Consider the following 70,081-nt stretch of genomic DNA (forward strand, 5'->3'; position numbering starts at 1 on the left):
GGTCTAGATAATTTCTAGTAAAGTGTTTGAACAACAAGGAAGACGGTGTAGAGTCTTATAATGTTTACAATATGTCTTTTATGTGAGTTTTGCTGCACCGCTTCATCCTTGTGTTTGTTTCAAATAAACCTTGCTAGCCTAAACCTTGTATCGAGAGGGAATACTTCTCATGCATCCAAATCCTTGAGCCAACCACTATGCCATTTGTGTCCACCATACCTACTTACTACATGGTATTTCTCCGCCATTCCAAAGTAAATTGCTTGAGTGCTATCTTTAAAATTTCCATTCTTCACCTTTACAATATATAGCTCATGGGACAAATAGCCTAAAAACTATTGTGGTATTGAATATGTACTTATGCACTTTATCTCTTATTAAGTTGCTTGTTGTGCGATAACCATGTTCCTGGGGACGCCATCAACTACTCTTTGTTGAATATCATGTGAGTTGCTATGCATGTCCGTCTTGTCTGAAGTAAGGGAGATTTACCACTAAAATGGTTAGAGCATGCATAATGTTAGAGAAGAACATTGGGCCGCTAACTAAAGCCATGATCCATGGTGGAAGTTTCAGTTTTGGACAAATATCCTCAATCTCATATGAGAAAATTAATAATTGTTGAATGCTTATGCATAAAAGAGGAGTCCATTATCTGTTGTCTATGTTGTCCCGGTATGGATGTCTAAGTTGAGAATAATCAATAGCGAGAAATCCAATGCGAGCTTTCTCCTTAGAACTTTGTACAGGCGGCATAGAGGTACCCCGTTGTGACACTTGGTTAAAACATGTGCATTGCAATGATAATCCAGGTAATCCGAGCTAATTAGGACAAGGTGCGGGCACTATTAGTATACTATGCATGAGGCTTGCAACTTGTAAGATATAATTTACATAACGCATATGCTTTATTACTACCGTTGACAAAATTGTTTCTTGTTTTCAAAATCAAAGCTCTAGCACAAATATAGCAATCGATGCTTCCCTCTGCGAAGGGTCTTTCTTTTACTTTTATTGTTGAGTCAGTTCACCTATCTCTCTCCACCTCAAGAAGCAAACACTTGTGTGAACTGTGCATTAATTCCTACATACTTGAATATTGCACTTGTTATATTACTCTATGTTGACAACTATCTATGAGATATACATGTTACAAGTTGAAAGCAACCGCTGAAACTTAATCTTCCTTTATGTTGCTTCAATGCCTTTACTTTGAATTATTGCTTTATGAGTTAACTCTTATGCAAGACTTATTGATGCTTGTCTTGAAGTACTATTCATGAAAAGTCTCTGCTTTATGATTCATTTGTTTACTCATGTCATTTACATTGTTTGGATCGCTGCATTCATTACATATGCTTACAATAGTATGATCAAGGTTATGATGGCATGTCACTCCAGAAATTATCTTTGTTATCGTTTACCTGCTCGGGACGAGCAGAAACTAAGCTTGGGGATGCTGATACGTCTCCGACGTATCGATAATTTCTTATGTTCCATGCCACATTATTGATGATATCTACATGTTTTATGCATACTTTATGTCATATTTATGCATTTTCCGGCACTAACCTATTAACGAGATGCCGAAGAGCCAGTTGCTGTTTTCTGCTGTTTTTGGTTTCAGAAATCCTAGTAAGGAAATATTCTCGGAATTGGACGAAATCAACGCCCAGGGGCCTATTTTCACACGAAGCTTCCAGAAGACCGAAGGAGTCACGAAGTGGGGCCACGAGGTGCCCAGACACCAGGGCGGCGCGGCCCAAGCCTTGGCCGCGCCGACCTACTGTGTGGGGCCCTCGTGTGGCCCCCTGGCCTGCCCTTCCGCCTACATATAGTCTTCGTCGCGAAACCCCCAGTACCGAGAGCCACGATACGGAAAACCTTCCAGAGACGCCGCCGCCGCCAATCCCATCTTGGGGGATTCAGGAGATCGCCTCCGGCACCCTGCCGGAGAGGGGATTCATCTCCCGGAGGACTCTACACCGCCATGGTCGCCTCCGGAGTGATGAGTGAGTAGTTCACCCCTGGACTATGGGTCCATAGCAGTAGCTAGATGGTTGTCTTCTCCTCATTATGCTTCATTGTCGGATCTTGTGAGCTGCTTAACATGATCAAGATCATCTATCTGTAATGCTATATGTTGTGTTTGTTGGGATCCGATGGATAGAGAATACTATGTTATGTTGATTATCAATCTATTATCTATGTGTTGTTTATGATCTTGCATGCTCTCCGTTATTAGTAGAGGCTCTGGCCAAGTTTTTACTCTTAACTCCAAGAGGGAGTATTTATGCTCGATAATGGGTTCATGCCTCCATTAAATCTGGGACGATGTAAAGTTCTAAGGTTGTGGATGTGTTGTTGCCACTAGGGATAAAACATTGATGCTATGTCCGAGGATGTAGTTATTGATTACATTACGCACCATACTTAATGCAATTGTCTGTTGTTTGCAACTTAATACTATAAGGGGTTCGGATGATAACCTGAAGGTGGACTTTTTAGGCATAGATGCATGCTGGATAGCGGTCTATGTACTTTGTCGTAATGCCCAATTAAATCTCACAATACTCATCATATCATGTATGTGCATTGTCATGCCCTCTCTATTTGTCAATTGCCCAACTGTAATTTGTTCACCCAACATGCTATTTATCTTATGGGAGAGACACCTCTAGTGAACTGTGGACCCCGGTCCATTCTTTTAATCGAATACAATCTACTGCAATACTTGTTCTACTGTTTTCTGCAAACAATCATCATCCACACTATACATCTAATCCTTTGTTATAGCAAGCCGGTGAGATTGACAACCTCACTGTTTCGTTGGGGCAAAGTACTTTGGTTGTGTTGTGCAGGTTCCACGTTGGCGCCGAAATCCCTGGTGTTGCGCCGCACTACATCTCGCCGCCATCAACCTTCAACGTGCTTCTTGGCTCCTACTGGTTCGATAAACCTTGGTTTCTTACTGAGGGAAAACTTGCCGTTGTACGCATCACACCTTCCTCTTGGGGTTCCCAACGGTCGCGTGCTGTACGCGTATCAAGACTGTTTTCTGGCGCCGTTGCCGGGGAGATCAAGACACGCTGCAAGGGGAGTCTCCACAATCCAATCTCTTTACTTTGTTTTTGTCTTGCTTTATTTTATTTACTACTTTGTTTGCTGCATTATATCAAAACACAAAAAAAAATTAGTTGCTAGTTTTACTTTATTTTCTATCTTGTTTGCTATATCGAAAACACAAAAAATTAGTTACTTGCATTTACTTTATCTAGTTTGCTTTATTTACTATTGCTAAAATGGGTACTCCTGAAAATACTAAGTTGTGTGACTTCACAACCACAAATAATAATGGTTTCTTATGCACACCTATTGCTCCACCTGCTACTACAGCAGAATTTTTTGAAATTAAACCTGCTTTACTGAATCTTGTTATGCGAGAGCAATTTTCTGGTGTTAGTTCTGATGATGATGCTGTCCATCTCAATAATTTTGTTGAACTTTGTGAAATACAAAAGTATAAGGATGTAGATGGTGACATTATTAAATTAAAATTGTTCCCTTTCTCACTAAGAGGAAGAGCTAAAGATTGGTTGCTATCTCTGCCTAAGAATAGTATTGATTCATGGACTAAATGCAAGGATGCTTTTATTGGTAGATATTATCCCCCTGCTAAAATTATTGACTCTAGTGCAAGTGGGAGACTGTTGGAGATATGCCCAAGAGGCAATAATAAAAGTGGTTATTATATATCTTTATGTTTATGATAAATGTTTATATACCATGCTATAATTGTATTAACCGAAACATTGATACATATGTGATATGTAAACAACAAAGAGTCCCTAGTATGTCTCTTAACTAGCTTGTTGATTAATAGATGATTAGTTTCATAATCATGAACATTGGATGTTATTAATAACAAGGTTATATCATTATATGAATGATGTAATGGACACACCCAATTAAGCGTAGCATAAGATCACGTCATTAAGTTATTTGCTATAAGCTTTCGATACATAGTTACCTAGTCCTTATGACCATGAGATCATGTAAATCACTTATACCGGAAAGGTACTTTGATTACATCAAACGCCACTACGTAAATGGGTGGTTATAAAGGTGGGATTAAGTATCCGGAAAGTATGAGTTGAGGCATATGGATCAACAGTGGGATTTGTCCATCCCGATGACGGATAGAGACCACATACCACGGTACGAGTAAAGAGTACTTGTCAGGAGACGAGGTTGAACAAGGTATAGAGTGATACCGATGATCAAACCTCGGACAAGTAAAATATCGCGTGACAAAGGGAATTGGTATCGTATGTGAATGGTTCATTCGATCACTAAAGTCATCATTGAATATGTGGGAGCCATTATGGATCTCCAGATCCCGCTATTGGTTATTGGTCGGAGTGAGTACTCAACCATGTCCGCAAAGTTCGTGAACCGTAGGGTGACACACTTAAAGTTGGATGTTGAAATGGTAGAACTTGAATATGGAATGGTGTTCGAATATTTGTTCGGAGTCCCGGATGAGATCCCGGACATCACGAGGAGTTCCGGAATGGTCCGGAGAATAAGATTCATATATAGGAAGTCATTTTATGAGATTTAAAATGGTCCGGAAGGTTCTATGGAAGGTTCTAGAAGGTTCTAGAAAAGTCCGGAAGAAACCACTATGGAAGGCGGAGTACCAAATGGACTCCACCTCCATGGCCGGCCAACCCTAGAGGGGGAGGAGTCCCAAGTGGACTCCCCTAAGGGGGGCCGGCCACCCCCCCACATGGAAGGGGGGAATCCCACCCCAAGTGGGATTCCCACCTTGGGTAGGTTTCCCTATCACATGGAAGGTTTTGGGTTCGGGTCTTATTCGGAGACTTGTAGTCCAACACTTGGGGCTTCCACCTATATAATGAGGGCCAAGGGGAGGGGGCCGGCCACCCCAACAAGCACAAGGTGGCCGCACCACCTCAAGTGGCCGGCGCCCCCCTCTCCCCAAACCCTAGCCGCCCCACTCCTCCACATCCCGCACGCTTAGCGAAGCTCCGCCGGATTTCTCCACCACCACCGACACCACGCCGTCGTGCTGCCGGATTCAAGAGGAGCTACTACTTCCGCTGCCCGCTGGAACGGGGAGGTGGACGTCGTCTTCATCAATAACCGAACGTGTGACCGAGTACGGAGGTGCTGCCCGTTCGTGGCGACGTGATCAAGATCTTCTACGCGCTTTTGCAAGCAGCAAGTGAACGTCTACCGCAGCAATAAGAGCCTCATCTTATAGGCTTTGGAATCTCTTCAAGGGTGAGACTCGATAATCCCCTCGTTGCTACCGTCTTCTAGATTGCATCTTGGCTTGGATTGTGTGTTTGCGGTAGGAAAATTTTTGTTTTCTATGCAACGAATCCCTACAAGTGCAGAGTGTTGTAGCAAACGTCTTTTCCCACAAGGATGATTCGAGGGTTTATATCGAACTCTCGGGGAAATTGGTAAGATGTTATTTCTTTTTCTCCTCTTCTAGCAACCTGCAAAGCAAGTTTTTTTATTATGTCCACAACTCCACCGGGTGGTTTTCGAGCACAAGGTTTCGTATTAGTAATATTAAATAAAAGTATAAATAAAACAAAGTAAACTAAGCAAGCGAGATAAAGACAATGAAGAAATGGTTGTTTTTGGATTTTATGTGTTTGCAAGTGAAAAAAGTATTTTTTCATTTTCGAAATAATAAATAGCAGAAAATATAAAGTGTGATAATTATTTTGAAAATATAAGGTCCCATAGGAAGAAGGCGGGCAGAGCCAAAAAAGGAGGCGGCGGCGATCCCACCACTGCAGTAATGCGTGTGGGGGAGGCATAGTTGTCACAGTGCATCGCGCGCGCCCCTCGGGCCCCCGCCGTGGGCACACGCCATCCCGCGATGGCAGTTTCCCCGCGCTCATCGTCATCAAGGTGGAGAGTGATGACCAGCTTTACTAGGGCGCCGGAGGAAACCATCTACCACCCCGAACCCTAGCTTATCCTAGGGTGTATCCTATATGTAATTAGCTAGGTTGTCTTGCCCAATTAGGGCTTAAATTGATGACAATATCTAGTTTGAAATTGTCTCAATTTGTTAGTTTGAATCAAATTTGGAAAAACAAAATTGGGTTCTCCCACGCACCGAAGCTTGCACACATGGAGAATAAGGTGTCTCTACCTATCCGCGCGCCCATCCAAACAAACTAAATAGAATACATTTTATGTCTGATTTGGGTGGCCGAGTTGGAGATGCCCTAACAAGGACGAGGCCAAAAACTAGAACAAACACTTGGCAAAAACTAAGAAGTGGAGGACTGTGGCTGAAATTGTAAATGTAGTTCGGGCAGTTAGGCTACATGTACCCTCTTTTGAAAAAATCAAAAAAAAAACATTTTAGAGTTTCAAAGTCGGACTTTTATCATTTTTACGCAGCCAATATAAGATATTTTGACTTGACATTTTATATTTTACATTTCGTAGAATACATGTTGCCTTACATCTATAACTTTTTTAGCCTTTTCTGAAATTTGAAATATTTTCTGGTACAATTTTTTCATAAAAGTTATATGCCCCTCGAGCTGAAAAATACACTGCAGTTAGGACTCTGGATCTCTTTTCCAACAAACACACCCACTTGCATCTTCGTGCTTCTTCCACGCGATCGTTGTGTGCGCTCGATCCAGAGGACCCGCAGAACAGTTGCCGCCTCCTCCTCCGACAGCTAATGTATGGTTAGGTCTTCATAGACCTCGGCAAGGAGGACTAGAACCGTCCGGCAGCACCGACTGCGCAGCTGCATTATCCACTGTTATTTTCCTTTTTAATGTAAAATAGGGTACTTGTGTTCCAAAATATATGTAAATTAAATTTTGAAAATTTGATATCTATCTTTTTTTTTTTTGAAATAAAATTTGATATCTATCTTTGTTGTGGAGGTTCGAGGCCGTTAGGCTCCTCCCACCCACAAACGAACTGATGCCACTTTCAGGTCCACAGGTTACCGCTTAGGGCATGTACATTAGTTTAGACGGATGCTGTCTCTAATACTACTCCATGTCATCTATAGACAATGTTAAAGACAGTGTATACAATAGTTTGTTTGTAAGTTATCTATTTTTAGTCATAGGTATATGTGAGTATAAGTTATAGACACACTTCATACAACAGTAAAAATGGTGTTTGTAAGCTGTCTGTAAGAAGTCTACAGACTGTCTGCAGACAACCTCCTTCTCTCTCCTCATTCTCTTTCCTCCACATCACCAAAATCATTCATAGCTATCTCTTACAGACAACTGAGTCATCACCATTGTACATGCCCTTATAAACCGTGGATCTGTTCTGCGGTGTCCTGTTGAAGATGGCCTTAGAGCATCTCTAGTGGTTCCTCTAAATGAGGTCCTCTATATCTCCATATAGATGACCATCTATAAAGATTCCTTTTTAGATGATCTCAGTTTTTCAGTGGTTCCTCTATATCTAGGACATCTAAATTCTCTCTCACATAGTTTAGTAATATTTCAAATGGCTATATTTCAAACGGGCTAGAATATTGTGTGCCACTCCAATTCCCTTCATCTGTGAGTTGTCCATTTGTCTAGCAAAACAACATGTCAAAACATATTTGAGTTGAGGCAATTCAATCATCTGTGTTTCTAAATTTTTTAGTACAAAAACTAGCACAAACTACAGAACTAGCAACATAGTTTGGACAGAAACTAGCAGAGACTAGCACACAGCCCCGTCCGCGTCCAAGGAAACTAGCAGAGACTAGCAGACAGCAATGTGCACATCGGGCGAGCTGTTCTGGCTCGATGGAGGACCAAGACCTCGTTCGCAGCGACGCTGACCCCGCCCATCACCGCCACCGGCCCCGCCCACCGCCGCCGGCCCGCCCATCGCCGCCGCCAGCCTCGCCAGCCGGCGCCGCTTCTCCTCGATTTCGGCCGCCGCCCGCCGCTTCGCCTAGCCCCCGCCCGGCGTCGTGGCCGCGCCGCCGCCCATGCCGCGGCCCAGCGCCGCCCGCCCAGCGCCCCCGCCCGGAGCTCCCGCCCAGCGCCGCCGCTGAATCGTACCTGGCCGGCGAGTGAAGCGACGGCGACGGCGACCTCGCGGGAGACGTTCCCGCCTCCTTTTCTCGTCTCCAGATGCGCGCGGGAAGGAGCTCGCGGGCAGCAATTTCACTTGGATGGTCGTGGCTTGGTCCTCTATATCTGGAGGATGGAGCGAGGATATTAGAGCTCCTCTAAATTTAGAGGGAGCGATAGAGAGACCACTGGGAGCCTTTTTTTGGCCCAGGACCATCTAAATGTGTTTGGATGGCCCTTTAGAGGAACCACTAGGGATGCTCTTAGCCTGCCTGTCAGTGAACCGTTCTCCTCCAGCAGGTTCGTTCTGCGGTGCCCCGTTGAAGTTGGCCTTAGCCTGCCCATGAGTGAACCGTCTTCGTGCTGCACTCAGAAGGTCGATAGGATCAACGAATGTCAGAAGCCTTTAGTTCATCCATGATGTCCGCGTTGTCCCCGTTAGCTCATGGGCCACCCACGCTGCCTCTCACCTTGACAGATGCAAGAAGAACGGCATTGGCCTTGCCGACTACGTCAACACGGAATTTTTCCAAGGTTTGTCAGCGAGGGTCCGTCTCAAGTCTGAACCATGACCATCCGACCATCCGAGGAGAAGACCAAACCCACGATTTGCACCACGCCAACCATGTCCCGAGCTGCCTGCCATGCATACAGGATGTGCACCACACCACGATCTCTCTCAGGCGGTGTAAAAGAATTTAAAAAAAATATCTCATATGCATGTCTTATGCTTCCAAGTTCCAAGTGTACTACGTAATAATCATATTCTACTTTTTCTTTTCAATAGGGTTGGAAACTTGGAATGCGAAGGACCAAAAAGCAGTTTTATATTCGAGCGATGTGATTATATTTTGAGAGAAGGGCTAGAAAGAAAAGGAAATTACAACAAGGACCAACACTTTACACAAAGAACTCTAAAATAAATCTAAGAAACTCCATCTGGTGCTTCTCCAACGCACCGACAAATCGAACTCACACTAATGAACATGTTTCAAATAATTGTGTTGGAGAAAGTGCAGGCGCGACGCTTTTGTTCTTGTGACACTTAGGATACACCGCGCCCTCTCGTAGGCAAATACTGAAATGCCTCGGTACTTTAATAGACGACGCAAAACTTACTGCCATGGTACAAACAAGCCTGTGGCATAATTATGCCGTGTTATCAAGTGACATATTGCTTCATTTAGATAGCAATTTCCATTTTATTAAGATATAAAATCCATTTTTATTACATCGATATTACAATGCAACGGCTTGTTGGTTAGTTAGAGGGACACGGTTGATCTTCAACCTCATTGGTTGAAGTTGTATTCTTCAGTTTCATCTTCTTGTTTCTTGAAAGCTCTCTGTGTTCAGCACGACCTTCTTTGTGCATGGTAGCGGATCCATGCACGCCTGCATTTCGAGTGCATAGTGTAGCCTCTCGAGCTCGAGGGTGATGTGAGTGAACTCTCCATGCAACCTGCCATCCTCCAGGCGCCTTGAGGTGATGGCCTTGGTATAGATCCAAAAGTGTCCTTAGATTGATTATAGAAAGTACCGAGATAAACACGATATGTTGGTGAAATGAAGAACATACATACGGGCCGGGAAGGGTGATGGAGGACTCTGGTGCGGCTTCAGCAATTGCGCCAGGTGGGTCTACACGACCCAACAAAGGCAAATGCACGTCTTCATGTTACGCACCATCTCTTTCGCGTGTATGGAGTGAGAATCCGAGGGTGTAGTGGAGAGATCACTAGTGGAAAACATGCCTAATGTCACAGGCTGTAAGACCCTTTTGTCGCGGGCGGCCAGCCGGGACAACAGGGGCACGACAAAAGGCTCACCCTTTTGTCACGGCCCGCTTACCACCCGCGACATAAGGTCCACCACGTGGCAGCCGCGGGACGCGCAGGGGACACCCCCTTTTGTCGCGGGTGGTAATACGTACTGGCAGGCAATTCATTCTTTCTTGGAAGCAGCTTCTTTAATATTATCAGCAATTTTTCAAATCCTGAGTCAGTCACACCGGCCTCTGCCTTCCATTCCATTAATTTCAATATGCTACACAGCTTTCTCTGCCCATCTTCACAACCTGGGTACAACAATTTTTGGTGGTACTCTAACATCTTGTCGAACTGCAACATCTCCTTATCCGTGCCACAGTCTCTCCTTGCATCAGAAATGGCTCGACGAAGATCATCATCACCAGGATCATCTGGTGCCCGTTCTTCACCTCCTCCTTCTTCATTGTCTTCCATTGTGGTATCATCGTATTCAGAGAACATAGATCGGTACTGGTCATCGTTATCTTCTTCTTCATCGCCGTCTTCTCCGTGCTTGGTCCAAACATTATAGCCGGACATGAATCTGTGCCGAAGCAGGTGGCTCTGAATGTCTCTTGAGCAAGATTAATCCTTCTCATTCTTACATTTCAGACATGGACAATAAATAAAACATTGCTTCGACTTGTTGGCATCGGCCACAAGCAGGAAAGATTTCACGCCATCTCTGAAAGTGGGATCGCATCGGTTACCGTACATCCATGGATGACTCATCTGCATCATAAGTACAATTATGTATCAGATGCAATCACCATGCTAAAATTAGTATTGTGCAGACTATGTATACGAGAAAATAGTTGCTAACCTTTTAGGATCAAAAAGAGGAGAAATCTTATCAAATAAAATCAAGTGGCATCCTCACAAACATTTCATCAAACACATCTTGTGCACATGAAGAAAAAAAGAGCTAGCATAAACCTCCACCTTTCACCACCAAGGAAAAAAATGTAGGGAGGTGGGAGGCTGGCTCTGTATATATAGGCCTGGACCTTTTGTCCCGACCCGTGGCACGAACCGCGACTAAAGGGGTGCCAGCAGGACGCAGAAAGCCTCAGACCCTTTTGTCGTGGGTCGTGGCACGGCCTGCGACAAAAGGGTCCTAACGGACCGCGACAAAAGGCCACGTGCCCTCCAGCTGATTTCGGGGCGACATGGCTAGGCCATTTGTCCCGGCTCTAGACTGGGCCGGGACAAAAGGCCTGGACGAAAGCCCTGTTTTCTACTAGTGGATCGAGTGGTAACAGTAGCAGTTCGTGAGATCTATGGTTCGCCTTGTCGAGTTGGGATAGGAGGGAGAAGTGGGTGAGAATTCATGATATCTAGGGTTTGTTGTGTCGGGTGGGAGCCGTGCGGCGGAACGAGTGGGGAGTGAGCATTGGGACAACGATTCCCTTTACTTATAGAGGGAAGAATAAATGTGGACAATTATGTTGGCCACGTTTGCACATAAGGCCCATAATGATTACCCATAAAGGACAGTCCCAACTAGTGTTGGTTAGACATGCTAGTTAGAGATACGTTTCTTACTAGTCAACGTGACGTGTCTGACCACTCTCCAGCATTGTGCCCACTTTTAACGTCGCTTAGAATGGATGACTCACATCGGTAATGCTCTTGTCGCCCGAGCATGGCATGAAAAAACGTCATTCTTGTATGCGATCTACCACGACTCTATTATGAACTGGTATGCAGCCTGTGACTGCGCATAAATATCCACCACTCTCCTACTCTCCTCGATGTCTGAAGAAGAGAGGAAGAACACTAGCTCCCAAAACACTTACACAACGACATCCAATCCAGGAGGGCAGACCACCAGCTTATATATTGGAGAAGGAGCTCCGGCTAGAATCCTTCTCCGCATCCATCCAACATGGATGTCATCCAGAAGACCAATTCTGATGCTTCGTACCACTGCTTGCTGGCGCCTGGGATAAGCTCCGACACGGCATGATGCTAGACACCATGGGGATCACACACAAACCTAGATTTAAACCTAGATGAAGTAGCCATATACCACCTAAACTGCGCGGAGGACGCCCGGCCTGCTCTCATGTCTCGCCGGAGCTGAAAGGGGAAGGAGTCAGGGCGGAAGAGACAACACACGAGAGGGGAGGAGAAGAGAGGAACATAAAGGGGAAAATGAGAGGCTTATTCTAGTTAAAAAGCTTTCCATGGGAGGCTCGGACCAATTCAATTAACTTCCAATGCAAGTTCTCGTTCAAAGTTGCCAACGTGCAAACTGGCCGGGTCCGACCTAAGAATGCACGTTGCGATCAAATTTTAAATATTCAACAAAGAGAGAAAATAACAGCTGCGCTGCAGATCGTGATCCAGGCAACATCGGCACACGAACAGCGAGGGAAAGATTCCAAAAATAGTCAAACTCATGCCAAGATTACCAGCTTCGATTCGATTAAACCATGTAAAAATAATCCCAAAAATAAACATTGTCATTTATTAACAACAACAACTAACGAACATCCCTGATTAAGCTTAACAACCCCGCCGGACGTTTACAGAAACGACCCTGCGTTCCACGGCCGTACGTTGGAGCGTTACGGTCAGGTCCCCGACATAGCTGAGAATTATGATTATAGTCCCCGCCGAGTCGCCCGCGGCCCGCCCGACCCGGTTCACGCTCTTGTTATTCCCCGGCGCTGACGCGAATGCCGATGCCAATGGGGGTCGCAGCCGGCTCCGGCTCCGGCGCCGGCGAGTCCTCCCCGCGCGAGGAGAGCAACATGCTGCTGCCGCGCCGCGGGCCGCCTCCCCCTTCGCCGTCCCCCGTGGTCGGCAAGCAGCTCCCATCGGGCGCCGTGCCGCGCCACGCCTTCGTCTTCGACGGCGAGGGCCAGTACCTCGACTCGCCGTGGGACCTCACGCCGTCCCCATCCTCCGCGCCTGGTGCCTTCACATGGCACCACGTGGAGCTCCCGCGCGTGCTCGCCGGCGCCGGCGCCGGCGCCGCGAAGCCGCTCCACCACGCGCAGGCGCTGATCGAGCTCCTCTGCCCGCCGCTCACGCTCCAGGAGATCCTCGCGCTCGTCGGCTCCGGGCCGCACTGCGGCGGCGGCGTCTCCGACGGCTCCGACGGCGCCGGCGCGCTCATGCTCCGGGTCAGCGCGCCGGGCCCGCTCGGCAGCGCCTTCGCCATCCGCCTCGCCGCGCGCGTCACCGAGACCTCCGTCATCACCGTCTCCGTCGGCGGCGTCCCGCGCCTCGCGTTCGGGACCACGCAGGCGTCGCTCCTCTCCGAGGTGCCCCTCGGCGTCGCCGCCTCGCTCGCCGACGAGGGCAACGGCGGCGGCCGCGCCGTCGAGGGCGGCGTCGTCATCGACGAGCGCCTGCTCGAGTCGCTGCTCGCCATGAACCACGCCGACGGCGCGCACACCGACAACCCCGTGCCCCGCACCGTGTCCAACCTCCTCGTGCACGTCCTCGGCACGCACGTGGACCACGTCCACGACATTGTCACGCGCCTCGAGATGGAACTCGACAGCATCGAGCTGCACCTCGACAAAGGTAGGTGCTGGAGGTTGCTTTCATGGCAGCTAATCTCAAACTAGTAGCATACTACACTAAATTATTATCAACAGAAGGTGGAGCCTCTTCCTTTTTCCCCTTTTCTGGTGGTCTTGTTAGTCGCTTCACGTTTACGCCTTTGTGGTTGGTGATGGCAAAATTCTTCTGTCACATTAATCATCATGAATTGAAATGGAAGTTTAACTTGATGGAAACGAAATGTGGATTAATTGTTAAATTTGTTGCTATTGCTAATTCACATTGGTAAGGTGGGTTGAAGAAACATCTGAAAAATCAAACGAGCTTGTTGATGTTCTTGGATTAACTGTGGATTGTTTGATCTCCAACAATGTTTTGGTTCCACATCTGTGCTTATGCTGATTGTGAAGTGGTGTTTTTCCATCTACTAGATGGTTTAGCTTCTAGATAAATTAGTATTCTAGATGAGCTAGATTCCAGATGAGCTAATATCGGGATATTGATAAGTAAAACTTAACAGGTTTAGATTCTGGATGATAGAATGTGGATTAGGAATGTCATGTTAGCACTTAGCAGTAACCTTATTTTCTGGAATGCAATGACTTGTGCCAGCAGTGCTTCCAGGTTGTGTTAATTTTGCATGGTCAGCATTGACCCTGCAAGTTTTGTTATCTGGGGTTCTAGATTGGTTAATGTCAGTGGAAGGCAATATGATATTATTATTTACTATTTGATAAACTTCTGGTCAAATTTGTTCGTAAGGTGGGGTAGTCACATTAGATTTTTTACTTATGTCTAGTAATAGTCTAGTTTGGCAAAGGATTATATCTACAAATGTTTACCTAGTTTGTTTCAGCAAATGGTATTTCATTATCTCTTCAGACTTCGGTTTTCATGATATGTTTATGTGTCTTGATTGCAGGTGGACACTTCATGAGGAAACTTCTGTTGGATGGTAGGAGATTCCCCAAAATGCACCTTGATTTACAACGACTACTTCAGGTATTTGCTGAGTTCTCTCTAAAATTTCTGCAAGGAATATACTGCAAAGTTAAATGCTATGTAGTCCAAATGTCCAATCATATATGTAACTGAGTATCCATGTGACCTCAAGGATCAAATGTGTTGTTTCATGGCTACCATACTAAGTAAAAGTCGGAGAACTGATGATATTATGTTTTTCATCCAGGTTGTTTCTCATGGTGAACAAGTGTTTCCCCGTGTGAAGGAAAGATGCGCGAGCAAGAGTTGGTTTGCAACAGGGGATATCACCGCCCTCGAAGATTTGATCAGCCGCCTCAGGAGGCTCAAAGAGAACCTCGGATTCATAACGAACAGAGTGACCACACTGCAGGCCAGCCTCGACAGCTGGCAGTCAGAGCAGATCAACAAGAGCTTGTACTATCTTTCATTCCTCTCCATAGTTTTCCTCCCTCTCTCCATTGTCACAGGAGGTTAGTTCTCCCTGTTGTATCATACTGCACTTCCCTACCATCAAGTTAATTTCTGTTGATGGACTATTTGAATTATTGATCACCTGGATATATCCTAACCTGCTACAGTTTTCGGGATGAATGTCGGTGGCGTGCCATGGACCGAGCAGAATAAGAACCCCAAGAATTTGGATGGCTTCATCAATGTTATGGTTATATGCGCTGTGATCCTGCTGCTCCTGCTTCTTTGCTTCCTGTTCCCTTCCTTGTATTCTCATGTGTCGGCATGGCGAACCCGGCGTGAGCTGACCAGGAGTAGCTCTCAGAACAAGAGGCACCTGAAACCCTTCAAAGGCCACAGAGAAGGTTACATGCGCTTGTGAGGACAACATTGCAGGTAAAATGGTGACAGCAGTTAGTAAACATGATTGGAACCTTCTTGTAGATCCTCATCTCCTTGAAATCTCCATGAATGCAGGTTCTTTCCAAACTTGAAGTGTCAACACCTGGGGGGTGGCTTTGCATTACACAACCATGAATGGAAGAACCGAGGTGTTTCGTCGACAACGGAAATCTGGATACCAAGTAAAAGTTTGGTCATGTTGTTGTAATAGTGGAATAAAATTAGACAGAAAAACTAGATAGGAGCCCATGTACAGATTTACACCGTAGGTTCATCATACCTTCGTTCATTCTTTAGTTCTTTTCTTCATTATTATCTTGGGGGAGCTTGTTAAGTAAGTATCAATGTAATATTATGCGCCAGTAAACTGTAATTTCTTCAACGAGAACAAGTTAATTGTTTCAACCATTGTTCTTTGGGAGTCTGTTATGTAGATGTATTTTTCTTCCTGGACAGTGCCCTGAAACCAAACCATGTTGAGCAAGAGCTTTACCTGTCCATCTCTTCATATCTGTCACGATTGCAGGGTGGAGAAACTCGAGTATTCAAAACCGTTTTCTTGAAGTTGCAGATTTGCTGGCCAGACTATGGTTGTATACTCATTGGCTTGATTGTATAGACAAAGAAGCACATACAATTTGGAAATAGTACCAGTCAGAAAGCACCTAAAGAATATGCATTGTTTCTTTCTACCAGCCAACATCATTGATGAAGTCAAAACTGTTGCCATCTTCAACAGGCGCGTAGTGACATTTATCCCAAATTTTCACACAGCGTGGGACAAAATAATATTAGCAGGTGCAATGTATTGCTGTACATTTCAAGACAAATTCTTCAGGACAAACTGGTACAGAATTACAAATGGAACAACGGCACATTTGACTGTCCATGACACTACGGGGAATAGATTGTTCCAAATGAAGAACTACTCCCACTTCAACTATATGACCCAAAAAATTAAGCGATTCCGTGATGCGAATTTGGAGGGCAGCTGCAATCATCGCTCTTCGCTATTATGTACAGCCTCTTGTGAAGATGTTGGCCGCAACTGCTATTGAATGGCAACTCTGCAGACAGAAATAATGTGCAATGGATGTCAAAATGGAAATTTCTTCTAGATCCTGCAATTCATAGTATGAGGAGGCAAAATATGTAACCGGTTTTCATACAACTGTGGCGTACAAGGGTTTTCATACATAACCGGTATAAACCTTATATTATCTACTAAGGCTGGATGAACATGTATATTTCAGACATGAAATTGTTTTGTTTCTAACATTATACTGAATAGCTAAATTCTGCAGCACTACTCGACTGATTGACCACTGATCTGCTGTCAAAAATATCAGAAGGCCTATAACTACAGCAGTACATCCAGATTACCGAAATGTATCGACATACTTGTATGCAATGTTGCTTACTCAGGTTTATCATGACTATCACATAGTAAGTGAGATGATAGAATGTTCTAAAAAAATGGTATATACCTCAATCCAAGTTTAATTCTTGTTTTGCAATTGTACACGAGATGAATGATCTGCAAATCAAACACAACGTGAGTAAGATGATTCATAAGATCTATCTGGCAATTAAACAAAGAATCAGAAACTGATGTTATTATGGTGAATAGTACCACTTGCAACACCAGTAGATATCATTCGGTCCATATTATCTATACGCCTTTGTATGGACCTCAGTAGCATGTTGAGTGCTAAAACTCTCTTGCGGATAGTGGAAATCCTTGCTGCATGTTGTGCTATTACCGGGGAGGGTGCATTCTCCAATAGTTTGTCTAGCTCTGCAAAAATCAGTAAGCTTAAATTGCATAGAATTGACAACGTGCATAAATAGTACTACCTTCCTTCCAAATTAAGTATCGCAACTTTGTCTAAATATGGATGTATCTAGACGCATTTTAGTTATAAATACATCTGTATTTTGAAAAATTTGCAACACTTATTTTGAAACGGATGGAGTAGCCAATAGAACTTTGTCTGTATATACAAGCGTACATGTGATGTGAAACAAATTTACATAAAATTTCCGAGATAGTTTTTCCACAGGGGGCAGAGGAAGGATAGGAGGGGCAGTCAATCAGGTTCAGCAAAATGTACAGAGAGTACATTTTGGAAATAATATACACAGGCCAAATTAACAACAGTAAATTCAAATTAAAAAAATGTGAACCACTAAATGAGCATCCGAATAACAACAGAAGTATAAATCTCCTGGCTGAAAGGGAACTGGGCATCAACCAATTGGCTATAGTTGTGAGTGCCCAGGTGCACCAAGCCTGTCACCTGTGCTCGAGCCATGTGTTCTGCAGGGTGTGTGCCTGGGTTCTTTCTTAATTAAAATGCCACAGGGGCTAGTTCCTGTTGGTCGAGTTTTTTTTTTTTTGGGAGTATATAAATCTCTTTCCACATCATGGTTCAAGGTAGGTTCATGTATGCCTCAATACTGCAACCCCAATAAGCAATCTCTAATAGGTAATATAATGAAAGGTATATCAGTTATTCTAGCAATGTTGCAATAACAAACAAACAAGGAGTTGATCTTTAACACTGTTAGGTTCCCCAAGTGAATCCATAATGCCAATCATGCCACTTAAAATCTTACTTTATATTATCGCTTAAAATACTTACATGAGCGTCTATACAGCAAACAGGATGATCTCGAGTTTGAATCCACGCAAAAATACCCAACGAGTGCTTCTCAAACAAGCCTAAGCCAGCATCAAAATGTCCATAAACAGATACAGTACTGATGCAATTACCCATATCACACTGGAGCCTGTGCCACGAAATTCAAGAGCTAGAGGCAGAATCTGCAAGTCCTTAGTTCACTAAAGATGCCGTACATTATGAATCAATCAAATCACCTAGCGGAGACGCCTCAAAGCGAACTAACCACGAAGCGCATCGAAAACCCTAGGCGAAGAGGAGCCCACCCCCCACAGAACGGCCGCAGCAGGGAGCAAGCAAAATTTGAGGCCAAGGCGTAGACCGCGTAGGAGAAGACGCGAGAGGTGATTACCTACCTCCGTTGAGACGGTCGATGGCGGCGGCGAGCTCGCCCTGGCTCTGGGCCGTGGCCGCGGCGCGCGCCTCGTGCTCCTCTAGCGCGCCGCCTAACACCCCTGCGATGGCTGTAGCCAGCGCCTCGCACCGGTCTGGGTGGGGGGCCGTGTCCGTATGCTCGGCACCACCGTCACCGGTGGTCTCCGGGGGCCGGTCGCCGCCGCCGGCGATTGTGGCGGAGGGGCCGGTGGTGGTGGGTGGATCAGAGCCGTCCATCAGAGAGACGTGGTGGAGACTCGAGACAATTAGATCGGGAGCACGCAGAGCCTCCTACTCGATAGAAGAAATCAACTGAAACGTTAGCCCATAACGAAAAGAAAGAAAAAAATTAAATGATGGTGTTCCAAATAAACTGAAATGTTTTTCTAAGTTCAAAAAACTGAAATGTTTGTCCAAAGAAAATTGAATACACTTTCGATGGAGCAAGATTTTGGGAGTTGCTTGCTAGCACATCGACACTCGCCACTCTCTTTGTAAAAATACCACAATAGTTCCTCCCACCGTCGGTCTAGTTTTTTTTTTAACTTCTGATAGTAATTTCAACAGGGTTAAAAAAATTGTGCAGATGGCTAGAGCTCACGATGGTGAGCTCGCCCAACTGGGTTTGAACCGCATGAAACGTTGCGACTAAACGTTGCTATCTGTGTGGAAAATTATTTGAGAGGTCTCATCTTCTATATCTGACAATGTATAGCCAAAGGAGGGATCCTTCGAGTTGGTGAATGCTCCTAGATGATGACAAGGGTAACAAAAAAATATGTGTGTAGTTTTGCATTTTACGTACACTTCTCTCAATGGCGCAAAAATTATAGCGATTCCCACATGATCAAAAAGAAAGAACAATATTCGAAGAAAACGTTTAACATTACTGATTAGAAGTACCATAGCCATCTACAATGATACTACTCCGTGTTATATCAGATGTTAAAATTTGTAATTAATCTTGTCAAATTTGAGTTTGGGTTCATCATATAGAGGGAATATCATTCAGATGTAAAAAACCAAAACCATGTTTGCATCCATCCAAAAATATTTAGACACTAAAGCTAAATTGGAATACAACCAATTTGCAGTTTACCTAATCGATGAATGAATATAACTAGATATGAATCCAGTCTGTACCGTAAGCTGGAGCACAGAGCTGCTACTTCTAGATCAGTGCGGCTCACGCAAAATTCAAGCACGAATTCAAAACTGCATCGAGACAGATATAGTCAATCCGATTTACTGTATATTTTTTTGTTGAATCGAACTACGGCGGGCTTACGCCAGCCTGAACACCTTTCATAAACCTCAAAATTTACAGTGGTCCATTACAAGTTTTTAGAGGACAAGAGAAGAGCTAGGATTTAGAGAAGCTCAGGGGGGATCATACGTGATACACCACGAATTTAGAATGCATCTAGAGTTTTCTTTTGGGCAGCGGTAGGCCCACAACCGAACATCTTGAACGCAGTTCTTCACAACGAGGGGAAGGCTTTCATCAACATTGTTGAAGACGAGGGCATTCCTTCGTTTCCAAATGTTCCAGAGAATAGCAGTGTTGACAGTGGCTTCTTCGAAGCTTCGGAAGAGGAGCTGCAACACGTCAGTCAGCGAGGCATTGCTGAGATGAGTAGCGTCGGGGTGGAAGAAGCTCCAAACATCTTGCGCCCTAGGGCACCGAATCAGCAAGTGATCAGTGTCTTCGTCAGCAAGGCAGGAGGGGCAAGCAGCAGAGGAGGCCACAATGTGACGGAAGCGGCGCTCGTTGGTGGGGAGGCGTCGTCGTCGAGCGAGCCAGCAGAAGACCTTGCATTTCAGCGGCGCAGCAGTTCTCCAGACCATGTTTGCCTGATCATCCACCTGCAGATGCCTGAAAGAATTGGTGTAGAAATCTTTGTTTGTTAGTCCTTTGTTAGTGAGGCGTCCCACACGAGCGTCCAGGGTAACCGGGCGAAGCACTACAGAGCCAAGCTCGCTAGTGAGGGCAAGGAGGTCACCCGTTGCGGCATGAGAGAGGCGAGGGCCAAGGTTGGAGTTTAGGCCGGTGTGGAGAACATGGAAGACAGAAGCATTAGGGCGAATAGAATGAGAGAAGAGGGCGGGGTAGCGTTCATGAAAGGGGGCCGGACCAAGCCATAGATCAAGCCAGAAAGAGGTGGAATTCCCATCTCCGACGGACACTTTGGAGATGAGGCGAAAGGTAGATAACCCGGCAAGAATATCCTTCCAAATGGAGGTGTCCAGGGAGTGGCGGTCACCCATGTCGTGATTATCAGTCCACCCATAGGAGCGACGGAACCAAGCAACCCAGGGAGCATCGGAGGCAGAGTGCAGCTTAGAGAGAAATTTACCAAGGAGAGCGGAGTTTTGGGCCGGTAAGGAGATGACCCCCAACCCCCCTTGCTTTTTGGGAGCACAGACGTCGGTCCAGGCAACTTTGCATTGACCACCGTTGCACGTTTCTTCACCCGTCCAGAGAAAGGCACGTCTACGCTTATCAATGGCCTCGATAACCCCAGCGGGGAGGAGCCCCGCATTCATGGCGTGGGCAAGCATGGAGGTTAGGACAGAATTGACCAACAGAAGACGCCCCCAATGGGAAGGGATCTGCCCCTCCAGCCGGAAAGGCGCATGTCACTTTTCAAGATAATGGGGGCAAAATTTGCCAATCGAAGCTTGTGAGTAGATAGCGGAAGGCCGAGATAGGTTTGGGGGAAGGAGGAGACAGCGCACCCGAAATTTTCGGCAGCTTGAGCGGCTTCAGCGGAGCTCATCTTGATTGGGACGAAAGTGCTCTTGTGGAAGTTGATGGCCAGACCAGTGGCCACAGTGAAATCGTCCAAAATCCTTTTTAGATTGGTCACATGCTGCGGGATAGCCCTGATAATAATAAGGGTGTCATCAGCATATTGAAGGATTGGGCAGGGGAGATCATCCACCAGAGGGTGGAGGAGGAGCCCATCTCGGGAAGCTTGGAGGAGGAGCTGCTGGAGGACATCGGCAACAATGTTGAACAAGAAGGGGGAGAGGGGGTCCCCTTGGCGTAGGCCACGCCTACATTGGATCCATCTGCCCGGAACACCGTTGAGAAGAACAGAAGTTTGACTAGAAAGATTGAGCATTCTGATCCAAGCCCGCCATAAGTCAGGAAAACCTTTGGCGCGAAGGATTCGGTCAAGCGCCTCCCAGCTGATAGAATCGAAAGCTTTGCGGAAGTCTAGTTTGAAGACCGCGGCAGGGGCAGATCTTTTGTGACAGGTCTGGACAATGTCAGCAGCATAGACAAAATTCTCAGCAATGGAGCGCCCAGAGATGAACCCAGTTTGGTCAGGGTGCACAAGGAAGGGGATGAGCTCGCGAAGGCGAAGGGTGAGACATTTAGAGTGAATTTTTAGGTAGCAATTTTGGAGGGATATAGGCCTAAAATTATCTGGTTTGTTGGCTCCCTCCTTTTTTGGGAGCAGGACAATATAGGATTTGTTGATGGGGCGAAGGTCAGTAGAAAGAGAATGAAAGCCCGTAAGGGAGTCCATGAGGGAGTCTTTAACCAACAGCCAGTTTTTCTTGAAGAAAGCAGGGCCGAAGCCATCCGGTCCAGGACTGGAATTGTCGTTCATGGAGAAAAGAGCCGCATGGATGTCCTCCATGGTGAAAGGGCGGATGAGGGATGAAGCTTGGGTGGAGGTGAGCGAAGTTGTTTGAACAAGGTTAGCGAGGGGGATGGTGTCAGAGGAGGGAAGGAAAGAGGGGTACCCAGGAGATCTTTGTAGAAGGCATGGAGGACAGAGGCTTTGGCCGAGTGTGAGAAAATGGGAGTCCCATCAGAGTCCTCCAAGGATTTGATCTGGTTATCCAACTAAAACAGTTCAGTCTACATGAGTCTACATATATAGCACAAGTAACCCCTAGTATATACAAAGATCAGCCGCAGTTCTGAAATGATGACTTCTCTGAACTGTGAAGCGCAAAAAACATGATACAATCGCCTACTGAAGTAGATAAAGCCATGGAACAGCTGAATGTTGAAGACGTGCTAGGTGGAAATATCTGGACCGTCACAGCCGACGCTTCCTCTGCAGCCACCTCACAGGCTTCTCCTACTGAATCATTATAATGCAGTGAAAATAAAGTAGGTGAGAGGACGTCGGACAAAAATTAAGCACGAAGCTTCTCTGATACTGCCAAGATAAGATGCATCACAAGCTATCAACAAAACAAGAGTAGATAACATTTAGTTGACAGATCTGGGTTATTCAGATTTTGGCAGCATTAAGGGACGAACAGAGTGTTGTACGGTTTTTTGGGTCCGTTTTCCCTTGTTAAGTGGACCGATCTCTTTTTCATCAATGTAATGCGGAAGGTTCATCAAAAAAAGGGATGAATGGAATGGAACTAGTCAAGGAAGTAAACAAATTATTCTAAATAAATCAATACCAGGTGTTTCGCAATTTCACATGATACTAGTTACTGGTGAATGACAGAATGAGTTGAATGTGAAAGAAACTGCTTGTGAACGAATTTCAATATGATGTGCAAGTCCGTCATCTTATGACCTAGTATACGGAGAACAAGATCAAAATTGTGTTAAAAAATCACTTAAGCATACAGAATTATTACATTCGTCCTAATCTAAACTGTTTAATTGTGCAAGTCCATCATCTTATGCGCTGTTTAATTGTGTTATATTCTCCCAAGACACCAAAATAGACAAAACATACAACTAAGCAGCATAGGTTGAACCAGAATTCACGTACGCCTCAACCTATCCTTGAATATTTTTGGATTTGGCACACGTCTGATATACCCCCTCCGATCCTAAAACCACAACACTTATTATGGATGGGATGGATTAGTATTTTTCCAAGACTAATGTGTGCTCACTGCTCGCCCCCCTGATGTTCAGTAGCTCGGCTAGTCTATGTTGGCTGTGTACAGTTCTCTTTTTCACTTCTTCTTTTTCGAAATGGGGTATCCCCAGCCTCTGCATCAATTGATGCATGCGGCTTTTTTTATTAAAACGAATCCAGTTATTACAAGTAGCAAAATAAAAAATTCAAAACTTATTACACCTCATGGATCACCCAAAGTTGCTACAAAAACAAGCCATCTAAAAACCACTAGCATGAAACGCCTTTGCATCATCATGTTAGTCTTCGATCAGCACGCCAACCGCACCGGCTGTAAAAATCCCGTGCTACCGTTGCCAGTCGGTTGCACCCAATATCCATGGCAAGGCGCTCCTCCTCTGGGCGCAGATAGGACCACATATGGATCCAATGGGTAGCCAAAGGAATAACCTGCAGAAATGATGGAAAGTTTTTTTGTCAAAAATGCAATTATTACGTACGTTCCATATTGCCCAAAGCAAGGCACATACTCCAACTCTAATGTGAGCTTTACTCTTTTTGTCTACCCCATTTAGCCATTTTCCAAACAAATTAGTTATATTTAATGGCGGAGGTATATTGAAAGTCATGTACACTATCTTCCAGATCAACTTAGTAAAAGGACAAGATATAAAAAGATGATGTATTGTCTCTTCTTGATCACAAAAACAACATTTGGTAGAACCATTCCAATTTCGTTTGACCAAATTATCTTTCGTAAGAATCACTTTCTTGTGGAGGAACCACATAAAAATCTTTATTTTTAGTGGCACCTTCAACTTTCAGATATGTTTCTTGAGAGAAATTGTATGTCCAGAGAGGAGATCATTGTACATGGACTTCACCGAAAAAACACCAGAAGCCGTTAAGTACCATTTGAATCTATCCTCACTATCATTTAACTGCTGTGTAATAGATGTGTCCATCTTTCCCATTTGTTGTCATTTAAAGTCCTCCTAAAACTAATATTAAGAGGATTCGTCGCAAGCACATTTTCAACCGTGACATTTTTATGATTTTTCACTTCTTCTGTTTTGGCTTTGGCTTTGGCCTTGTACTCTAATGTCTTCTTGATGTCTTCTTCTAATACATTAGTTCGAGAAAATAAAAAGACACGAAAAGAAGACGAAAAACATATTGCAGCACCAGTTTAACCTAACATCCGCTGTGCAAAGCACCACTGCTCTGTTACAGGGTATTTTGATTTTTCAGATCTAATGCAACTTCAACATGACTGCAGATAAGAAAAAAGAATATCAAGTAATCCCTACTAACATTCTAACAGTGGTCTACTGCAAGCTAATATTTTACCTTGAGCTCAGTATTGGGCCTCAAACTCCTGCCTGCTCATGAATATTGCGACCGGTTCACCAGGGGATGGCGGGGTCTTGTTCAGCACAGAAAGATGGCTGCCAGCTTTGGCAAGAGCAGCTTCATCAGACGCTGACAGAATCTCTATGTGCTCAAGTCGTAACTGTCTCTTGATCAGTTCCACATTTTTCTCAAGAACATCAATTTCACCAAAAGGAAGCTTCAAGTTCAGAGCATGGGGACCAAAGTTCCTTGTTTCAGCTTTCTTCAACTTGATGAAAGGCATGCACTGTTTCTGGACTTGTCTGAAGTCTGCTTCCTGTCCAATGAAGCAATTCCTCAATGCCTCGTTAATCTCCTCGTCAGGGGCAAAGCAACATGCCTGGCTATCGAAGTTTGAAAGGAGCACCTTTAAACACTGCTCTTTCCACCCATAATACTGCTCATTTACATAAATCAGACCAACGGTGAGCTTGTTTTTCTCTGATGGAGGAGGCGGAGCTCCCTTCTTGGGTTTCTTGGAACCAGATTCTCGCGTCTGAAGCAGCTTCCTCATTAAAACTATGGAGTCCTGTAAATATTTGTTTGCAGATCTCAGAGTAGGATCAATGGTGCCTGCAACTGGCCACCCAGCTTTTATCGCAAAACCATCCATCTTCAGGAGCTTTCGCACATGCTCAGCGTAGTGTGGACAGATGGGCGTGATCAACCTGGTCTGGACATCCATAAATCGCCTCAAGAGATCACGGTTCATGCCTCCTGTTTTGCAGGAGAGTCTGTACTCATCTCTAGCCAGCTGCAGGTCATAGAACCCAGACTTGAGGGCATCTCTGAACATGAAGGCATCATAGCTCTTCTCTGTTTCTTTCACAGCAATATTTATCTCATTCTCAAACACAAGGTCAGCAAAAGTAGAGGGTTTCCCAGATCTTAGAGAAGAATCAGAGGCCATAACCTCTTCCATCCATGTGAGTTCTTTTGTAAGCCTCAAAACAGCAGATTCTGCTGTTTCAGTGACAAAGTTCGCATCGTCCATGCCATCACCAGCATCAGCAAGGGCAAACCTAGTGGCGTCAGAAGAGTATTCAGCAATGGCCTGCTCAAGAGTTAGAAAATTCCCAGTAGACTTGGACATCTTCTCAGAGTTAAGCATAAGATGCCCATTGCAACGGAAGCCACGAGGCCAATGGTGCTCCGGAAGAAGTGCTGTATGGTTGTAAATGCTGAATGTCAGATGGTTCTGGATGAGATCCTTACCAGATACCCGAATATCCAAGGGATACCAATGCTCGAATTCTAGCTTCATTTTGCACAAGAGGGAAGAAGGGATGTCGCTCTGGGGTGCTGGACCACCACAGAACACATAATCCCAGACTTCATCTGTCATTTGTTCTGGCATAATGGATGATACTTCCTTCCCATACATGTTGCCATTTTGCAGATAGTGTGCAATTGTGTAATAAGCCATGTACAGGGTTGAATCTGAAAGAGATTCCACAAGGAACTGCTCGTCCCAAGGAATACGAGTACCTAGGCCAAAAGAACGTGAGCATGCCCATTGATTGAGCCAGCCCAACGTGTGCTCAAAACCATTACGAGTTTCTCCTGAGAAAGTATTCATATTGTGCAAACACTGGATTGCCTTCTGCTTCCACTCATCTTCACCATAAGTGATGTACCACTGATCTGTGAGCGCAACCACGCACTCATCTCCCGACCTTGACATTACTTTCTTCTCAGGCTCACTGTACAAAACTGCAGTGGCTTCCTCCAATAGTTTTTTCCTTATCAGTGGCTTTGCTTCCTGAACTTTTCTGCCACTGAACTCCCCAACAATCATTGTCCCATCAGTAAATCCTTTCAGGTATGTCATTCTTTTTGCTTCGGCGAGCTTCTCCTTGTCATTCTGGCTCCTAATCTTAAGATCCGAGCACACCTTCTCAGCAGAGTTATCTCCAAATTCAGGAATGTTGATTATTGGAATGACTTTGAAGGGAAGAACCCACTCATCCTTAACTCCATACTTTGCTCTCAAAGCAGGCTTAGTGACTAAATCTTGCAGTGCCATGAAGTCATCTGGTGAATCACTTGGAACGCTAGTCACGATGCCAGTGCCTTTATCAGTTAAGATAGTGAGCATGGGCAGCGCATATATGGTTTCACTGAAAGCTAGAGGAGATCTTAATCGCAGACCGATCAGATCACTGCCAGACAGTTCAGCTAAGCAGGTTGGCTTTTCTGGGACTCTAGATAGATGCTGATACGCAAGATTAAGAGCAGCCCTTGCTGTCATAATGAAGACTTCAGTGTCATTAATCTCAAACGCCCCATAGTTTCCATCAGGCAATACCCAACAATTTGTCTGCCCATACATCGTCTCAGGTCTCAATGTAGCTGCTGCCAAATAGACTTTCCTCCCTTCCAAGACCTTCAACTTGGGAGGAAAAGGTGAGAGCACCTCCATTTTAATCAACACATACTCCTGTGGCTGCACACCTTCACCTGTTGCCCTATCATGGTCAGCACAAGGTTGGCCATCCAATGGAGAGTAGATCGTGTACCTCATATCCTTGACAATCTTGCCCAGTTTCTTCAACTTTGTCATCTGCCATCGGACGAAAGCATCATAAAAGGGGTTCATGTCAGTGGTTACGAAAGAACGCCTCCAATCACAACCCAGCCCAAAATCCTTGAGATGGTCCTTCGCCAACCGAGGGAAGTAAGTCATCCAGTGATAAGGATCCTGAAATCTGGCAATTTCTTCATCTGACAGGTTAAAGCTCTTCATGATCTCCCACTGGAACTTCTGCACACCCGACTTTGCGGCAGCCTTACTTTTCTTGCTCTTAAACTTATCTGGAACGACAGCAACCTGGCAATCATCTACCACTTCAGCACTTGAATTCTCCACCGCTGCAGGGAATACCGGAGGATTTCCATATTGTTCAATCTCCCGAGCAAGCTTGTCTGCCGAGGCCTTTATGGGCATCCCAGTACAGTGGAAAGCAAATGGCAAAAGGACATTGGAGCCACGAAGTCTGTGGTATGCCGCACCGAACTCAAGTTTGGACAAGGAGAAGGCATGGCCCAAGTGCAGTAAGCCATTCATGTACGGGTAGGGAAAACTTCCAAAGAACTTTTCGCCATTGGCCGGAGGTTTGCTCCCAGGCTCGGCCTCAAATACTCTGTGCTCCTCCCAACGCTTCTGGACAGCATTTTGAATATCAATCAGAAGCTTTGTCCGAGACCTGCTCTTGCCTCCTTCGGGATTCGATGACATTTTCCTGATCAGCGAACAAAACAAGGTGTCAAAGAGTAGGCCTGTTAGTTCACCTTCATTTAGTATAAATTTAATTAGGACTGAGAAATAACAAACTCGTGAAAGGTTTGCTCATTAAGTAATTGATTATGATTTGTACTTATAAGATGTCCATAAACTTTCTATAAATACATATATGAAATGAAAGAGATTTGTAAGGCGAATGCAGCGATACCATTCACACATTAATTTTGTAAATATTAGTGATCAAAGTTGTGCATCAAAGACCTTGCAGAAAAAAGTGTGCCTTACATTTTGGGACAGAGAGAGTATTAGACAAGATAAACCCCAAACACCTACAGGTACAGAGATGAAGGCTATCAACTAAATTGGGTACCCCAAAGTTGTTTCATTTTCATTTACTCCCTCCGATCCAAATTAATTGTGGTGCCTGAATCTGTCTAGGTTCAATAACCTGTGACAGCTAAATTTGGGTCATAGGTAGTAGTTAAATTTAGTTGGTCTGAGAAACAAAAGTCATGAAACATTCGATCATTAGATAATTGATTGATTAAAGAGCATGCTCAATCTGTCGTCAAGCAATTCAATTCAGTTGAATGAACTAATAACCCAGAAGTACAGACAGACTCGAATGCACGAATTCATGGGAACCACATGTTATCTTCAATGTAAAGAGTCAGGATACTTGCTCGAGATTACAAGATCTAGCATTGCGGACTAGAGAAGCAACTGAAACTCTTGAAGAACATGCATACTTATAACCGAAAGAGTTACTAGCATCTTACACTAGTAGCAGCTGCAGCAGCAAAATTGAGATTAGCGATCAGTAACCCGTAATACAAACAATCCCGCCTCGGCTCAAAGCAAAATCGGTAGCATTAGACAACATAAACCCAAAAACCTACATGTATAGAAACGAAATCAACCGACTGGCCCTAGGCTGGATCAATCTGGGAGAATCCACAAACACTGCGACACTAACCAACACGAACCACACACCCGAAGAGGGGAATAGGAGAAACTAGAATGCGTACCTGACGGTGGCGGCCCGCAAGCAGGGCAGCCGCGGCAGGAGCCGTGCGCCGGGGAGCAGCTTCGGAGCCAGCAGACGACGGCCGCCACGCTCTGTCTGTCAGTCAGGTTCAGAAAGATGCGTCGAGTTCTAGCTAGGGCCGGCGCGGCAGGGAATCGCTAGTTGAAACCGCTCGGGGTAGAGAAGTTACCTTGATCGGAGAAGAGCGGACGCAGCCGGTGAACACGCCGACGAGGTAGGGCCGCCGGCACACGGAGGAGGCGAAGGAGACGGGGAGTGCGCGGGTGGAGCGGGCCAGAGCGGCGTGGGGCTTTGAAGTTCTTCTCGGACGAGTCGATCTGGACGGTCCTGTGAGATCCAACGGTCCACGACTAGCCTGTCGGGGCCCGGATGGCTGCGAGCTTGAGTAGCCGCCAAGGCATGTGGGTTTCCTTGAAGGGCAACGCTTAGCGTCCCCCGGGGGATCAAATCCCCGATCCCCCGGGTCTGCGGCCGTTCGATTTTACGTATGTATGGCTCGGATCTCTCGTTGACTCAGCGCGGCGCCACTCCATTTGGACGAAAAATTCCCCGCGACCGTGTTCACACGCACGCCCCTGTGGTGATGAGCCCATGGCGCTGTTGCTTCACGTCTTGGCTCCCGCTTCCCTGACCGTCGTCCAACTCCGGCGAGGTCGGTATCGATGGCCGCTCGCAGCAGACGACTCGCGCGGGAGGAAACTACAGCCGGTGCCGCTCCACCTTGCACAGCACCGCTCCATCCCTTTGCAGCAGGTTGCAGATGGAGTGCCTCGCAGCAACGACGCGGCCACACGTTGTCGGCGACGCTCCGCAGAGCAGCACCATCGCCCGCGCTCCTAGATCGCCGTCACCCGCCGCAAGACCACCATCATCGCTCGCGACTTCCGCCATGGCGGCTGGCGGCCCGTGGTCATATGACCGCCGCGTTGTAGCACCGGCGGCCACGATTGTAGCACCGACGGCCGCGATTTGCGGCGGCGGCGACCTTCGCTCGACCTTTGCGGCGGCGCTCGTAGCAGCTGCAGCCCAAGTTTGTAGCGATGGCAGACGCAGCTTGCAAAGAAGCCGTCATCGGCATCGACTTGCAAGAAGCAGCGGCAGCCGGCGCTCGTAGCGGACGGTTGTTTGTAGCAGAGCCGGCGACCTTCAGAGCGGCACGGACGACGTTTGTAGCAGTGGTTGGCTGGCTATTTATAGCACCGCCGCGCGCCGTATGCGATGTCGGCGACCTTCTGTAGCAAGGCGGACAGTCGTTTGTAGCAGGGCGGACGGCCGTTTGTAGCAGCGGGCGAGAATTGCAGGACCACGATGGCGTCGGGCTGGAGATCCATCGCCGGCGGCGGCCGCCACGAGCGACACGCGGGTTGGTGGTGATGCCACACATGGAGCAGGGGTGGCGAAGATGGAAAGGCCGGCCACGATTTCGAGGGGATTTTTTTTTTTCGAGGGGATTTGGGGAAGAGACACAGGCGGGTTGATCCGACGAGCGCCGGCGGGACAGGGATCCGGCGAATTTTGGTAGAGCACCACGGCGGCGAAGGGATTTGGGGAAGAGACCATAGCCATGGCATGTGAGAGGGACGGGAGACCAGAGGAGAACGGGCAAGGAGGAAAGAGATAAGGGTGAGACCGTCTCCATCATGTGTGGGCCCTGCAGGGACGCGTGTCGCGCCAGGAAGCCGGAGGATGGGATGGCGTGGATCGTCCGGGGGAACAACAGCGTTTCCCTTCCTTGAATACAAATCAAGGATCCAAATCGTACTGATATCTTCGTAGGCTGTGGTCGGAATACACATGTATTGGGGTACTTAAATTTCGGTCAAAACTCATTCAGATTTTAAAAGGCAAAATCGTATCATCCACATATATGTTTATGCTATGTTCGCTATGAATTCAGAAACTTGGGGCATGTTTGGTATCCTGGATGTCCACCGCCTCGCATGGAGCACAGTTTTTGGCTCGTTTGATTTCATGGGCTCCTCCGCGTTATTACATCGCACGGTTTTTTAAAGTAGTGTTTTGCCAGCGAGTCTATCCCATTGTTTTCACTCGTGCGCTCCATCGTCCTACTTAGACTACTTCCGCTCACTCTGCCTTAAAACTACTCCACGGACCCTCTATTTAAATCAACACAACCATATTTTGAATAAAAATAAGTTGAATATGAAAACAATGTGTGTCGATGATATGAATCAATTCCTATAATCGGTTTCGAGCATCGTCAGTCGTAAATAGTAAATTTCGTGTATGAAGTTTTGACCGAATTTGTCCAAATTCGTCAACCGTTTGAAATTTGCTTTGAGAAATAGGTTCACCTCCCCATTCCGCATGACTCTCGTGTTGAAAGGTTTTTGTTCCGGTAGACATAGATGGATAGATAAATAGCTCGCTAGTATATTTTAATTCCTACATATTTGTGAGTATATTTTGGATTACTCTGGCTCAACTTCTCACTTGCCATCTTCACAAACAGCAACGTGGTGATGATAGGTGAGAAGTGAGACATGATAATCTATGGTGGTGGCCATCCTCGTTGTCGGTGGCGGCATGGTGTCGGGCTTCGTGGTCGGCGACATGGGCAAAGGCAGATCAGTACATAGGTGTACAATTGTACACCCATTATTTTTGGCAAAGGCTTGTATATCTATGTCCAATTTAATATGCATTAAATAAATTAGGAGAAATATGAGTAAAGTGACTTTGGTGTACTTTGTACACCCATTGTTTATGCTCTGCCACTAGTCAGGGACGTGGTGCTTTGACCAGCGTGAATGGTGGTATCATGGTGATTCATCTTCGTGGTGATGTTTGTGACCGGTGGTGTTCGGCGATGTCATCGGCGACGAGGTGATGTTTGTCACCATCGTGACCGACGGTGGGGTGATGCTTGTGACCAGCAGTGTCATTATGGTGTTCAGCGACGTGGTAATGCTTGGCGGTGTCACGGTGGTGTAAGGCGACATCATGAACAGGCCATGGTGGTGTTTGGCTTGATCACCAATGTGGTCATGCTTGTAATGGGTGAGTTAAGATCACCATATTACCATACAGGTGAGGCTAAAAATATTATGCGACCAACCAAACAACAACAACGTAGTCTGTCTTCTCTCCAGTGCAAAAAGGGACTACCAAACAACATTGTTTTTCTATCCTAGAGCTCGTATTTCACTGGCGCAGTGAGATGCATAACTCACCAAGGCTACCAAAAGGCGGCCTTGTTTAATGCAGTTAATGAGATGCTGCAATGTAAATTCAGCCTACAGTTTTGTCAGTCTCACCGGCAAAGCAAAACTGATTTGGAACACACTATCCACCAAGAATTATGATGACTCTACTATCTACTACATTGGCATACGCAATGGATGCCAGCCTAGCAAATCAAAATCAAATGCAGCATTTAGCACCGTATATTCGTTTGGACATCTGAACTGAAATGCTTTAGTGGAATTGTGAACCAGACGAGTTACAAAAAAAAAAAAGATAAGCTTGAAATCTAATTTTGCCATTTTGTTGCTCGAGGAACAACAGAAGTACAGAGATGTTGCTGGCTCAACACCAGACTCATGTCACAAAAGCCACAGTTAAGGACAGAACAAGATCCAAATTGATGTGCAGACCATGCAGTGCATAATCAAGCAATTATAGCATCCTATTAGGAAATGCCTATGAGCAACTTATGCCACGCATAAGTGACCAGGACTTCAACTGGGGCAACACATAAGTGATCAGAACTTCAACATTCAGATCATTCAAATAGTAGTAACGCACAAGCAAAAGAAGAGGCAAAAACCAACATAGGAAATACTTGATGGCTGACTTATAAGCAGCAAATAAAAGATGACACCACAGAGTTCATACGGCAGCTGATTGGTCCTGATGACAAAACTCCAGACAGAACTAATAGCAACGATAACAGGCCTACTATAGTGCAGGTTTCTGAATTAGACATTTGACAGATGAACAATGGAGCCATGCCAAGTAACTATATCAAGCCAAAGACATGGATAGCTAGCTGCAACACGGCGTCACCACCTCCCATCAGCCTACTTAGATCGCTGCCTCATCTTTCGGCGCTTCCTCTTCAGCCTCCTCATGCGCTTCTTCTTCCACTGAATCATCACAAGATTAACAAGTTAGAATTGATGAAGCTGTATACCTAAAGAAACAGCAGCAGAACATAATAACAAAGCAGTTCACCTAAAGAAACAGCAATATAACATAATAACAAAGCAGTATAACTAAAGAAACAGCAATACAACATACACAAAATACGATCCAGCAGAGTAGTCAGCAGACTAGGCACTTTGTTTGCAAAAATGAACATTGAGCAACTCAATGAACTTGCATACGGTTTGCAACTTCCAAAGTAGTAAACGAAGTAGAGCAAGTCAGAAGAAGTAAACAAAGGAAAGAAAACAAATAAATCAGTGGCCCTAACCTGAAAGAGGTTGTGCATATGCTACAACTATACATAATATGGTTCAGCATGGCAGATTATCTATTGCCCAATACCATTTGTTTACTTAGAAATGGGAATTCGCCAATCACTAAATAGTAGCGTAAGCATGTGACGATCTAAAACCAGGTAACTTAACTAATCTCGATAACAGGATCACCAGAGAAGAAATAGTCATTTATCAAACAGTATGGAAAGCATAAAGCACTAACCGATCTAGCACTAAAACAGAACGCAAGATCAACAAAGCGTGACATAAGATGCTAGCTCAGCAACCCAAGGGCTCATATCAAGTGTATTCGTTATAGAAACCGTCACCGTGGCAGGGAAACCCCAACAATACGACGACCAACGCACGTACACGCGAGCGCAGAACCACCCACGGCCGCGGCGGCAGCACAACGACGAGCAACGCGAGCACTGGTTGGGAGCAAGGGAACACGAGATACCAAGCACACACGATCCATCGTTCGATCTGACCGACCGAACTATGGTCGCAAGAGACAAAGATCATCATCATCGCCACCACCGCCGCCACCGCCGCAAGAACCGTGCGGCGGCACCTCGCGTTCCCAAATCCCATACAGCCAAGAGCTGCTCGTCACGTCGCCGCCGCGGTAGCGACGGGGTGCGCAAGCGCGAACGGCGAGATCTGCCGGCTCGCTAGGATTCCCCATGGATTCAAGCCACTCGAGCCTCTCTCTTCTAATCACAGCCCCGGACCAAGAACGAACGAACGAACGGACAGACAAAAACAAAACTAAGCAGAGCAGAGCTATGGATCCCGGCGACGAACTGTATATGAATCACGGTATGAGGGAGAGGGGGCTGCGATGTTACCTTGGCCCTCATGGTCGGTCGCCTCCTCGCAAGATCTCCTTTCTCGCGTCTGCTCCTGCGGCGGCGGCGGTGTTGTGGTGGGGAGTGGGGGAAGTGGGGAGGAAGCTGGCGCTTTGGGGGACTACAAGAAGAGAAACCCTAGGAAGGTTGCTTCCAGAATATGGGCCTGGGCTTCCTGGCCCGTCTACCAAGCCTAATAAGCAAGTACGCGTATTGGGCCTAGTGCGTCCGAGCTCTGTGTTCCCCAGGACGCGAAAGTGCTATCGAAGGAAGTGCACAAACAGAATTTTCCAAGGTCTGCCTTTTGGTCATTTTTGGTTGGCAGGAATTTTGTAGGACGCTAAGGGGCGTACACAACGGTTATATCTTTTTTTTTTTGAGAAACACAGTACAAACGCAGATACTCACATACACTCGCATACACTCATCCATATGAACGTACGCACGCACACCCCTACCCCTATGAGCACCTCCGAAAGACTGAGCCAGCGAATTTTTCTCTACAAGATAGCTCTACGGGATGATGTGGCCAGTGGCGTAGCTATGAAATTTGGCCCATTTGCCCCACCAACATTTTTGTCTAAAACATGAGAACCGCTACACTTACGGGATTTTTCTCTACAAGATAGCTCTACGGGATGATGTGGCCAGTGCCGTACCTATGAAATGTGGCCCATTTGCCCCCCCCCCCCCCCCCCCATGGAAACGGCCCAAGCTTCGCCACTGAATGTGTTTTAGGGTCCTTTGTTGCAAATTCATTTGCTCCTACGATTTTAGGCCAACGATGGCTCCACAAACATGGTCTAACCTGCCATCATTTTCCCCCTCCACCGCTCTCACGCGTCTACAGTAAAGTTGAGAGTCTCCTCTCTCTAACCGGGCCGCCGCCGGCCGCTCCGCCAGGCTAGCTGGCCGGAGTTGGTAGTGGTGTGGCGCCGGAGTAGATTAGGGCTAGTTTAGGTTGTTGTAACTTGTCTTGTGGCTTGATGCCGCCGTTTGGGGAGTCTCCCCGTAGAGAGGGCGCCGACCGAGATCTTCGCCACCGGATCTGGGCCGTCCTAGGGCTGCTTCTCCTTCTTCCTTTACTCCGATGGCTGGAGGGAGGAGAGGTGGAGAGCAGCAACGCCTTCTTCAATAACCTGGTGGCCGAGGGGCCTTCTTCTCCCCTGGATCTCAGCTCAGGAGATGCCTTCCTGGCCGGCCATGGTGGCGAGGAGGAGAGGCAACCTGTTGCTGTTAAGCCTGTTTTTTCTCTGCTCCTGGCCGGCCATGGTGGCGAGGAGGAGCTGGAGAAAGGTTGGCTGTTTTTGTCTCTTGGGGAGGGATCTTGCTCTCTCTGCTGGTGGAGCTGCTCCTCCAGCATGTCTCTCTGTTCATCCGCTCTGCCTCACCGTGGTGGTGAGAGGAGAGGTGGCGGTTGGACGAGCTGGATCTCTGCTCTTCAGCGTCTGCCTGCAGGGTGCTATGGAGCTTCTTCGACAAAGCTCTTCTGTGCGGAACACGCGCCGCTCCTCGTCGACGGCACGATCTTTGGCCGGTATGGCGGCCCATCTGCAACCTCCAAGATGGAGGCCTCTCTTCGCTCTGTTCGCCGGAGCTCGTCGCCTCTCCACAGCCAAGTGGTTCGTTCCCGGAGGAGGAGAAGCGGCCGGCGGATCAGCAGCATCGCCGGAAGCATGCTTTCGAGCATTTCGGCATCGTATCTCGTCGGCAGTGTCGCGAGGTCGCCGGCGATTGGTGGTGGTGACGCCCAGGGACCTGATTGCTTTTTCTATTTTTGTCTCGGGGTGTTTTATGTAATTTGGGAGGGCCTTTCTTCAAATTTAGGTTTTTCGGTGCAAGAGATGCCTGAGGACTTCCCTGTAAATTTGTACCCACCACGTGTGATGGAATGAAAGCTCCTGGGCCTTCTAGGCCTTTCTTTGTTCAAAAAAAAAAAAAAAACATGGTCTAACCCTAATAATACAGTATGCTCGGTGGGAAGAAGTGCGCCACCTCGACGTGTCGTATCAATCTTGGGCTCCTCGCTGCTAAGCTTATTTGATATTTAGTGGGCCCATGTTGGGTCCCACCAACTTGATGATACAACAACTGCATAGGTGAAGCCATATGGCTCCCTTCAATACCCTGTGGAGGCGTGTTGTGTAGGTCTTCTAGCCTTATCTCTCAAAGACGGAAGATGTGGCTCCCAAATGTATCTCTCAATGACTCACCAGAGTGGTATTAGTAGTGGTGGTGGGATAATAATGGTAATCAATGCCAGTGTTTTCCCTAGTATTAGCAGCATCCTCGTGGACGCGCGTTGTCTAGGCAATGTCGTCAACGATCTTGTTGTGCCATGTCAGAAGCTTCGGTGTGTCGTATTCAGCCGTGTCTTTCAAGTAGGCAATGAAACCATTGTGGCCATCATCGGGCACGATGGCATGGCCTTTCCGTGCACCGTCGTGGCAGGCCTTGTGTCTGATTTTGTGGACGACGCGTGAGGCTGGTTGTGGTAAGTCGTCGGCGAGAGGCGAGATGTAAGATCACCACGTGGACAACAGTTGACGCTGAAACTGTGAGAGTGGTAAGTCGCCGACGATGGTTAGATGAGAGTAGGGTCACCACATGGACAATAGGTGAGGCTAAAACTGGGCTCATATGCAACCAAACAGATGGGTCTTATGAGTCTCCACTGGACCAAAAAAAGACTTCACGTGCTATCAAATGAAGTCACATGTCAGAAAAAGTCCGCTATCTCGTTTGTTGGAGGTTTTCCTAAATTGCTCCAACCAATTGATGCACATTTTCCGTGCTTCACGAAGATGTCCTAAGTTACAGCCAAATGAAGTCCACAATCTCATTTGTTGGAGGTTTTCCTAAATTGCTCCAACAAATTGATACACATCTTCCGTGTTTCGCAAAGATGTACCTAAGAGCATCTTGAGCCGTCTCCCCGGAAAGGCCCTCAGGGCGCCTTTGTTTCATCTGGATAGGCGAAAACGGCTCAGTCGCTTTTCGAATCCTCGTTTTCGTCGGGATTCGCTTTCATCCATCCGGGGAGCCTAGGTCATCCCCGGCCCCCCGGGGAGCGTCCGGGGAGTCCGGAGGAAACGGAAGCGCGGGAAACACCGAGAAAACTTCCCGCGCGACTGGTGGCCCCGACTTGTCGGCGAGAAAGGCCAATTATCGTCCTCATCGGATCGTCTTCCGCGCGCTTTAAAAGTCTGCCGCCGGTCAGTCTTCACCGGACGCATAGCTTCCACGTGGCGAGTTAATGCCGGCACCTCGGTTTCACGCGCGTCGCCCTCTATTTATCGCGCAACTATCGCGTCTAGCCGCATTCACCACGCCGTCTACCTGTTCTCACCACCTCTCTCCCCAATCTCACGAGCGAACAATGGCGAACTTCGGCGACGACGCGGCGAACAAGGGTTTTGGCCGTCGCTCTCTCCACCAATGGGAGGGGAGGCTCCTGCACGCTGGCAACTCGAGCGATGATGACGACGAGGGCAACTACACGGCCTTCTACGCCATTTCGGCATGTAGATCGCTGTTATTAAATTTAGTTTTTGTTTCCATGTGGCCAAATTCAAATATATTACGAATTCAGCCTATATATGTATATATGTACGAACTCGCCTATATATGTTAAATATCTTTAAATTTCGTCTATGTTTAAACGAATTTTGCCTTGTTTTGTCTGAATTCGCCGTTATTTGTCCAAAATTTCCATCTATCCTAGGCTCGCCGCTAGGAAAAAGACCTCCCCAGCCAAACTTTACATCCATTCAGCGCTAGCGTCGGATTTCGGCCTAGGGAGCCCCAACAGCTGGAGATGCTCTAAGTTACGTGGTTCCATACTCCCCTTCTTCATGAAACATGTTGCATAAAGTCTGGTTATCAGTCAAATTGTGTAAAGTTTAACTAACTATATAGAAACAATATCAACACCACCAATCAGGGTGCTGCATATAAATGTTAATATTTTTTTAGTATACTTGGTCAAACTTTACAAATTCTGATTTTGACTACAAAATTATATTCAACGATATTTTGGGTGGGGGTATTTCTGTTCATTTCGTATTGACATGGCACGGAGGCAACCAGGAAAAATATGAAACACACTCACAGCAAGAACAATACCGCAGCCATAAGAAAAAGTAGAGCAAAGAAAAATCTATTAGACACGGAGCAAATACTATGAATTCTATCCATCTTGAATTGAGAAATAAATGTGACAGTTGATGTCGCCGGAAACCAAGCAGGTTTTGCACTCCCCCTACACGGCTACACCTGTGCTGCAGCTTTGCTTAAACTACGGTGTTCTTCCTGAGGAAGGAAAGCACAGCATTGCATGGGCTACCAAAGGAGCTACGATCATTTGCTGCGGCTCCCGTTGCACTGCTGAACGAAACCGTTGCCGTTGGCGCTACCATTCACTTGGGTCCCATTAGTACTGCTGCCATGGTCCCTATGCTTTGTGCTGGCTTTCTTCAACCCCCATATGCGAATGGTGTGATCATCGCTTGCAGATGCGAGCATATGTGGATTTGTAGGGTTCCAGCTTACACAGTTGACCGCCCCGGCGTGGCCAGAGAGGGTCTCGATAACATCTCCACTAGCTCTGTGCCATATATAGACCTGACAATTAAGGAAAAATGCACGACACTGAGTAGTCGAACTGAGCAAACCACTGGAGATTGTTGTTTTCCACTTAACTATATACACCCGTTTGTAAAAGCAAAAAAATGATCCAAACATTGTAATGCATATTCAAATGAAAACATTAACTGCACATTATTCTGAACATAAGTTGGTGGAAAATACCTAGATAAAGAAGTGCATAGTAATTAAAATATGCGGGACAGAGACAGATTTTGAAGTGCCATTTGCAAGTTTGAAACAACGTAAGAGACATCACAGAATATGTAGATCTTGTCATGTTTTGTTAGATAGAGTTAAATAGGCTTATGTGTTCAGAGCTGTTCCAATATAGTCTACAGGTTCTCCAGTAATATTGACTTGGAAGATAGCAGTGCACATGCAAATGTGCTACAGAGTCAATGACAATAGATCCTAGAATTCCGCATTTATATGCCAGTTAAGAAATAATAGAACTGGCCTGAACAACATAATTTAAGTGCATCCACAGTCAATACATCATACCTTTGAATCTTCACTTCCACTAGCAATAAAGCTCTGCTCAAATCCACCGAAGCATGACCTTATGACAAACCGGCTGCGCTTATGGCCAGTGTACTGTTTAACTAGAATGGGGTCACTCCTTATGTTCCACAAATGAATCTTCTCAGTTATAAGATTTACAAGCAAGAAATCACCATCTTCTGAAAGAGAAAATGAAGTGATTGTACAATCCTCTTCAACCAGCCTCTCCTGTTTTGTGTCCCTATTCAATAAAAGAATTGTGCAATCACTATTGATGGTTATTATAAGTTTGCCATCTTTTGCTACAGCAAAATCAGATGTTTTTGATATCCTCTGCCCTTTCCAGCAATCTGCTTGTTTACCATCTAAATCCCACAAGCAAAGACTTTGATCACTTAAGCCACACAATATTTGCTTTCCATCTGGAAACCAACCACATGACGTCGGACCAAGGCTAGGCTTTTCATAAACATGAATGCATTTGCCAGATTCAACATCCCAGCGCCGGATGGCTTCTTCCATTCCACATGTGAGAAGCTGGCAGTCGTCAGGGCTCCATGCAACCATCATCACTGGTCTCTCATGACCAGTCAATACGTGCTTCAGCAATAGTTCGCCACTTTCATCGACCTAGGAAATGAATACACATGTTACTCCAAGCAAGCAGAAGAATGATTTGCATTGCATCAACAAACAACATGATAGTAAAAAATGTAACCTTCATCATCATCGTCAGTTAACGCACAAGTATGTGTTCTAAAGTACATATAAGCAAGAGGAAAACAAAAAATCAAGTTTATGTTCATACGAATCTCGGTGGAAATTTTACAGAGTTATGAAATTTTCGAATAGGGGGCAATATTAAGTCCATGACCACAAAAGAATTGGAACACCTTTTAGATAAGCTAAACATTCACCACATGCATAAAGGCAAAACTCCAGGGTTGTGGAGAACTGAAACCAGATGGCCATGGCACATGAGCATGGAGCAAACCTGACTAGTATTAATCAAATCTAACTGTACTAAAGCCAACGTGGTACAAATCTCAATTAGGCCCTGACGAAACTATAATAATGTAATAAAGAACTAAAGATTGCAATCCTTTATTCTGATTTTCTTCTGCACAAATAGAAAAATATTATATATGTCAAATTTCAGACATTGCGGAGCATGGGGAGAAAAAAAGTGGATGAGATTGTGCAGCTTCCAAGTAAATGAGGACAAGTCCACTTAACACCATGAAAAATATCAAAAGCCAGAAGCATACCTTCCATATGATCGCAGATTTATCATTTGACGCCGATGCTAAATACTTCCCGTTGTTTGAAAATTGGAGAAACCATACTTCGTCACTGTGTGCACACAATATCTGCAATAATTTTGCTTTTTGTGCATTAGTACAGGTGGTAAGATATGCATCTAGCAGTGTGTCATCATTCAACCCAGACCATAACATTGCATAGTTTCAGTTATTAAATTTAGGAATTTACTGCTTTACCCTAGGAATGACAGGCACATCAGGAGAGCTTGAGCTCAGCTGATAGGTTGTTTTCGTGAATAGAAAATTTGCGCCACTCACATCCCTCTTTCCCTCATATAAAAACAATAACTCCAATAATTCCTCTATGCTAATCCGAATCTGTTCTTTACTGTTTCCAACCTAAATATATATTGCAAAAATATTAAAATGCCAAGACGAGAACTAAGTCCTAGCTCAGTGGCAAGGCTAGCGAGTGCGCAGCCAGCCCACCTGGGTTCGAATCCCCATCTCGCCAATTTCGCTGGGAGGGGCGAACTTTAAACCAGGATATCATCCTAGCGTCCATCCGCGGGGAGAGTCTCATATTACCTAACAGCGTATAGCCAAAGGAGGGATCATTCCCCCCGTTGGTCAACGTTTTTTAAAATGCCAAGACAGAAGGGGGGAGGAAGGATAAGAGGAGTGGGGCTGTAGAGATGTTTATATGTTATGAGAGTTGCATCAAACCTTCCTATATGCATATATAGCAACAAGTAAATTGTACTTTTGCTTCTTTGGTTAAGATGAGATAGAAAAAAGACTTCTAATGAGACATCAAATAATCTCCAAGCGATGAACCAGCAGGATACATAACGACATGAGTGGTCAAAAAAGAACAGAACATTGGCCACTACTGCTTATGTTGGTGCATAACCAATCCAGGCATCCAGCAAGTATGCAACCTTGAACTAAACACTATTCAAATAGTTAAAGATGTAATAATGCAAGCAATTAAACAGAGCATCAGCATGAGCAATTACCTGTAGTGCTCGAGATGGTATTTGATCCTTCGCACAGTGATGATCCATATATAGTGACAAACCATCAATAGAATTATGGAGATAACAGGCTTCACGTTGTACAGTAAGTGCCTGTTCAACTAAATCCTCCAACCTCCTCTCAGGTACCATAACAGTAGGGGGAAGCACCTTTTGCAATTCCTCTAGGAGCTTGAACCGTGAGTTAGAACATTCAATTCCAAGCTTTGAAAAAACAAGCACTCGCGAAGAAGAAATTATGCAACTTGACATTTCATGAACTCTTTTTCTGTTAACACCAAGGGGGGAGATTTCACTCCGTAGCATCTTTATAGCACCCATGAGATTGTCATTTCTCAAGAGTTCAAAGAATTTCTGCTCCAACAGCAAAAATGCAGCAGATTTCACAGTGTTTTCATCCAGACCAAGCGTGTTCAAGGTAACTACTGCATTGTCCCAATTTCCATCAAGCACCTGCTTTCTGAAAAGATTCACTGATTGGGAATGCAGTGTTATACCTGATTCTTCCTCAAGAACAGCTCCACTTTTTTCATATCCAAGAGTATACAGAGCTTTTGTGATTACCCTCACAAATTCGTCCCTCTTAATAATACCTTTAGAACCAATCATAACTTCTTTCCCTTGGGAAGTCCAAGGTCTAGCCATTGCACCTCCCAAAGGATTAGCGGATTTCGAATAACAGGAAGTGACTGACAAACTTGCTGGCTCTACTGAGGATGCTCTTGCGCGCTTTGACGGTGGTTCATCATCTTCAAAACCTCCCATGAAATGCCAAAGTCAGGCCATATACCTGTAGAGATAATGTTACACAAGCGATGGGAAATTGCCCCCACAGAACTCCGTAGGTTACTGCAAATAATAGCATATTGAAAGGGTCAGCTGTGAATTATCAAATGCAGCCAATAGAAACTAGCATATATCCACCACTTGACAATTAACAATACACACACCAGGCAAATTTTCATAGAAGCAACAAATACAAATAATGCAAATAACACAAGGAAGATTTTGGCAAGACACAACTTACCACTCAATCTAATCTGAGAGAACATGCTATATCACATTAGGATACAAGCTACCAGTTTAAGTAACATACACATGAGTAAATGTGAACTTATACACTTATACGCATCAACATCCCTCTCACGTGTGACGGGAAGACAAGTCAACACGCGTTTGCTACCGGTCAAAGTACACCATGGATATTTCAGTTACAACATAATATCCTAGGAAGAAAAGCATTTGTTTGACACCGGTCAAAGGGTACATCAGATATTTGAGGTGCAACTCACAGGCTTATGCTTATTATTTTATTAATCCCCATTTAAAAAGTTAACAGGAGTATAGTCAAACTTCCAGCTTGAACTATCTGATCTCTTGGCAAAGTCATAACAGCGCAAGTTTTCTTGGCAAGCTACCATATGGATTCAACAATAATTACACAATGTAGCATATTACCATCACTATATTTCGCACTGACTAACTAGTAAATCGCATTATATCTCGCTCCACCGACGCTGAGACTCTTTGTTTTAGAGAACCTACTCCACGATGAGACTCTGGCAGTAGCAGCTACTGTCTTAACCTCTTGACCGTGAGTCCTGATAACTCGTGACTACCACTGGGAAGTTGCAAATGAGCTCGATTACGAACAAAAACATGATGACGAATCAGTGCTGCAATGATTACGACCCAGTTCTGCAATCTACCCTTGTAAATCAGTGCTAACTGCTTCCTAAATTAGTTACCAGCAACCGTAAACGCGACTTGGCCTAAACACGCAAGATAACGAAGGTAAGCAGGCAGCGCTACGACGAGGTACCGATCATCTACAGAAATCCGTTCCTGGACGAGTTCACCGTACGGTACACGCGCCGCCGCAGGAACCCCCGTCCCAAACCCACACCGAGCCGCGCGTCAGAAACCAAGAGGCGAGGCAGAGAGCGGGGAAGTGCCCTCACCTCCAATCCGGCGCCCGATCCCCACCCCACGCGAGTGCACGTGGACGACGCCGAGAGCAGCCCGCCGTCGCAATCAGGCCGCCGCTGCACGTCACCGCGCCGCTCCCTCGCGCGGCCGCCGCTGCACGACAGCCGTTGCAATCGGGCCGAATCGGCCTGCAACCGCACCGAATCGAGGCGCCTTCGCCGCCCCAAATCAGAGGCCAGCCGCCGACCGCGGCGGCGAATCGAACCCGGTGAGTGCCGGCGGCAAACCCACTGGCAGACGATGCCGCCGTCCGCCGGTGCCGGCCGGGATCTTCGCCGATGGGGACGCGAGCGAATCCGCCGCTCGCTGCCTCGTCTTTTTCGTTCGCCGATGCCGCTCGGCTTCGTTGGTGTGGTTGATGAAAATAAAAAGAAGAAGACGTGCGTAAAACGGTGCGGTACATACGATCCTGACACCAGAAAAATAAAAGAAAAAAAAACTGCTATCACTTTAAAATGAAAACGTAATGACAATTATTACGTTTCCTCTACGCAGAAGACATCTACTTGTACTTTACGCCCTTTCCGCAAGTCATTTGCAGTTTAGATCTCTACTAGGAGGCTCTCTCCAAATCCCACTCTCCGTTGCTCCAAGTCTTTAGACAATACATCTAAAAAAAAAGTCTTTAGACAATATATTGTCTTGCACTTTAAGTCTTTTTCAAAAGGCATTCTCTCAAATTATATTTCATATGTTTTTTTCTTTACAGGGACACCTTTTTTTGGTATATATTCTACTCCCTTTATCTCATGAAACAAGAAAAACTTACAATGCCACACCTAAATATAGATAAATTAGGACATGTTTTATGGAACGGAGGGAGTATTTGGTATCAACATTATACTTTAAGTAACTTACCATCAATCATGCACAAAAGTCATGCTCTCGAGCACCAAGATGGTGACACTAGTCATCCATGTGTGCTCAAAAACCAATTTGTAGAACCTGGACATTGACATGTCTTTTAAGATGTGATTTTGACCACTATTTGTATTGGCATATATAACTATAAAACCAAGAAAACATATAGATCCTCTAAGTGCTTATTGACACAATGTATAGATATGATTTTCGATTTTTTAATTTAAAAATATAAATGACATACATAGTGAGATATTTCAAAGTTTGATTGCGGGCATGTCCATAACATTAAGTTTTCGTGATACAAAGGGAGTAGTAAGGGCATGTCCAATCGGGCCGCTTGTATAGACGCTTAAGCGGGAGAAAAATTATAGATCAATCATGGCATCCGTGCAAGAGGCTAGGAGCTCCAATCGCTCGCCTCCATATCAGCCACCTATTTCCCTAACCTACGTGATACATTTTTCATGCTTCAAGACAAAATCGAGGGAATCGTCTTTTGCGGCGGCTCCTGCAGATAAGCGCCCATCTACCAAGACCGTACCTAACAACTTCTGATCGGCCGGGAGAAAAATCCTAGCGCGCATAGCTAAGCGTCCACATTGTAGATGCCCTAAAGGATCCAGATAACTCCCAAGGTGTTGGGATACATGATACGCAAAATTTAAAAAATTGCCGTACATGATTAGACCAAGATCACTATGGAATGTCGGTAACGAGGTTATACCCTTGAGGCCTTGACGAGTAGAGATGGCATCATCACAACAGAGTGGATGATGTTGTCTATGAAGTCCTCTCGTAGCTAGGTTTTTTTTATTTCTCCCAGCCGGTGTAGTGTTACAACATCATCTTTTTTTTTTTTGACACAGTGTTACAACATCATCTTATTTATCAAAGAAACCATAATAAACCGATATTCTTTTGAGGTGGAGGATTTTTCATTTCTGTCTTGCAGATGGACCTGTGGTAAGCCCAGTAGCCAAGGCCCAAATGCGTATACGTTCTAAACATTGGCTAAACCCAGCCCAAGTCTATTCACATCGTTTCGCAGAGATCACATCACCACAACTCTTTCTTCGCTGATAAAATCACGACTCCTCTCGTTCCCAGACGGCGACCATGGCGAAGGCTAGGTGTCATGGTCAGGTGTGAATACAAACTCTCCTAATTACAGGAAGGCTCAGGTACCACATTGTGTTCATGTCTGAAGCAGGGACAAGCATGGAATCAATTATGTGACAATACAGCAAGTTTGTAGAAGTTGTAAAATTAAGTTCAGATTAATTGATCGAGTTGGCGCTGGGGAAGTCTCTTCACCTGAAACTGTTTGGTGTGGTTAGCAGAGAATTCAGAGTAGTAGTGGGAACAAAGACCAGTGGGTGAGAGTAGCAGGCGATGCATGGAACGGCAGGTGCGGCAAGCTCAGCTACTTACCATAAATGAAATGTGCGCGCACACTCTTTTCCATGGGCAACAAATTGGGAGACTTGGCGTGATAACCAAAAAAGGGAGTTGCCTGGTGGTAGGTGCTTGCACAATTCAGTCCTATCCGTATGTGTTTTGTTGCATAAATCGGTACATGTAGTACCTGGTTTGGTCGCATGTTGCTGCAGCAAAGTTGCTAGTGGTTCAGTCACCTGTTTTCATTGCATACACGAGCATCCAAAAAGCACTGCTCACCAAACTGCTGGCTAGATCTCACTATGAATGCACTACATAACATACTGATCAGATGCGGTCCTGTTGCTGTTAGAGCATCTCCAACAGGGCGTACAAAAAGCTGGCACGCTAAACCTCCGTTTCGCCGCGCGGTAAACCGCTGGCGCGCGTGATACCAAATTCCCCCCGTCAGATGCTCCATTTTGCAGCGCGCGTTGGTGCGGAAAAAAAGCACCTCCGCCGGAGGCTCTATTTTGCAGCGCGCGGCGCGGCCGAACGGCTAAATTCGACCATTCATTTCAAAATTAATCAAACAAACTATGAAAATTTGATCGAAAATACGAATATATTAAAAGTTCAACGATACAGCGCGACATAGAGGACGAAAATACAAAATTTGACTAATTTTTAAACTACTGGTCCGACTCCCAGTCGAAGTCCGAGGAGTGGGTGCTCGGAGTCGTCTCCGACACCGGCGTCGTCGTCCACTCGAAGGAGGAGGAGAAGAGGACGATGGTGGATGGCCCTGCGCCGTTCTTCTTTTCCTCCTCCTTCCTCGCCGCCTTCTCGGCCCTAGCTGCCTTCCTCGCCGGGGACTCGGCGTGGCGCTTGTCGCGGCTGGCTTTCTTCTTCGCCGTCGTCGTCGCCTTCTTCTCCTCCTTCTGCGCGTAGAAGGCTTCCGTGGTGGCGGCGTCTTCCGGGAATCGGCGCGCCCACTCGAGCCGGAGGGCCTCGTCGCGCTCGGCGATCAGGAGGCGCTGCTCCAGCTTGCGTTGGCGGCGCTGCTGCTCGCGCGTGATGACTGGCGGCGGCGGCGCGAGCATCTCCGCCTGCTCCCACGTCCAGACATCATGAAAATTCATGGTCCGGCGGGAGCGGCCGAGCCGCCAGGCGACGGCGTCGTACGCCCGCGCCGCCTCGTGCGCCGTGTCAAACGTGCCGAGGCGGATCCGCTCGTCGCCGGAGCGGATTTCCGCGTCGAACCGGCCGCTCGGCCGCGCCCGAACGCCGTGGTAGCCGGAGGCGGGGCGGCGGCGCTGAGGTGGAGCGTCGGCGGGAGAGAGGAAGAGGTGGGGAGAGAGACGGAGCGGCGCGGAGACGAAGCGGACGCGTGTAAGTTTCAGGCTGTTGGCGTGTTCGCGTGTGTCGCGTTTATAGCGCGCGCGACAGCGGATGCGGCAATTCTCTCGCGCGGAATAGCGCAAACTCGCGCACGCGGCTAAGATTTTAGCGCGCGCACTTTTTTCCCGCGTCCACTGGAACTTCGCAAGAGCGCCCGCGTGCGCCAAACCGGCAGTTTTTTCTGCCGCGCGGCCGTTTTAGCGCGTCCGTTGGAGATACTCTTAAGGCTGCTGATTTGTGTGGCACCTGCTTTTTTGTTCTTCTGATTTTCAATCATGCGTAGAATTCCTTCAAGGAATTTTGTGCAAAGGATACATCTATCCCTGCAACGTGCTTTCCTAATTTTGGTTAGATGGAGGATAGTTCGTCAGCACTACAGTTCACACTAGTAACCATGTGTCTGAATACATCCTAAGAGCATCTCCAGCCGCGTCCTCTAAAGCGTCCCCCAAAGCGATTTGGGGCGCGCCGGACAAAAAAACCGTTCCAGCCGCGTCCGCCAAAGCCCATTTTTGTCCGGCGCACCCCCATACGGTGTCCGGCGCACCGAGCCCGTCTCCGTCCCACAGGGGACGCTCCGGGCACGCCGGACACAACGAAAAGCGAGGCGAAGCGACGCGGACCCGGCGCGTCAGCGGTTCGGATGCTCAACTGCCGCCTACATAGCGACGGTGCAGTTGCCCGGAAGCGGAACCGTCGCATTGGCAACCGCGTCGCCCGATGCCCCAACCGCCGGAATGGAGCGTGGACTACTCGGAAGAGCAACCGCCGCTCTCTTCGACTTCTGCGCCGCCGTTCATCCGCGCTCAATAAGAAGACCCGTACGTAGGCGCTTTCGGATCTTCAATCGCCCGCCATTGATCCAAGCTTCCAGCGACGATGAGCTACATCTCGCAGCTTCCATCCGACACCTCCAGCGAGGGCAAGTCTGCTGGATTTCGCCATTGGTGGGACAGAACCCAGACGTCCAGCAGCGGCGATGATTCCCTGCCGGCACTTGACAGCGAGGAGGAATGGCTGGGGTCAGAGGCGGCGGCGGCCCGTGCGAAGGCGGAGGCGGACGCGAAAGCGAAGGCCAAGGCCAAGGCCAAGGCGAAGCCGGTGAGCACCGGCGACGACGAGGAGGACACTAGTTCCTCCGACGAGTCGGCCGACACCGCCTCTTCGGAAGAGGTGACGAGTAGAAAGCGCCACCGTGATGACGACGACGAGACGGGGCCATCATCGAAGAAGAAGACGAAGTAGTTTAAAATAATTTATATGTAATTTAATTATGTTTTTTGGAAGTTTTATATGTAATTTTAAGTTGAACCAATTTGAATATTATAGTAAAGAGTTTTCTTCTATCTATTTAAATTATTTTTAATGTTTGGGGGCGGCGTTTGGAGGACGCGGCTAGGGAGCGACATCCCCCAAACGCGGCACGAACAAAACACGTCCCCAAACGCTCAATCCGGCGCCCTTTGGGGGACGAGGCAAATACATCCCCCAAACGCTCAATCCGGCGCCCTTTGGGGGACGAGGCTGGAGATGCTCTAAAAGGCACTATATGGCACCATTCTCCATGACTCCGTAAGGTTGCAGCAGCACAAAATGTGCGCAAAAATATGTTTTGCATAGCCAGAGCCAAAAACAACATGAATTTCGAGCAGAGTTTGGTTAACCATACAGATTTGAATGGCAGAAGAAATGTACAATTCTTTCAATCAGCAATTTGCTCTTACGTACAGGAATGCTTATAGGATTTCCAGCATATCCAGATCGCTGATTATATTTCCACCAACAAAAAGCAAACCTTCAAAAAACGGAAAAAGGAAGAACAAAAAACCAGGTGCCAAGATCCTATACCACTAACTACAGAATCAATATGTATCAACGATTTCAGCTGAGTTATTGACTGCAGGCTCTATTTAGTTTGTCCCGTAGCCACGTGGATGTGACTTCTGCCATCTCCATGCGACCGACAGGCTCTCCTTGAGATTGGTATGTTGAGCAGTCCAGTTAAGCTCATTGTTGATCTTCGTAGGGTCACTGAAGACTTCAGCATAGTCTCCTGGCCTCCTGCTGAGGTACTCAACTTTGATGTCAACTCCTGTTGCCTGTTTGCAGGCATCCACAAACTCCTTAACAGAACGACCTGAAAAGAGGATCATAGAAACATCAGAGGAAATTATTTAGTGAGCACATGGAACACAGTAGATTGATTTGGACATGATTTGATAGTTCAAGTTCAATTATTCTTCCAGTATAATACACCTATCGATATAACCTTTACGCAGGTTTTTATGTACATTCAGTAAAGAATATTCTTTTGGTTCTGTGACTCTTTGCATGTTCTTCTGTGCCAATTTTTCATATATACTACGGACCATTTAATTAAAAGACATGCTTTGCTTGTGTGATAATATAATTAAGTGCAGACAAGTAAACTAGAAAGAGAACTCGTGTATTCTCAAACCTCTTCCAGTGCCAACATTGTAAATGCTAACTTTACTAGGCTCTGCCTTGTCAAGCGCTTTCACATGAGCATCAACTAGATCTGTGACATCAATGTAGTCTCTTATGCAGGTACCATCAGCTGTAGGATAATCTGTTCCTTTAACCTGTAAATGATTCGTCAAAATCCATCAGTTTTACCCCTACATCATCTAGTACTCTTTTTTTTTTTTGAAAACACATCATCTAGTACACTCAAGAATACAGATGTGCTACTTCATCAAGAAAAGCATGAGTATTATGTTTATAAATGATAACTTGATATGCGTACATAGACTAAAGTATCCAGGGACTACAGACAGTATACAAGAGAACTGTACCTTCAATCCTGGAAGGATTCCTAATGCGGCATCAAAGCATGCCCCGGATATCCTTCCATGCTCTCGTAGCTCAGGCCTAGGAGCCTCACCTAGTCTTCCCTCTGGGTCTGATCCGATAACATTGAAATATCTAAGACGGAAGTTTTCATGTCAGTCCAAATCAACTTTGTGCTAAATTCCTAATTTGTACAAGTCGAGAATCAATCCACCTTAAAATCATGACAGCCATATCTGTTCTCTTTGAGAAATCTAGTATGATGTCCTCTGCCATTTTCTTGGCTTTTCCATAGGGGTTGATTGGGAGCTACGCCAAGGTACAGTATAAACTAATTAGGAATATAATACCACAAATATATGAAAAATATGACAGGTCACATGAGATCAATAGTAGCGAAGGTAATTAATAAAACATTTAATTAACAGCCCTGGGTTTGCCTTTTCAGCAATACGAAGATGAAACAAGAACATTCCATTTGTAAAATAACCACCTGCACTTCTATAAGCCGGTTTAAGAGTAACAACCTGAGGTGTAGTTTCTATTATAGGCATCTTCTCCGGTTCTCCATAGGTGGCACAGGTACTAGAGTAAATAAGTGTCTTGACTCCATGAGAAGCCATAGCCTCCAAAATCAGTAAGGTGTTCGATGTAATATTGTGATAATACCTGCAAAGTAGTTGAGACTGTAAAATCAGTACAAGAATTATCTGAGGAACTTACTACAAAATCATCAAATGCATAACTGAGGGGTTAACATTACAGTACCCCATGGTGAATAACAAAAGAAGTTTTTGGGGCATAACAAGGTAAGTGGGGCCCTCAAACTCAATGTGGCAATGACTTACCTAAGGGGTTCCAATGTACTCTCACCCACGTAGGCAACAGCAGCAAAGTGCATCACAGCATCAAATGCATTTTCAGCAAATATCTTGTTGACCTGGAGTCCAGTTAAGTCAAAAACAAGAACTTCAATATATAATTCAAAAGGAGTACATGTATGTAGTGTTATAAGCATAAAATTAGGATACCGATTTTTGATCCCCAAGATCTGCATAGATGAATTGAAGTCTACCAGGCTCCGGAAACAATTCTTGGAGAACCTTTACTGCTCCCTTGTTTCCTCTAGAAAGATTATCCTACAAGAATAAATGTAATTCATCATCAAGGATGAAGATCCACATAGCAGATATTCAACACAAAGAAAAAAAATGAATTACCACAATGGTAACTCGATAGTTGTCCTTTAACAGCCGCAATGAGGCATGTGAACCAATATAGCCAGCTCCTCCCGTTACTAAGACATGGGTAACCCCAGGTTCATGCCGAGAAAACTGCAGGATGCATGCACGAGAATTAGTATTTTTACAGTTATAAACTTATGTGAATGAAGATGTAAGAATACCATGATAATCCTATAAGCAGACCATGCATGAAGTGATGAAAAGTGTGAGTAACAGAAATTGATGCACACTTTACTTTCTTGTCTAACACCAAATTAAATTGGTATTAATAACTCACAAAATTTCTTGAGCTCCAGTGATTTCATACCCTACAGTTTCACCACATGCATCATGACTCAAATTTCTATATGTACATCAACTTATATTATGACTTTACAGAACAAAGTCAATGTAGCATTTTAACTGCATTTAACAACAGACACTAAATGTCTTACAAATAAAGCGCTAGACTATTAACATGTAATTTCAGATTTATGATATATCTACATCTGCAAATTCACCTAATCATATTCTTCAACAGGAAAAGGTAGGCAGATTTACTCAGATGGCTTAGCTGTCATAAGATACAACTACCATCTCATGGATACAAGCTCATATCTGTTAGGATGCCTTGGTCCATCTAGCCACACCAAGAAGGCAAGAAGTGGCAACAAACAGTCATGGAAGTTCAAGATGTACCATGACCTAACATAAACTACATGCGATAACAAAGGCTATTGTCTAGAAGGATGTCAATTTCATCATCTGTTTGCTAGGATTAAGGAGAAATAAGATGTGCGTGGGAAAAATCAGAATACTTCTCATCTTTTTTATGTTGATTATACAAGGACGTATTCCATAGCCCAAGTCACATCATATGCTTTCCTGTTACTTTTATAGTTGCTTGAGACTAAAATAGATTATTTGATTAAGTGTATAGCAAGAAAACAAAAGAGAAAGAAACTCAGAAAGGTGTTTTGGGAGCCAATACCTATAGGTAGATGGATGTGATCTTTAATTTATGATGTGAGACGTGAGCAAAACAGATACACAAAAGCATATTAAAGGAATATGATCGGAGGAAAAAGGATAAGAGATAGTGGACATCTTACCACGCTAGTCCCACCAAAAACAGGAGATTGCTTCAGAACAAATATACAGAGTGTTATGAGGACCAGGGCCACAACAACTTTCCCAAGATTATGTGGTTTACGCCTAGCATCAAAGTACTCCATCCCTACCAACAACAGAAACATTGGCCATAAAGGAAACAACCATACAAGTAATCATTATGAATTTAAGGCTGGTTGATTAAATTGAAGCATACTCATGATCAGATCAACGAAGCATGATAGTTGGTTAGAACAATGAATCAGAGAGGGATGAACCTCATAGATAAATGAACCTATCTTTGTTGCAAATGTGCAGCAACCAGTAATTATACTGTGGACTTGGCTTAAAATGTGACCGCAACAAAGCGACAGCTTTGCTTAAAGACTAAACTGCTATGGGCCTATGGTCTATGGGTGCACATGCCCAGTTGACTTCAGTTTAAATACTGCACCTAATAGCTTTACTTCAACTTGCCTATCTTTCTAGCCACTGAAATCTTTAATGTCGATATAACAGGCATTCCTTCAGGCAGAAGAAACACCACTGAAAACAGTACCACAATTCAACTTATATAAGTAGGCATAGCTAAGCATGTGTACGCCAAAGTGAAACCCACTGTAAGTTCTAAAGAAATGACAGCTTTTCAGGTGGAGTTATGTAAAAATCACTTTATATCATGGGGGCGAATTGATAGTCCAACCAAACATAAACAATGGCCGCTACTGGTGGGGCACTCATGCTTAAGGATTCTTGGGGTGAAAAGGCCATCTGTGTATCTAAAGCAAGAGTAATAGCCAAGGAGAAGAACACAGAGATCTACCAGCCCTAGGCTGAGTTCCCCTCCTGTTTACAGGGATCATGTAAGATTCCTTCTCCTTGAGACCAAGTAGCAAATGGTGGAACCCCTACTCCCCGTCACCGCCTTGATCTTTTCTTGCCAATGGCGGAATCCCTGCAGAACCAGCACACAGCGTGCGTTAGTTACAGGGACACAAAATCATCCTATGGCAGCCAATTCAATCAGGGCAAGAACGGCGTGCGTCAGTCACATGGACACAAAATCATCCCAAGGCAGCCAATTCAATCAAGGCAAAAACAGCGTTGCAATTCGAATTGGTAAAAGATTCCAGCTCCAAAGTCAATTCGGCGGCCATGATCTCGAATTTAGAGAAAGAGAAATCAAAGAGCGCGAGATCTCGAGTTGGAGAGAATGCGCCATAGATGGGGCCTTCCGGCATGACAATCGCAGTAGTAGATCCAAAAGGAGCAGCACGAAACACAAGGCGAGAGAAATTCACAAACACGAACAACTGGGAACAGAGCGAAACAATGCACGCAGATCGACCGCCCGGTCCGTGGTTAACAAAAAAAAACCCAATTCCCGGCCCGAATCGCATCAAGACGGCGCTTCCGCCGTCTGAATCCCAACCAAGCCCCACAGTGTCCAAGAAACGCGTGACCGTGAATGAGGAAACCCCCGATCCGACCCAAGAACGGCAAGAAAGTTCCGCCACCACGAAGCCAGATCAAGAAAACCGTCCCCAAAATGCAGCCGTGGAGCTGGGGCGGCAGGAGCTCACCGTGTGCGGCGAGGTAGGGGGCAGGAGGAGATGCCTCCGTCCGAGAGGAGAAGTAGGAGAACCTCTAGGAGAACACACGGGAGAGTAGGAGGGGAGAGGGGTCGTTGGGGTGGTGTGTCTGGACCAGGTCCTCGTCTGGACAGAAGTAGAGTTGCAAAAGTCCTTTCTTTGCTGTTGCTTCCTCCTTCCCTCTCTCTCTCACACTCTAGGTTAGGGGGATCAGGACTCAGAGTGAGGTGACTGCTCACTCCCTTGGAACCAGGACAGACATTGAAGTTTCAGGATTTATTACTTGTACTCCCTCCGTCACGAATTAGGTGTCGGACTAGATTTTTTGCAAAAACGACCCTCAGTAATTTCCGACCGAACCCCCGGTCCCTCCGCGGCTCACTTCGTCGCCCACGCCGTCTCTTCGAGCTCTCGCGACGCAGACGCCGACCGCCACCTGACGCCGCCGGCCACCTAGCTCCACCACCTCCCTCTTCCTCTTGCGGGCTAAGCCACCGCCTTTCTTCTACCTCGGCGTGCTGCCGCATCCCTCCACCTCGCGCGCGTCCTCGCCGCCTCCCTCTTCCCCTCGCGTGTTCTCCTGCTCCAAGCTTTCATTTTTCCCGACTCCGGCGACCGGATTTGCGGCGGCGCTGCTAGATCTGCGGTGCTTGTGGATGGAATAGGCTGCTGGCGACGGGGATCTGCTGCTGGCGACGGGTACCGGCTGCTGGCGATGGTGAGCAGCTGCTGGGGACGGCTAATGGTAGACGGTGAGCAGCTGCTGGCGACGGCTGCTGGCGATGGGGAGCAGCTGCTGACCAGTTCGTCGTCTCCGTAACGTACGTCAACTATGAGAAGTAGCCCCAGTGCTGGAGCAGGTATGCTACTCCTCCATGGTTACGGCTGCTTTGCTCTTGTAGTCTTGTCCATGCTTTGCTCTTGTTCATGCTTGTCAATGATTGAAGTATGCCATGGTTACGGCTGATTGCTTGCTTAGTGTACTGTATCTCCTTTTACTAATTGCTAATTGCTAACTGGGAGTAGCATTGTCATTCCAGCTCTTACCACTCATGAAACAGTTGTTAATTTTCAGAGTTGCTAATTAATCCACTAGCAGCAGCATGGTTGTACTCCTTGTAAGATTACTGATGTTGAGGTTATAGCTCTGGAACTCGACCTTGAAATATGATGCAAACTAGCACTACTGTATGTGTTGATTTTAATCTCTGTTTATCTCTATGAAGTGTCGACTCTCTTATGAACTACTCCCTACTTTACAGTACTCCAACAGGAGCAATGCAATTGAATTGCTGGTTATCTCTGAATTCTCATTGGTTCACATGGACATTGACATGGCTTTAGCGCTATTCTCATTGCTGTATTTTATGTGTATTTCACTGGAGTATAAGAAGAAAGAGGTCATGGATACTACTGAAGCTTTGATGCTAGCTTAATTTTAGGCCTTTTTCTCCAGTAATTTTGATTGAGCTGATAGCATACATTAAAAATGAGTAATCATCACAACCATCCCAATAATCATCATACTCCAGGAAGATACAGCTTAATTTGTGTGTGAAGTGTGAACCTCAAGGTACACATACAGTTGGAGATACTGGCCCAAATAGACCCGAACTTACAAAGCAAATGTAACATGTTTTAGTTGCTTGTTTTGTCTTAGCAAGAAAAGATCCAGGGAAAGCATATGGGAGTAGTTTATGTCTGAAACCTGAATTGATGACAATACAGTGTACTCCAGGGAAAAAACCAAAAAGTTTTGTTAAATTACAAAACCAGAATGTTCATAATAAAGGCATCAAAGGACTTCAATTCTTTTGCATTCATCTTTTCAGTGTAGTGTAGTGGCTACATAGAAAAATGCTTGGTTCTGTAGTGTAGTGTAGGATTTGATCTTTTATGATGTATAGGATTTGATTTTTTACTGATTGCTTGGTTCTGCATAAAAATGATGTCGATATTTTTCGAGAAAATGCAAAGGACCTTTGCGTCTCATTTCATTGAAAAGATAGTTTGTTTACAATCCTCCTAGAAGGCAGCATACATCATACACACTCAGCTACTTAGTGCACATCCCAGGTCGTCGGCAGCGCTTCCCTAAGCCCCATACATGCCAAAGCCTCATGCCAAACTTGCTTGGCGAAGGGGCAGTGGATGAGTAGGTGCCGCATGGTTTCGGGTTCCTGATCGCACAATAGGCAGTGGGGGTGGTGTTGCAAGCCTCGACGCGCCAGCCGGTCGGCAGTCCAGCAGCAATTTTGGAACGCTAACCTTACTGATGTCGATATTCCACTTACGACTTGGCGTCATGCCATCATCTTACTGTAAAGCTATTTGGCTCTGATTACATGAGTGAATAAGGGCTCTGCTTACAGTTAAATGAATGAATAATGACTCTGCTTACTGTAATTCATGAATGTTTACAGCAAGTTAGTACAGTACTCTGCTTCATTGACAAACCAGCTCAAATTTCATTACAGCGTTACAGTTAAATTTCACACCAGATAGACAATATTGACCTCAACTTGACATAGCAGGTAGACATAGTTATATGTCCAATTTAGAAAGCTAGAAGGGTTTAGTTATAGACTTGTACCAGCATCCAATAATGCAAGGGAAGGGGAGGGAGAGACATAGCAGGTAGCATAATTCTAGCTACTGTTATTTTTTGTGTAGTTAGTCAATTGCTTACAGGATTCTCGTTTGAACTCCTAATCTCCTTTTCAAAACACCTTGTTAATAAGTAACCTTCATATAGATATTTTTCAACATGATGGACTACTGCAGATGACCAGATACTCTGATTAAACAATATTCCTGTACATAAAAATGAAACTGAAGTTGAACCCATACAATGAAACTGAAGAAACAAACTAATTTGTACAATCCAACATCTGCAGGTTGTTAACTCTGGATCTCCTTGGATGTGACGTGCGCTGCAGCTACGTGATGGTCTTCGACGACAAGATCGCCGACTTGAAACAGTCCCCCAACACCGCCGCGCCCCTCCACTCCAGCAGCTTCGGGGTAGTCCTCCTCGAGCTCCAGCGGCGGTGAAAGGGGAGCTCCAGCAGCGGCGGACACCGGGTTCCAGCAGCAGCGGACACCGGTTTCCAGAAGCGGCGGCGAGAGGCGGCTCCAGCAGCTTCGTCCTCCTCGAGCTCCAGCGGCAGAGAGAGAGGACCTCCAGCAGCGGTGGACAACAGCTTCCAGCAGCGGCGGCGAGAGGCGGCTCCAGCAGCGGCCGCGGATCGCGGGAGGCCGCTGGCCTGCGGCGCGAAGCGCGAGAGGTCACCGGCACGGAGGGAAGGAGGCCGCCCGTCCGCCGGCGCGAGGCTGCGAGCTCCACCGAGAGGCCTGCCGGCGCCAGGCTGCGAGCGGCGCGGGAGTCCACCGGCGTCAGGATGCGAGGGGCGCGGGAATACGCCGGCGGTAGGGTGTGAGGGCCGCGCGAGTCCGCCGGCGGGAGGCTGCAGCCGCGAGCGCGGGAGTCCGCCGGCGCCCGGCAAGATGCAAGAATCGATTGGGGAAGATTCGATCGGGGGTACGGATTGGTGACGTTTACGGAATAAAAAGGGCCAAAATGTAAAAAAGACTTTACACTAGTCTCCGACACCTAATTCGTGACGGAGGGAGTACTATATTGTTTGTTGTTGGGAATCCATCACCACCTGCACTACACTGCAGAATTTTCCCTCTTCCTACACATTTCTCTTTTTTCTTGCGACCTAGCAATAGCATTTGCACGTCAATACTACTCTTGTAATCACCATCAGATCGATGTGATGCAAACACAATCTGAAAAAAGTTTGATCAACGGGTGAGGGTGAATGATCCCTTCCTTGGTACGTTGTTAGATAAGATGAGACTCTTCAGCAATTTCTCACTACGGATGATAACGATGCAAACACAACCCTAATATAGTACTTCCTCTAGTACCTTAAAACTGTTTTTGAAATGTCATTCGGTTAGCTTTATTCATTATCAAACACACTTAGATTGTTTATCAAAGATAAAATAAAGCTAGGAGGATTATCATCCCAAGCACATGAATTTATAGACTTGAAAAAAAAATTAGCTAGCTCACGCGCTACCGAATATGCCTCCAGTGACTAGTACTCATACAATACTTTAGAAAACCATGATGCAAGAATATTGCAGTTGTGGTGACCCTGTATACCACTGCATGTTGTAGTATGCCAGTCGTTGATATAACATTCACGAAGTACCATTCCGCAAATATTACATCCCTCAGAGTAGTACAACAGAACATAGCAGGTCCATAACTCATACATTTATTATTACAAATATCTTACACATATCGTCACGGAGCTCCTCTTGGGTCCTAAGAGGAATACTCCTGGGTTCGAGGCGAACCCAACTTAGCTTACAATATAAGAGTCTCATTAAGTTATACATTTATTTTCTCGAGCAGCTAAATACTAAGAGTTCTGGCTGCTCGGTTACTACTACTACTGGATGTTTCTAGGCTTGATCTCCTCCGAAAGCCTCCCCGGTTCCGTAGACGATGAGGTAGTCTACGCCTTCGATACCTCCAGAGAGGTCTGGTTCTTCATAGCCGATGATCTCGGCTCCTTCATTGTTGTCGTAGTCCTCCTCCAGACGATTCAGACAGTCTAAGCAAGGGATTTAAGAGTGGTATGAGTACGAGCGTACTCAACAAGTTCATTATAGATAAGAGGTGTTTAATGCTCTAGCTACGATATTAGACCAGAAAGTCTAATACCAATGCAAGTTTTGATAAACATTTCTTCAAGAGATTGCTTTTATTCCAAAGAGCTATGTCCGTCAGCCTTCACCGGTTTACTAGAACTTCATGGAGCTCCTTTCCGGCCGCGTTCGCAGTTCCTTATCCCGGAACAGGGAGTGACAGGTCACAGTTCTTTACACTCTGCAGAGGTGTGTTGCTTTACCCATAAGAGATCTTAACCTTAGTGCCAACCGGGCAGCTCTTCCGTTCACACTTCCTATGGTGTGAGGCCCGGTATAAGGTCATAGCCAATCATATTCCTCCACTACCTCGCACACCCACCCTTTTGTAAGACCGTCTTCCCCTATATCCATGGAGAGACCGTTCCAGGCATTTGTTCTCCCCTATAAAGATTAAGGTAGACCGTTCCGAACAATTTTTATATGCCCTCCCCTATCAACCACCGTTCTGGACGTCTTATAATCCATCATAGACCGCATTACCGTGGGGACTTTAGGCTTCCCCAGCCTACCGCTTGTCCCTCGGGATACAAGTGTCTACGGCAAGCGCATCCGTTGATGTACAAGAGGTGGAAATACAGTTGACTATTCCGTCCCACTCCAGATCTTATGGTTAACACTGGTATTACGGCACAAGAATCACTGGCGACATTTGTTGTTTAATCCTAGATGGATATAAACCCTTGCAATGGTACCTCCACCATATCAACACAATCCATGGTTCCATTGCCCACCACATAGTCATATTCATATTTATGAAAGTAGTGGTTTTGGTTTTTATGCAGTAGTGATAACCATAGTACTTTGCAAGTAATTTGCTAGAAATACTCAAATGACATGAGCAAGTGATGAACTTGCCTGAACACTGCAAAGTTTTGCAGTTGGAAGGTGTGGACTGACCCTTGTCCTCTGTCTCTGAAAAATAGCATCATTGTCCGATAAGGGCAATGGTTAAAGAAGCAATTATGCATGCTTTCCATTTTTAGGGTTTGTTCCCCCCCTTTCCGATGACTTATTATTTTATGTGAGAGGTAATTACTAAGAATGGTTTGGAGATACTTATCTTAGGGTAAATACAATCTTGAAATATTGTCAAGATATTTTAAAGTCCAAATGCATTAATGGACTTATTTTCTTTATTGAAAATAATATGTGTGATTTAAATCCTTATTTAAATCCTCAAATTAAGACTTATTCTTATTTGTCTTCAAAAATTCTCTTTGCTATTTTATTTAAATAGAGAATTTTATACTGATCAATTTTCATATTTTTAATTATTTTTTTAGAGCTTTTCTCAATTTTCTATTGGATTTTAAAGTTTCTGGTTTTTAATTGAATTGTGAAAAGTCACAATTGCCCCTGGGCCCACCTGTCAGTGGAGCCCAGCGGGTTGGGCTAGACCAGCTCGGGTCCAACCGACCCGAGCGGTCGCTCGCTCACTCACCACCTCGCGCCGCTCGACCTAACCCTAATCCTCTTTCGCTCTCTGGCGATCTGCGTCGCCCTCACCGTCGCCGGCCGATTCTGGCGGTCTCCGGCCGCCATGGCCCACGCCATGGGGCGCAATCGAACCGCCAGGCGACGGTGATTCGTTCCATCCGCGTCGATCTGGAGTAGACGCCGTCCCCCGCTCGTCATCGATCCTCTCCGCCATGGCTAGGGTTCGGGATCCGCTTGATCCCGCGGCTCCCAGAGCTCCTGGCGTGGTGGCGCCGCCGTGGCTGGGTTGCCATGGTGGGGTGGTGCTGTGGCACCGCCATGGCCTGGCTTGGCCTGGCGCCGCCGCGCCCTGGCGTGTGCCGCCGTGGCCGCCATGGTGGTCTCCGCTCGCCGACCGGCACGTTCGCCACTTCTTCTTCTCTCTCATGTGCTTGTTCTTCTTCCTCTCTCCGTAGCTCTAGCCATGGCTTGCTGTTCCCGGTGCCTATGCTGCTCTATGGCTGGCTTCTTCTGCCGCTGCGATATCTTGCGTGTCTTCTTGTGCTAGTTTGCTAAGCTATGCGCCTGTTAAGCTTGCAGTTCTTGCCAGACTTCTTCCGTGTGCCCCTGTCTTGTTTCTATGATTGCCTGACATTCCAGTGTATTCATATGGCTTCGATGGCTTAATTGCAGTATGCAATTCTTGCAAATTTGCAAGTGCCAGAGCTCCTGTGGCTAGTTCTTGTGCTCAAATTCATGAGCAGGCTCATCTGAGCATTGCTATTGGCTTAACTGCATGATTCAGTGATTACTGGTATGTGCTTTAGTTGTTTAGCAAGATCCAGGGGTTCATCAAGCTCTTGATGTGCTTCTGGATACAATCATATATCATCTATTTGATTATCTGTGAAGCAACTGTTGATTATGTATGGCTATTTAATTATCTATGGTCAGTGTGATGCTAGAATTGGGTGCTAGCATGCTTTAGCAAGCTCTGGTGATCCAGTGATCATCAGCTGCTTGATTATTGCTTGCTTTACTTATTGCCTATGTCTGTCTGGACTTATTCTGGTGACTGTGCATCACCATGCCTTGTGCTGGTGTGTGCTATGATTGGCTCAGGTAATTGCTGTTGCTTGCTGTGATCACTTGGATTCACTGCAAGGCTCTGGTGTGTGGATTTCTTGGATATTCATTTATCTGTGTTGTCTTGCCTGACTAAGTGGATAAATGAGATGAACTGCTTGCAGTGACGATTCTTATATTGGGTTGGATCATTGTTCAAAAAATCGGCCGAGATACCGATTTATCGGTCGATTTATCGTGAATCGGGTGGTAACCGATAAGATTTCGGCATCTCGGCTAATTTATCACCGCACCGATATTTCGGCCGATTTCAGTCCGATAGCCGATATTTTGGCTGATTTTCAGTGAAATTTCGCTGAAATTCGGTCTGGCAGTCGATATTTTTGTTCTATAGTCTCATAGAACTATGCATTAGCTCAAAATTTACATTTTTATTGATTCAAATGCAAGGTATCAAGTTAATACTTCTGTTCAATGCTTCAATATTATCTATACATAGCATATTATAGACAATTTAGTGCCAAAAAAATAGAACTTACAAAAAATTAAGCCGATAAATGGCCGACCGATAAAATCGATTAATCGTCCGATAAGGGATTAATCTCCATTTTGAGGTTGACCGATAAGTTAGCGATTAACGATTTCTTGAACATTGGGTTGGATTGAGCTAGAGGGATGCCAACAGTGGTTGGGGACCCTAGCTCCTTTTTGAACTCAATCTGAGTAATGATACAATTGCTTGGCTTAATGTGTGGTTGTTTTTTATTTATCTATGCTTGTCAGTGAAGCTTGGCTTCCTATTTCTGACAATAGACATGATCTACTTGATACTGTAGTAGACTGGTGCATTCTATGCCCTATCTGGATGGAAACCAACATGTGTTGGCACCTCCTGTGATGCATGAACTCCTTGGAGTGATGATATGCTTCTCTTTTGGCATTTCTGTGTGGCTAGGTAGTTGTTGTGACCCTAGCAATGCTTGATGTGCTAGTAAAGGTTGCTCCTACCTCTTCAGATGCTATCATGCAATATTACTGGTAGTCATATGGCTTCCAGTATAATTGATGTTGAAATGAAAATAGACATATAAGTGTCTATATTCTGATGGTCTTAGAAGGGCTAATGTGGTCTGGTTGTACTTGGATAGTCTCTGGGATTGTTTACTTTCCTGTTTCCATTTGGATGATGCTACCACTATTCTGGTTGGCATAACCATGGGTATAGGTTTGATTGATCCCTGGTCCTTTCCACTTCTTCCAGGTTTCACTTGGTCTCTGACCAAATGATGATCAAAACAGGGTTACCCCACCCTTTGTGTGCTTGTGATCATGTTCATAGGTTTATGAACAAAACCATCTGGTTTGTTCATGATGATATGTATACCTCACTCCAGCTCCTAGAAATAGGGTTGGTGTAGAGGGTTTGCTTCTGGATGGATTGATGTGCTTGCCCTGCTCCTCCTTGCAAACCTTGATTCCTGATTTGTTTCTGGGTTTTGTGGAATGGTTGAACAGTGGCTGTTCTTTTGTTCTTGCTGTTCTTGTGTTCTTACTCTGTGAGGCTGCTGTCCATGGAATGAGCTAGGGTTTGCTTCAGGAAACCCTTTATACTTGCCCTCTCCATTACATTCATGGTCGACAACCTTGCTGTACTCCTCCCCTGGTCCCTGAGTGTGTGTAAAGCATGCAGCAACCTTGGTGTGCTGTTGAGCATGCACACCAGCCTTGTGTGCTGCATGGTTGTGTGTGTGTGCAAGTCCAAACTTGGGACTTGTCTTTGTGGAGAGATCAGCTCGGCAGCTTGATCATATCCACCCTATTCCAATTTTCTTCTAACCTGCCAAGTGGCTTTGCCACTTGGCTTAATGTTTTATTTGTTGTGTGTGTGTGCAGGGATCAAGAAGATGCTCAAGGTGAACTCAAGATCATCTTGATCAAAGTATTCATGAAGATCACTGTGTAGTTTAGGTTATTTGAATAACTTGTAATTTTTCCTTTTTCAATTTCTAATTCATCAATTCTTGTAATGTGTTGTAAATTCCTTTATATATTCTGGATATTGTAATGACAATGTAATATGTGTGTGATTATCAATAAAGCTCAAGTTTTCCTTAATGAGCTTATTGTAATTGGTGTATTACTTATATTCTTGCTTAATGATAATTGTTTGTTAAATTATCTCAAGTTTGAATTATTTGATAATCATTTAATGTTTGAATTTGAAATTCAAATTCAAATTTGGTTTGAATTCATTCAAACACTTAACTTGTAATTCAATCATGCAACTTAAGATTTCAATGTAATATCCCTTCTCTCTTCTCAAAACCCTAATTTAGATAAGTAGGAACAAGTTCATCGCACTCTCGAAACCCTAACCCTGTAAGGTGTCGAGAGAGAAACCTGTCCCCCTTCGATGCATTTTTGTTTTAAAAGCGCGAAATTTCCCCGGAATTTACAATGCAATGCACATCCCTTTCTAGAATCTACCCCTCGATCGCCTCTAAACCTGGGACATTACAGCCTTTCCCCCTTAAAGAAAACTTCGTCCCGAAGTTGTGGTTGTAATACCTGAAAAGTTTGGGGTATGTTTTCCTCAGGTCTTCCTCTTTTTCCCAGGTGGCTTCCCTCTCGGGATGATGCTTCCATTGTATCTTGCAATACTTTATCGCTCGATTCCTGAGTTGTTTCCAGTTCTCCTCGAGAATCTTCGCTGGCTTCTCGATGTATGTCAAATCTGGTTGTAACTCAAGCTCTTCATGTGATACTGGCTCATCTGGGGTCTTCAAGCATTTTCTGAGTTGCGACACATGAAATACGTTGTGAACCTGAGATAACCTTCCCGGTAGTTCCAATTCGAAGGCTAACCCTCGGTTTTGACTCAAAATCTTAAAAGGTCCGATGTACCTAGGGCTTAGCTTTCCTTTCACTCCAAACCTCTGAAGTCCTTTCATCGGGCTCACCTTAAGATATACCATGTCTCCAACTCGTGGCTCCCAAGTTCTCCTCTTTTGATCGGCATAACTCTTCTGTCGGCTTTGGGCTATCTTGAGCCTATCTCTGATAATGTCAATTATTTGTTGCTTTTCCTTGACATAATCAGGGTTGAACTCTTTGCTTGCTCCGGCTTCATACCAACATATCGGTGATCTACACTTTCTTCCATACAGAGCTTCAAATGGTGCCATCTTGATGCTGCTTTGATATCTATTATTGTATGAAAACTCTGCTAGTGGTAAGTGCTCCTCCCATGATCCTCCGAAGTCTAGGGCACAAGCCCTAAGCATATCCTCTAAGATCTGGTTGGTTCTCTCGGTTTGTCCCCCTGTCTGGGGATGATAGGCGGTGCTATAGTCCAACTTGGAACCTAAAGCCTCGTGTAGTTGCTTCCAAAATGCTGACGTGAACACGGATCCTCGATCCGACACGATCTTCTTGGGTACTCCATGTTTACTCACGATCTCTTTGATGTAAAGATCGATGAGTTTCTCTCCTTTGTCCTGCTGGTTTACCGCTAAGAAGTGTGCACTCTTAGTCAACCGGTCCACGATTACCCATATCATGTCCTTCTTTTTATTGGTCATGGGTAGTCCGGTGATGAAATCCATCCCTATCTCCTCCCATTTCCATTCTGGAATAGGTAAAGGTTGTAATTTCCCTGCCGGACTCTGGTGTTCAGCCTTCACCCTTTGGCAGGTATGGCATTCCGCCACATATTGTGCTATCTCTCTCTTCATGTTGTTCCACCAGAATAGCTCCTTTAGGTCCATGTACATCTTTGTACTTCCCGGATGAATGGAGTATGGTGTTTGATGGGCTTCCCGGAGTATTACTTCCTTGATTTCAGCAATATCCGGAACACAAATTCTCTTCTGGAACCACAATGATCCCGATTCTCCGCGGTGAAATTCTGATGTTCTTCCTTCATCTATTCTTCTCATCTCCTCCACGATGAATGGATCGTCCAGCTGACCCATCATTATCTCATTCTTTAGGTTAACATTTAGCTCATCGGCTACTTGCAAAGCCGATAGTCCTTCATGAGCTTCCTTCTCCCAAAGTTGTATTTGGGCTTGACTTATTTCCTTCCTCAACTCCGGTGATAACTCTTGTTCCACTCCTCCGGTGCTCTTCCTACTCAAGGCATCTGCTACAACATTGGCCTTTCCTGGAGTGTAATTGATGGTCAAATCATAATCCTTGATCAGTTCAAGCCATCTTTTCTGCCTCATATTGAGCTCTTTCTGAGTGAAGAAGTATTTGAGACTTTTATGATCAGTATAGAGCTCACACTTGGCTCCATAGAGAAAATGTCTCCAAGTTTTGAGTGCAAATACAACTGCTGCTAATTCCAAGTCATGTGTTGGGTAGTTTACTTCATGAGGTCTGAGTTGCCTCGATCCATAAGATATCACTTTCCGATCTTGCATGAGTACGCAGCCCAAGCCATGCTTGGATGCGTCACAGTACACGGTGTAATCCTTGCCAACCTCCGGAACTGCTAACACCGGTGCCGTGGTGAGTTTCTCTTTCAGAGTTTGAAAACTCTTCTCACACTCCTCTGACCACACGAATGGTGTGTTCTTTCTTAACAGCTTCATCATGGGTCCTGCTATCTTGGAGAATCCTTCAATGAATCTCCGATAATAGCCTGCCATTCCTAGGAATCCTCGGATTTCCTTGACAGTCTTAGGTGCTTCCCATTCCAGAACTGCTGCTACCTTGCTCGGGTTAACAGCTATTCCATCTTTACTAATGACATGACCAAGAAATTCCACTTGATCTAGCCAAAATTCACACTTGCTGAACTTGGCATAGAGTTGATGTTCCCTTAGTGTTTGCAACACTAGCCTCAGATGTTCAGCATGTTCCGCCTTGTTCTTGGAATAGATCAAGATATCATCGATGAATACGATGACAAACTTGTCTAGATATGGCATGAAAATCTTATTCATGAGATTCATGAATATTGCTGGGGCATTAGTTAATCCAAAAGGCACTACAAGGTATTCATGATGTCCATACCTTGAGACAAAGGCAGTTTTCGGAACGTCTTCCTTCTTGATCTTTATCTGGTGATAACCGAATCTTAGATCAATTTTGGAAAAGACTCTCGCGCCTCTAACTTGATCGAATAGATCTTGTATTCTTGGAAGTGGATACTTGTTCTTGATTGTGATGTTGTTCAGATTCCTGTAGTCTCCGCACATTCTTCTTCCTCCATCTCTTTTATCCACGAAGATCACAGGTGATCCCCATGGTGAAACACTTTCTTGTATGAATCCTTTCTGTTCCAAGTCATCCAGTTGCTCCTTAAGTTCTTTCAACTCCTTGGGCCCCATCTTATATGGTGCTTTAGCAATCGGAGCTGTTCCTGGAATTAGGTCGATAGTGAATTCTATCTCCCTATCTGGTGGCATACCTGGTAATTCCGCAGGAAACACATCCTGGAATTCATTCACTACAGGTATATCCTCTAACTTCACCTCTTTCATGCTGTTCAACTGTAATTCCACTTCAATCTGTGTATGTTTGTCGCCTTGGTAGATCATTCTACTTCCATCGGGACTTTTCAAAGATACCGTCTTATTCACACAGTCGATCAATGCTCCATTAGCTTCTAACCAGTTCATACCAAGAATGACATCAATGTCCTTCATCGGTAAAATGAACAGGTCCACATCAAACGCGCACTTATTGATCATGATGACTTGTTTTTGTTTGGTATGGGTTACTACTATCGTTCCCCCCGCGGAAAGTATAGTTATGGGTGTTTCTAACTTAGTGCAGCTAATCCCATGTTTGATGATGAATTGCTGGGAAATGAATGATGTAGTTGCACCAGTATCAAAAAGTACTTTGCCAGGATGAGTGAGTATCTGGAGCGTACCTATCACCGCCTGATCGGAGTTGACCACCTCCTCCAGACTAGTGCAGTTCAGCTTGCCGAAGGGCTTTTTATTCTTCCAGTTCCCTCCGGTGTTTCCTCCACGGCTTCCTCCTCCTGACTGACCTCCTCCATTATTTTTCTTGGGGCAGTCCTTCAGCATGTGCCCCTCCTGACGACAACCAAAGCATATAATCCTTGGTTTCTTGCAATCCTTGGCAAAATGCCCTGTGAGTCCACAGCTTCTGCAAACCGCTTGATTTGCAGTTTGGAATGCTTGGTTCCTCCTACTACCGTAGTAGTTGCTGTTGTTGTTGTTGTTGTTGTTGTTGTTGTTGTTGTTGTTGTTGTTGTTGTTGTTGTTGTTGTACCTTGGCTTGAAACTCAAGCTGGTATTAGGCTTGTTACTAACAAACCTCTTAGGCTCAAACTTGGCTTTTTTCCTCTTTTCCTCTTGCAGTTGCTTAAAATCATCTTCCAGAGTGATGGCTGCATCCACCAACTCTTGGAACTCTGTTGCTCTCATCATACGGAGCTGTACTTTGAACTGGGGACTTAACCCCCTCAGAAACCTCTTCTTTTCCTTGTCCTCGGTGTTGACTTCATCAACAGCATACCGGGACAGCTTTGAGAATTCCCTGACATAAATCAGGATGGCCTTGTCCTTCTGCTCGAGACTTTCGAATTCTCGACGCTTCAGTTCCACAATACTTTCAGGGACATTGGATTCCCTGAACTTCCTCGCGAACTCCTCCCAGGTGAATACTTTTCCAGCCGGATAAACGGCTACGATATTGTCCCACCATGATGCGGCGGGTCCACACAATAAGTGTGTAGCATAACGGACCTTCTCCTGGTCATTACAACCAACCGTGTTGAGCTTTCGCTCAGTGTCCATAAGCCAATCTTCCGCGTCCATTGGCTCGGGCGCGTATGCGAAAGATATAGGCTTGGTGTTCTGGAAGTCTGCTAAGGTGACTCCCGAGTTCTCGGGTCTCTCTACCCGGTTCTGTTGTAGCAGCTCCTGAAAGAATTTATTCTGCTGCTCCAACGTTACTCGTTGTCTTTCCTCCACCAGCTGCATATACTGGACGAAATTCTGCTGCGTCATGGGTGGTGGTGGTGGTGGAAACTGATTCCTGGCTGCTTCATCAGCCTCTTCCTTTTGCTTTGCTTCGCGCTCCATGCGCTGCGCTTCGGTCTCCTCTCCTAACGCTCCCGACATAACCCCCTAGTTCTGCAACACAAGATGATACTCATAATTACTCCATGCGCAAGTTTTCTGAGCTCAACTTTGTGCACAGAACTAGTCACGCAATGGAAATCAAGAAGCAAATCCAAATCATACAAAACATATACCATGTATATACATACTTAAGTGGTCTTATTACAATACTCAAGTCGATGTGAGTATGCAAACTCACTTATTAAAGTATATGTACAAATTTCTACATATATTACACACTACAATACACGTGGTACTTGTGTATTGTAGTCCCGCCTTCCTTGGTGGACTCTAGTCGATCTTCACTCCCGGTACATCCCAGGCTTCCATCCGGTCGAACGTGTCGTCCTCCTGATAGACCCTAGAACATAAGGTCTTCCCGTCGGCTGGTAGTCAGAATCCGATGATGATCCTAGGGAGAAATCAGTGTTCACAAACTGATCGTTAAGTGCATCATAGTCCACCCAACGGGTGTACTCCCCTGTAGCTCAACCATAAGTATTTCCAACATTTGTACCCGACTCAACCTGTGTCGGATACCCTCCATCAACTCCTTCATTACTAGGATAACTCTGGTTCTGGGTTGTGGCGTCATCATTCATCTCTCCATCATAATACACTGAAGTACTATGAGTTCCCGTATCAGATCCCCAACGCCAACCCGTGGAATTTTCTATAGGAGTCTCGGAACGCTGATTGTTTCCGGATTCCTCTCCGCCCTCATATCCCCCATAGGAACTACCCAGGTAGTTCCCAGGTGTAACAGGTGTAGGTTCACGTTCAAGAGGATCAATACTAATGTAGTCACCAGCTGAGTAAACTGGTGTGTGCACCACATTCTCCATAGGTTCTTTCCCCCTAGTCTCCTCCTTGGGTTCAGTAAATTCCTCTAACATCGTATCAATTGCTCCCGTCAGATGATGGTTTAACTGAAAGAGCAATGATATGAAGTTGCGGCTATTATCCATGTATTTTGCAGCTGCTATTGGTTTGCGTTTTGCATATTTGTAGTGGTTAAGCATGGGATCCTCTTCCTCCTAATTATGCGGAATGTGGGTGAATTTGGAACCCATAAGCTCTTTCGTCTTATGCTCCCGAATATCTGTGATGGCCCTCATAACTGCTATATGGTAGGCTGTGTTGATAGTTCTGGCTTCACCTGCTGGCATTACTACGCTCATTCCCAAAGATTCGGGAAGTCGCAGTCCTACCCTACACTTGGCCAATACAGTACCATCGTAGTACATGTATTTCTTTACTTGGATCTGGGGATCACACCCAAATTCAAGTAACATGGCTCGTAGAATATCTGCAAGTCCTCCTTCATATTCACTCAGTGTGGAATCCATCACTTTCACGTTTCGTCCCGGGCGTGAACTTGCCATGTTGGCTGTAGAAATAGAAAGATTATAAGATTAGTAATAATGCATCATAATAGAGATAATAAAGAATTATCGCACTAAAAGATATGATTGTTGTATTCTCAATTGAATATACACCATATTTTTAGAGAATTCTTTACTAATCCTATTTGACTCCTAACGTTTGGTCCCATTTACTAGGTTCCAACCTAAGGTCAAAGCTTTTGCTCTGATACCAACTGTGGTGACCCTGCATACCACTGCATGTTGTAGTATGCCAGTCGTTGATATAACATTCACGAAGTACCATTCCGCAAATATTACATCCCTCAGAGTAGTACAACAGAACATAGCAGGTCCATAACTCATACATTTATTATTACAAATATCTTACACATATC

General features: G+C 45.5%; 5 protein-coding genes and 2 long non-coding RNA genes across 9 annotated transcripts; 2 read left to right on the top strand and 5 right to left on the bottom strand.

Moving 5' to 3' along the window:
• Positions 1–12,554: 12,554 nt before the first annotated feature.
• Positions 12,555–15,620, top strand: LOC127314421 (uncharacterized). Its single transcript, XM_051344886.2, has 5 exons — positions 12,555–13,456; positions 14,358–14,437; positions 14,625–14,889; positions 14,998–15,265; positions 15,347–15,620. The coding sequence occupies exons 1-4, from the start codon at positions 12,601–12,603 to the stop codon at positions 15,249–15,251; spliced, it is 1,455 nt and encodes a 484-aa protein (XP_051200846.1). The 5' UTR covers positions 12,555–12,600; the 3' UTR covers positions 15,252–15,265; positions 15,347–15,620.
• Positions 15,621–16,047: 427 nt separating this feature from the next.
• LOC127314420 (uncharacterized) lies at positions 16,048–18,618 on the bottom strand. Of its 2 annotated transcripts, none has more exons than XM_051344885.2 (4): positions 18,312–18,618; positions 16,905–17,069; positions 16,759–16,808; positions 16,048–16,392 (listed from the first exon to the last, which is right to left on the bottom strand). In XM_051344885.2, exons 1-3 carry the CDS (start codon positions 18,565–18,567, stop codon positions 16,771–16,773), a joined length of 459 nt encoding a protein of 152 aa, XP_051200845.1. In that variant the 5' UTR covers positions 18,568–18,618; the 3' UTR covers positions 16,048–16,392; positions 16,759–16,770. The 2 variants fall into 2 exon arrangements, with proteins under 2 accessions (XP_051200845.1, XP_051200844.1); XM_051344884.2 differs by having other exon boundaries at positions 16,048–16,338; positions 18,312–18,617.
• A 3,573-nt stretch (positions 18,619–22,191) lies between these two features.
• Positions 22,192–27,815, bottom strand: LOC127314419 (leucine--tRNA ligase, cytoplasmic). Its single transcript, XM_051344883.2, has 2 exons — positions 24,534–27,815; positions 22,192–22,436 (listed from the first exon to the last, which is right to left on the bottom strand). The coding sequence occupies exon 1, from the start codon at positions 27,811–27,813 to the stop codon at positions 24,541–24,543; it is 3,273 nt and encodes a 1,090-aa protein (XP_051200843.1). The 5' UTR covers positions 27,814–27,815; the 3' UTR covers positions 22,192–22,436; positions 24,534–24,540.
• A 4,847-nt stretch (positions 27,816–32,662) lies between these two features.
• On the bottom strand, positions 32,663–34,300 carry LOC127314418 (uncharacterized). The gene is made up of 2 exons (XR_007859633.2): positions 34,164–34,300; positions 32,663–32,976 (listed from the first exon to the last, which is right to left on the bottom strand). It is a non-coding gene; the product is annotated as an uncharacterized lncRNA (long non-coding RNA).
• A 4,006-nt stretch (positions 34,301–38,306) lies between these two features.
• On the bottom strand, positions 38,307–43,969 carry LOC127314417 (WD repeat-containing protein 26 homolog). 2 transcript variants are annotated; one of them, XM_051344882.2, is made up of 5 exons: positions 43,572–43,969; positions 41,593–42,400; positions 40,580–40,681; positions 39,312–39,941; positions 38,307–38,786 (listed from the first exon to the last, which is right to left on the bottom strand). In XM_051344882.2, exons 2-5 carry the CDS (start codon positions 42,373–42,375, stop codon positions 38,523–38,525), a joined length of 1,779 nt encoding a protein of 592 aa, XP_051200842.1. In that variant the 5' UTR covers positions 42,376–42,400; positions 43,572–43,969; the 3' UTR covers positions 38,307–38,522. The 2 variants fall into 2 exon arrangements, with proteins under 2 accessions (XP_051200842.1, XP_051200841.1); XM_051344881.2 differs by having other exon boundaries at positions 41,593–42,459.
• A 4,895-nt stretch (positions 43,970–48,864) lies between these two features.
• On the bottom strand, positions 48,865–54,109 carry LOC127314416 (probable UDP-arabinose 4-epimerase 3). Its single transcript, XM_051344879.2, has 11 exons — positions 53,969–54,109; positions 53,209–53,340; positions 52,388–52,512; positions 51,273–51,386; positions 51,084–51,191; positions 50,901–50,992; positions 50,580–50,721; positions 50,267–50,361; positions 50,058–50,187; positions 49,700–49,844; positions 48,865–49,378 (listed from the first exon to the last, which is right to left on the bottom strand). Exons 2-11 carry the CDS (start codon positions 53,246–53,248, stop codon positions 49,152–49,154), a joined length of 1,218 nt encoding a protein of 405 aa, XP_051200839.1. The 5' UTR covers positions 53,249–53,340; positions 53,969–54,109; the 3' UTR covers positions 48,865–49,151.
• A 121-nt stretch (positions 54,110–54,230) lies between these two features.
• LOC139834147 (uncharacterized) lies at positions 54,231–57,676 on the top strand. Its single transcript, XR_011749559.1, has 2 exons — positions 54,231–54,837; positions 56,875–57,676. It is a non-coding gene; the product is annotated as an uncharacterized lncRNA (long non-coding RNA).
• Positions 57,677–70,081: the final 12,405 nt, after the last annotated feature.

Source organism: Lolium perenne, chromosome 7, assembly GCF_019359855.2.
Source record: "Lolium perenne isolate Kyuss_39 chromosome 7, Kyuss_2.0, whole genome shotgun sequence".
NCBI classification, from domain to species: Eukaryota; Viridiplantae; Streptophyta; class Magnoliopsida; order Poales; family Poaceae; genus Lolium; species Lolium perenne.

Bases quoted from the DNA above. Each gene is read 5' to 3' on its own strand.
- LOC127314420 (XM_051344885.2), bottom strand. From the start codon at position 18,567: ATGGACGGCTCTGATCCACCCACCACCACCGGCCCCTCCGCCACAATC. The intron at 17,070-18,311 runs GTAGGTAATCAC...TGATTTTTGCAG, and splicing joins CATCGACCGTCTCAACGGAG to AGCTAGACAAACTATTGGAG. The intron at 16,809-16,904 runs GTACTATTCACC...TTTGATTTGCAG, and splicing joins ATCTACTGGTGTTGCAAGTG to ATCATTCATCTCGTGTACAA.
- LOC127314421 (XM_051344886.2), top strand. From the start codon at position 12,601: ATGCCGATGCCAATGGGGGTCGCAGCCGGCTCCGGCTCCGGCGCCGGC. The intron at 13,457-14,357 runs GTAGGTGCTGGA...TCTTGATTGCAG, and splicing joins CGAGCTGCACCTCGACAAAG to GTGGACACTTCATGAGGAAA. The intron at 14,438-14,624 runs GTATTTGCTGAG...TTTTTCATCCAG, and splicing joins ATTTACAACGACTACTTCAG to GTTGTTTCTCATGGTGAACA.
- LOC127314419 (XM_051344883.2), bottom strand. From the start codon at position 27,813: ATGTCATCGAATCCCGAAGGAGGCAAGAGCAGGTCTCGGACAAAGCTT.
- LOC127314417 (XM_051344882.2), bottom strand. From the start codon at position 42,375: ATGGGAGGTTTTGAAGATGATGAACCACCGTCAAAGCGCGCAAGAGCA. The intron at 39,942-40,579 runs GTATGCTTCTGG...TTCATTTCCTAG, and splicing joins AATCTGCGATCATATGGAAG to GTCGATGAAAGTGGCGAACT. The intron at 38,787-39,311 runs GTATGATGTATT...CTTAATTGTCAG, and splicing joins GTGGAAGTGAAGATTCAAAG to GTCTATATATGGCACAGAGC.
- LOC127314416 (XM_051344879.2), bottom strand. From the start codon at position 53,248: ATGATCCCTGTAAACAGGAGGGGAACTCAGCCTAGGGCTG. The intron at 52,513-53,208 runs GTAGATCTCTGT...TGTTGTTGGTAG, and splicing joins GGGAACTCAGCCTAGGGCTG to GGATGGAGTACTTTGATGCT. The intron at 50,188-50,266 runs GTGGATTGATTC...CTTCCGTCTTAG, and splicing joins ATGGCTGTCATGATTTTAAG to ATATTTCAATGTTATCGGAT.